The sequence below is a fragment of the Notamacropus eugenii genome, chromosome 4, assembly GCF_028372415.1.
Source record: "Notamacropus eugenii isolate mMacEug1 chromosome 4, mMacEug1.pri_v2, whole genome shotgun sequence".
Taxonomy (NCBI): Eukaryota; Metazoa; Chordata; class Mammalia; order Diprotodontia; family Macropodidae; genus Notamacropus; species Notamacropus eugenii.
This window is the reverse complement of record NC_092875.1, coordinates 112,916,968-112,989,056: the sequence shown is the minus strand read 5'-3', so window position 1 is coordinate 112,989,056 and position 72,089 is coordinate 112,916,968. Positions and strand designations below refer to the sequence as shown.

The window sequence follows — 72,089 nt, the reverse complement described above, 5'->3', positions numbered from 1 at the left end:
ATCGTATATGCACATGTGGTCTCCTTTGGAGAGAAGAGAAGCTTCTTATGAGCAAAGACTATTTTACTCCTGCTTCTGTATCCGTAGCACTTAGCACAGTGTCTAGCACACAGTAAATGAGCAATAAATACATGTTAGTTCATTGGTTCATTGATTAAGCTATGACGGTCCAGAGAAAAATTAAGAAAATGAAGCTGCCTCTTAATGTTGGGGAGGTAGAGAACTCTGAGTGTGGAATGTTCATATGTAGTCAGATGCTGTGTATGTAAAGGTTTGTTTTCCTATAATGTTTTCCCCATTAGCTACAAGAAAGGGCCCATTGAACTGGAAGAGGTGTAGCCAAATAGGACTGTGATGTAAAAACAAAAAGTGTTCATTAAACTTTTACATTTGGAAATAATGCTCTGATTGTTTAAGAATATGTATTTATTTTTCCTTATGTTAGGCAGAAGTCTGTCTCCCTATAACTTTTCCCCATTTTTCAGTCCTTTGGGGCAAAGTAGAACAAATCTAATTCCATTTCTCTTGACAGTCTTTCCCATATTTGACAACAGCTGTTATGGGTCACCTAAGTCATCTCTTCAGATCATGAGATTTCAAGGATCCCTAGAAGGCTCAGTCACTCCAGACTCTTGGAAGAAGGGAAAGCTGTAGAGAAAGTGAACTTTCTCCTCCTACCACCAGCTTCCCCTTTCTAGGCCTGTCCCCCCATCCTCTTCATTCTACTCATAATCCTTCATTTCTCTTCCTAGGCTTGAAATTATGGGAAGTGCTTTCAGAGGGAGAAAGATCCCCTTCCCCTAAAAATGTTTCTCCTGCTTCCTTAAGGTGATATGACTTTAGAGTTGTTCTGACTGGATCCAAAGGCTTTTACCACAAGATTTGCTGCTGTAAAGAACCTTAGAGATATCTCATCCACCTTTCCCATTTTAGAGACAAGAAAACTGAGGGACAGTACAGTAAAGGATTTGCTAACAGTCATGTAGCAAGTAACAGAACTGGGACTTCAAGTTAGTTCATCTGACTGCACTTCCCATGATACCAGCAAGATATAATATCAACGTAAAAATAATGAGTAAAGTGGTAATATGGTGCCATACATTCACATTAAGAAGGATAACGGATCATAGGTTTAGAATTGCAAAGGACTTTAGACATCATTCTTTTCCAAATCTCAGGAAATTGAGGCCCAGAGAGGAAAGCGAGTTGCCCAAGGTCAAATAAATAATAAATGGCCAAAGTGTCAGGATTTGAATGTCTTTTGAATTTGAAGTCCAAGACTGTTTTCCACTGCATCATGCTGCAACCTGTATTTCTGAAAGTTGTGTCAGGAGGAAAACTTGAGGTCTCTTGAGTTCAAAGGAAAAAAAGAAGGGAAGAAAAAATAAAGAGAAAAGAACTCAGGAAGAGAAAGCTAGAGATACTAATATATTTTTCTACTTTGAAATTTTGCACAGGACCCCATCTATAGTCATGCTTCTAATTAGCCCTACCTACCCCAGAATGAATAAATGACTTGGCCGACTTCATGTAGCTGATAAGTCTCAGAGACACAACTAAAATCCAGTTTTTTCTGACCCCCAAGTAAAATGCTCCTTTCAGTGATGTATATCACTCACTGTCTCTCCATTTCTCCTGTTAAACTTTCCATGACTAACCTCCTATAGGAAGTCTTTCCTTATCCCTAACAACTACTTCTACTGTAATCTCTCACCAAATTACCAGATACTCATTTTCTCTATTTGATTCTCTATGAATCAACTTGTGTGTGTGTGTGTGTGTGTGTGTGTGTGTATGTGGTCTCTCCCATTAGAATATAAGTTCTTTGAGGGCAAGAACTATTTCACTTTTGTCTTTTTATCACGAGCACTTAAAATCAAAAGCCTAACACATAGTAAGAACTTGACAAACACTTATTGATTGATTGAGCCCCATCCTTCTTTGATCATCATTCACTTATTCATCTTCTAAGTGCTTAGGAAGGGTAATAAAAACTACTCAACTCCATGACACTCTTCTAGATTGGAAATAAGCTAAGGGCTGGATGGACTTCCCAAGGTCAAGTTATGTCATGGCAGACTTCCAGTTCAACTGTAGGGGCTAAAGCTATACCAAAAGTGGAGCAGTCCTAATGCCAGGCAAACTTGTAAACTTTCAAAGTAGGTAAACTTAGTCTTTGGAAACCTCAATGGACTTTTTCTGTATCAATAACTCATTTCAAATAAATTCAATGAACGTTTATTGCATACCTACAGCATGTATGGCACTATGTTGTACATTGGAAATACAAAAATAACAAGTTTGTTCTGAGTGTTCTTACTCTATCCTTTGACCCAAAGGGGAAAATGGGGTGCCTTGCTCTATAATGAGAAGGTCTTGGAGCTGAGCCAGTGAAATAAGAAATAGAAACCAAATCAGACTCAAAGGGAAGAAACTGAGGCCTTTTGCTCTAGAGAATGAGAGAAGTCAAGGTGCCCAGGTCAAGAGAAGAAGCAGGGGCATGACTGTTAAGAATTTCTCCTTCATGTCCCTAAGCCTCATTTTTATCATCTGCAAAATGGAATTAATAGTATTTAGACTGCACATTTCACAGGGCTATTATTGGGAGGGAAGTGTTTTGTACACGTTAAAGCACTACAGTTATGAGTCATCATTATTTTTTATGATATTGCTTCATGTTCCACAGATAAGATAAATCCATTTAAGAGAACAAGTAATGAACCTCCCATGTGTGGAGTTCATTTCATTCTAGAACTATTTTAGGTCAAGTACATACACAGGGGCACAAGATTCAAGCTCGAAACCTATAGAGTAATACTTAAAACATCCTATTCATGGTCTTAGTTCTGGCATGGTCATACTTGATACTAACCAAGAAAAACTTCATATCCAATAGTAAATGACCCAGACCTTGATTCTAGGTACTAACCTATAAAACATGCAAAGGAAAAAGTACCTAAAGCACAATCCAAACAAATCAATCAATAAACGTTTATTAAGTGCCCACTATGTGCCAAGAACTGTTTCAAACTTATCTCATTGGCAGAATTTTTCCCACATAGTCCACAATTCTTGAGTCACTGAATAATAGTTATCTTTCTTAGACCACCCAAGTAAAAGGAGTGAGTGCCCCACTCATCCTTCTTCCATCACTATCCTTCCCAGCAAGCCAGGACCTATCATAGGTCTAATTAGATCCCGCTGGCTACACCAAATGTTTTAACCCAGCAATAGGCTAGCCCTAAATCTAAGTTCAGGAACCAGAGAAATGAAGCAAGTGAGTTGGGTTAAAAAAAATTCTAAATACAAACACCAAGAAAGGATGTACCAGACAAATACTCATGAAGGAAATACATGGTCTGATGTATCTCTGGATCCCCACCCAGGTCAATAGTAACAACTACTCACACCAGAATACATAGGTTCCAAAACCCTACACCTCCAGTTCAGTTCTGATTTATGTTGGATTCACCAAAAAGCGGGCCTTTCTGTATTTATCTATTGCCACCCAGCATCTCCACTACCAAGGGTAAAACATTAGCTTTAAATTATTAAAGCCATGCAACCCAGTCAGCCCCTTAAGACTCAAGGCCTCAGCACAACACATAAAACAAAAGCTATTGAAGCCTTTCCATTAAAATTCAATTTTATTACTCTCCTCAGTGTCCCCACAACCTGACCAAATTACCCCCAACATACCTCCCATGGCATATTAGAGTCCAGAGGATTTACTGAAAGGGGATGTGAATGAAGTTAAGCAACCAAGATAGTGAGGGGCCAATAGCTTGGTTCAGGGGTGGGGAACCTGCAGCCTTGAGGCCACATGTGGCCTTCTAGGTCCTTGGGTGTGACCTTTTGATGGAGTCCAAGTTTTACAGAATAGGATTTGTCCTATGAAGTTTGGATTCAATCAAAGGGATGTACTTGAGGACCTAGAAGAGTTAACCTTAGTCTTTCTATGCCTCAAGATTTTATCTCGACTTAATTCTACATTTAGGAGATAGATCACTGGGCCTAGCCTAGGCCAGACCTTATCTGTCTGAAGTCTGGTAAAGCATGGCAACACACATTTAAAAAACACTTACTATGTGCCAGGCATTGTGCTAAACTACATTCAAAGTGCCATTATTTTCAGTGCAATTTAACATAACAAAATATAAAACAACACAATTCATATCATAAATATTTATTAAGCATTATACAAGGGGAGAATGCCATGTGAAGGACTTGGGAAGCTCCGAGGTGAATATAAGAAAAGGGTTATGCCCTCATGCAGTCTCAGATTAGGATAAGAAACCAACATAGATAGCTTGAATATACAAGCTGGCATGATGAGTGTATTAGAGATTTATAATACAAATGGCTTTGAGGCCTGAGGGGAAGATAGTAGCAATTTGGGAACTCAATCCTTGAAATAAATCAACAACCAGATAAAATGAAAGGACACTAGACCTGGAGACAAATGCCATGGCCAGGAGTCTTGATTCTGCTACTGATGGCTTATGTGACTTTAGGCACATCCCTCCCAAAGCCTCAGTTTCTTCATAGGTAAAATGGGGATAATTATAGCTATCTCCCTCACGAGGTTGTAAGGATCAAATGATATAATTCATGAAAGGAAAGGGTTTTGCAAATCTTAAAACTTTATACGAAAGGAGTTGTTGCTAGTCATTATTAAAATAAAAGGAAATGGCCTAAATCAGGAGTCCTTCACATTTTTGATATTGTAAACCACTTAGCCATTCTGGCAAAGCCTGTGAATTCCTTCTCAGAATAATATTTTTAAATATATAAAATAATACACTTAGAATTATGAAAGCAACCAAGAATATTGAAATATAATTTTCGGAAGATTTTTTCAAGTCAAGTTCATGGATGCCAGGTTAAGAACCCCTGGGCTAGAGGATCTCAAAAGTCCCTTTTAACTCTAATTCCTTTGATTCTGACATCAGAGATGAGTTTCATCCCACACAGATGCCACTTTGGCCAAAATAGTGTAGCTCAGCTTAGGAAACTGCTTGAGCTGGGAAAATCTAAGAACTTTTATTTTTTTTCCTACAAACCTCCCTGATGATAGAGGAGCTATCTTCCTGACTTGGCCGGAACACAACACAGCCAAAGTTCTAACAGTGCCAGGCAATTCCAGAAGAAACAATCAAGAGAAATTAACCCAATAAAAGGAAAGGCACAAATGAAAAAGGAAGTCTGGATTGTAAATTCAACCTTTAAAAAAAACTCACTGTTTAAGGTATTTGAACAAAACAAAGCTGATGTCTTGGGAATCTGGCGAAAACCACGAAAAGAATACAGTAGAGAATGAGGGAATGGGAACATGGGAACATCCTGTTAAACTTGGAAGAAGTCGGGAACAGGCATGTGGTTCTTTGGCCCTGAAATTCACACACAGCTTGGTCAAAGTCAAATCTCATGATAAACCTTGCACCACCAATTTTCTGAATACTCAGAAGAGAGAAGTAAAAGAAAGAGAGAAAGAAGTGCCTTTGATGGCAATTTCTTCCCATGATGGGATTCTGTGCTTATCTTCCCAGAGAGGGAAAGTATGTAACTTTGAATCAATTCATTGTCTATAGATTCAAGATTCAAAAAAAAAATCTTTGGTCTGTCTGCAAACTTGTGTGTGCATTTGGGGGTGGGGAGTGGGAAAAGGGGAGAAGAAGGAAGTAAAAAGTTAAGAGCAAAGACTGCTAAAGTGGACATTTTCTCATCGCTGGAACAATCAATCTCCATTGAACAGTACTATACTGTATATAGAATCAGAAGACCAGAGTACAGATCCTGTCTCTGCTATGGGCTACATGTGTGACTGAACAAGTCAACTAACTTGTCCACATATCTTCTCTCTATTGGACTAGATGATATTACCCTTACAGAATTAAATCCTCTGAAGTTGCTATGAATAGAAGGATGTTTAGCAGAAGAGCATCTTGTCTTTGTCTACACTGAGAAAATGAATCTGTAAATTGACATTCTCTTGGTCATTTGTTCCATATCCATCTTGTTTTCTCCATTCTTTATCTCTGGGGCTGATTATAAGATTCAATAGAGGAGAGAAAATTGCCTTTATTGCCTTGCTGGAATTCAGTTGCGCAGCTGCAAAATAGCAAATGAGGGAATGGGGAAAAATAAATTCAATTCAATTGTCCTCCATCCAACAAAGATTTATTAATGAACAGTTATTGTGTATAGAACACATACCTGCTAATCTTCAGGAGTTTATCACTGAGTAAGGTAACAGGGGTCAATGTGGTTCAATAAAAAATTCAGTGGTGTGAGTGTAAAAGGATCTGTTTTCAAATTCCACCTCAGATACATACTATCTGTGTGATCATTGGCAAGTCATTTAAGATCTCTGGGCCTCAGTTTCCTCACTTATAAAGTTAGGGGGTTGAAAGATTGTCTTAGAGGTCCCTTTCAACAGTAGATCTATAGTTAGATAAAAAATACTCAGGGAAAGGAAGGAAGGAAGGAAGGAAGGAAGGAAGGAAGGAAGGAAGGAAGGAAGGAAGGAAGGAAGGAAGGAAAGAAGGAAGGAAGGAAAGAAGGGAGGGAGGAAAATAAATACCTCAGTAAAAACAAAATCCAGGTCAGGCTTAAGTAGCTAGGGATACAACATAATATCATGGGAAAAGTTCTTGCTTAAAGCCATTTCTACCACCTGTGTTATCTTAGGCAAGTCACTTAACTTTTCATGTCCTCAGTTTCTTCTTTGGTAAAAATAACTGGTGATTATTTGATTAGTTGATATCCAAGACCCTTACTTGATGATGATGATGATGATGATGATGATGACACTTGCTACTTTATAGTAGATGAAAATAGTTATGTACAGACCCTCGCAGTTGAAGAGGAACTCAGAGATCTCACTCCATTCACGAGTCATGTCTACATTATACCCAACAGCTGGTCAATTATCTAATGATGATAATGATAATAAATAAAAATGACAACCATGGCCAGACTTTAGATATCACTTTAAAGTTTAATAAGTATTTTATATTCATTATGCCCTTTTGATCCTCTCAATTATTGTTTTCTTTCATTTTCAAAGAGGACCAATGACATCACTAGGGTGATGTTTTGACTCACAGATGAATTGGATTTAAGTGAGGCAGAAATGCACAAAGTTGTCAGCCTCACTGTCTCTTCCATAGTCATGGAAGTCCAATGGCAGGACGAAAGTCAAGGTGACTGATGATGGCCCAGGATATAGAGGATGACCTTGGCATCTTCTGTGTCTGATCCCCTCAATAGTACTGTGGAAAAGGTACAATTGTTATTCTTATTTTACAGATAACTAAACTGAGGCTGTCAGGTAGTAGAGCAGGAGTCACTAGCTCCCAAAACAGCAGGTTGTACTTTCAGATAGCTCTAAACATTAGAAATTGCAAGAAGACCTAAAAAATTTCTAAAATAGTCAATCAAAAAATTTCCTATAGGCCTGTTATAAACAATGTGCTGTGCTAGTTGCTATGGAAAATACAAATAAATGCCATAAACTCCTCCAAAACATGTCTTAGGTCTTAGCTAAAGTTTGTTTTTCTATTAGCATCTAGCCCATTTTCTTATACATATTACATACTGATTAAATAGATGAAGAAAACAGAAGATTCAGTCTCTACCTTCAAGAACTTTGACATCTTGTTGGGGAAATATCAAGTACATGAAAATCAATGTATCATAAGTGCTCTAAGAATATATAGATTAAGTATTACCGGAGGTAGTCACAAGAACACTTGGGATTTGGGACATCAGAGGTATCTGACTATTTATTAGGTAATTATGTGCATAGCTGGCTGTAGATTAAAAGCATATAGTATGTTTATTAAAGCACATACATATGTAAAAGCATGTATGTATGTATGTGCATGTATACACACATATGTGTGTGTATATATACATATATACATATAAGCTTTAAGTTTTCTTCTCCATTCCCTTTTAGTTTGTTTTCCTTAGTACTCTTTCTATTAGCAACAAGTACACCAGCAAATGCTTAGATTTTTTCAACTTGTAGACTAAAAGGGAACTTAGTATAGTGGATAAAGTGCTGGATTTAGAGTTAAAAAGACCTGAATAAAAAATCTCACCAGTCACTTATTGTATGACCCCAGGCAAGTCACTTAACTTCTGCCTGCTTCTGATTTTTTCATCTGTAAAATGGGGAGAATAATAGTACCTAATTCATGGGATTATTGTGAGGATCAAATGAGAAAATATACGTGAAGTGCTTTGCAAACCTTATAGCACTATATAAGTATTAGCTATTTATTATTATCTAACTAAACCTGTCATTTTATAGATTAGGAAACTGACTCACAAAGAACTGAAGTGCTCTACCCAAGTTTGCTCAAGTAGTAAGGAACAGATCTAGGATTAAGATCAGATCCTCAGGCTCCAGGATATAATTATATCTCCCCTACATTATGTTACCCTTATTCCACAGACCCACAGGGCACAGTAGAAAGGAGGCACTTATTAATTGGTGCATTCCTTCAAGGTTTTGTGAAATTATGGTGGCATTCTCTATAACATCTCTACTGATTTAGAAATCATTTCCCTGCTATGCTAGAACTCTAACCTGGGCATACTATGAAGAAAAGCTGACTTTAGAGACATGTCCTTACAAAAGCATGGCCTACTATGATAAGAAGAAGAAGAGAAAAGATTTGAGGAATTCCACTTGAAACAGGAACGCAGAACTAGTGTGTTGCAGTGGAAAGAGGGCTAGACAGAGAAAAAAGAGATATGTGTTGTGTAGTAGTAACCAGTCTGTTACTAATAATGTTGATAGCCAGTTCATGTATCTGGAACACTTTAAGATTTTATAAAGGACTTTCCTCATAATTGTCTTGTGAAGCAGATAGAGCAAATTCTCAAATTTATAGAGGAGGAAACAGGTTCAGTGATAAAGTGATTTTCCCCCCTATGGTCATAGAGCTACATTAGTAGCTTTTTTTATTGAACTAGGTTTCAAACCCAGTTCCTTCAACTCCAAGTTAAAATCTATTATGAACTCACTGTGTGTCATCAGTAAAATCACTTCAATTCTCTGCTCATTAGTTTCCTCATCTGCAAAATGAGTGGGATGGCCTAGATGATCTCTCAAGTCCCTTCCTAGTCAGATCTCTGATGAGATATACTTCAAAAGAGTAATTTTACAATAGGTTGAGTTGGCATTTAAAAAAAGAAACTGAGCTGACTGACACTTAGGTTATCCTTGGCAGAGCAAATTAAGGAACAGCGTATATGAATACCTAATTCAGAAAGAATATTTTTTTTTCTCATTTATCTACCAATGAGTGGCCTACATACTATGGCTAAAGCCTAGAACTGGATATATCAAAAAGAACCAAAGAAGAATTGAAAGAGTCCTTTAAGGACATTAACTAGAGGAGGCTGACATTTGACTGATAAGCAATTGTAAACTGCTTACTTCCCCAATACATAATTGATAGTAGTTAGATAATTAGTTTAGTCAATTTTAGCCATGCTTTCCACTTGGCCAGAAACCTAAGCCATTTTGTCATGAAATACAACCAAAACCCACACCCTGCAAAAAACTGCAATCCAAGCTCTTGATGCAAGAGCCATTGTCCACTGTGCAACCCAGATGTGCTGGGTGGGAGTCACACTGAGGGCACTTCATGTCCAGATGTAGCTACTTAGGAAATCAGTCCCCCAATGTAACCAATACAGTCTAGTCAAGAAACTAGATGGTCTTATCTGCCTGTTGAGGAGGAAGAGGGTTAGGGGGACAGGCCAGGGTACGGGAAATCAGCAAAATGCGGTTTGTTCTCAGGAAATACCATGCTGGATATTACCAAGCCACTCAATTTCAGAGTGAGTTTGTTTCAAGGACACATGTCCTGCTTTTGGCTTGCTCATTGCATCACCTCCCTCTGGGGGTGGGGTGAGGGCAAAGACAATGTGCATAATCGTGGTCACGGTTCTCTTGGATAAGAACTTGAGTGTAATTCTCACAAACCTCAATGTACAAGGTGCAGTGGGAGATTGGAGGAAGCTTGTTTTTCAGTTGGTTTCTCTGTCTGTGGTAGTTAATCATTCCTAGAAAAGGAAGCTGGAGAAACCTAGGTGTGAGGCACCCTCTTCCTACCAGTTTCCTTTTCCCTACCCTTCCAGAAATTAACGTATTAGGAAGAGTCTTAGGTTTACATCATATTGCTTAGAAGTTGTTTCCTGACGGAAAGAGGGCTTGCCTCTTTTGTCTAATGAGAGTTTTCAGAGGGCAGAGTCTCTTGACTGAAAATTATTCTCTAGTTTAAATACAATGCCCTCTCCCCTCTTCTTTCATGCCCCTACCCCTAATAATCATACATAGTATAGTTGAAAGAGAACTGAAATTTACTCAGAGAGCTTTGGTCCAAAACTGAACCTGATATCTACCGCTTGTATGACTGTGATTAATTCATTCCACATCTCTGGGCCCAAATTTCATGATCTATCAGATGAGGGGATTGGATATGATAATCTTCAAAGTGTCCTCCAGCAATAAATTCCGAAATTATGCTCTTTGTTCTCTGTATATGTCCAGATTCAAATCAACAAACATTTATTAGTCACCAACTATACTTTGCCATCTAAGTTCCTATGCACTGGGAACACAAACTTTTTTTTTTAATGACTCAGTGTCTAACTTCTACTAGCTTACATTCTATCAAGGGTAAGAATGAGGATGAAGGAGATGGATTTATTTATTGATGGTAGTCAGTTTTAGCATTTTCAGAAGCCAGGGACAATATTCAATCCAATCCAACAAATATTTATTTAGCGCCTACATTATACAAGACACTGTGTTGGAAGGCAAGAATAGTATAGCGAAGAGTAAAACATCCCCTTACCCCTGCCCTCTAAGAGTTTATATTATAACACTAAGGACTTTTCCACATTTTGAAAAATTGCAAATCTAAGGACTGAAATCTCATAACTTTTGATTGAAGATTTTAGAATATTTTCTGAATAGTTCAAGTGAGTATAGCTATATAACTATACACATACCGAGTGCATAACGATGCCTTGGTGGAGACAGGGAAGTAGAGAAGTATTACCTTGCTTTGTTTTATGAAGGAATCCTTTGTGTTCCTGTATTTATACATATAACAACATGACCAAACTGCAAATGCAGAGTATTTTGTTCCTTTTTATTTTTTGTCCAAGCCCCTCTTTACATCCTGGTAAGACAGTTTCTTCTTCTGCCAAGGCCAATGGGCAATTGTTCTGCTATTTATTGCCATTTACAATTGCCTGCGGCATTAAGTGGTCAAGAGATTTGCCCAGTGCCACTCTGTGTCCAAGGCCAGACTTGGATCCAACTCTATAGAACTGTGACCAGTTCTCTACTATCCACTACAGTATATAGCATAAATCTTAATTGTGTTCATTAGGAGTTTTTGGATTGTCCCTGTAAGAAGAAGAAGAAGTCATATTGACTGACCTCCTTAATATTTATAAGCCACAACATTCACTCTTTGATGATGAGAATTATTGTTCCGCCTATTTAAAGAGATGAGAAAGCTGAGAATTGGAAAGACTAAATAACTTTCCCAGAGTCACCCACTTACTAAACATTGAGCTATAGACAGCTGCATCAACAATCATTTTTCAACTTTCTCAAGGTCTTTATTGCTGTTCAGTCATCTTAGTTGTATCTGACTGTTCATAATCCCATTTGGAGTTTTCTTAACAAAAATAATGGAGTAGTTTGCCATTTTCTTCTCTAGTTCATTTCATCAATGAGAAATTGAAGCAAACAAGGTTAAGTGACTTACCCAGGGTCATATAGCTAATAAGTGTCTGAGGCCAGATTTGGACCAGGAAGATGGGTCTTCCTGACTTCAGACCCAGCACTCAGTCCATTGTGCCACCTGGCTCTCCACACAGGTTTTTAAGTCCCAATTAAAATCCAACTTCTACAGGAAACCTTTCCTAACCCCTCTTAATTACAGTGCCTTCCCTCTGTTAATTATTTTCTATTTATCCTGCATGTAGCTTGAATTTTGTGTGTGTATTTATGTGTGTGTATGTATATATAAATTTGTTTGCATGTTGTCTCCCCCGTTAGAATATTAGAATATAAACTCCTTCAAGGCAGCTTTTTTTGTACCCCTGCCACTTAGCACAGTACTTGGCACGTAGTAGAAACTTACCAAATGTCTATTGATTGATAGACTGATTGCAGATCACAGCCTTCAGATTCAATCCTTTATATAAACCACCTCTCTCCATACGGAACCATCCCTAGAGGAATACAGAATAAGTGAAGGGGTATCTATGGCTTGTGATTTAGAGGCGCTGAGAGACACTGCTTAACCCCAACCATTGCTACCACTGACCTTCCCAATATCAATCTACCATTTAAGTCCCTTCTTCTTTCGGAATGTGTTCGTCATATTATAAACTTAGAACTGGAAAAGACTTCAAAGGCTATTGAGTTCCTCATATTACCTCTGGAAAGTGGGGTCCACAGAGGTTAAGTGACTTGTCTAAGGTCACAAAGTCACAGAGCCAAAACTCAAATGCTGATCCTCTGACTCCAAATCTCACAGGCTTTCTACTACATGAGCAATATCTTTTGTGTGTTTGCCTTCCCAGTGTCTAACACAGTTCATTTCACATATTAGATACTTAATACTGGTTGGCAAATTTAATCGAATTGTATCAAAGGCCCTTGTTAATATATGAAGCCACTACCTGGGAGAGATAAACCAGTAGTGACCATTAACAGATGGTTACAGATTGCTTTATCATATTAATTAAGACAATAGAAAGCAGAGTTTGAGACATCATAAAATGAGGGAAGGGGGCAGACTTCTAAGGTCCTTTCCAGCTAGAAGTTGATGATCCCATGACCTACTAGCTAATTCTCATTATTAGGTTGGAAAGCCCTGCTTTAGAACCATCCTAAAGCAGATTACTTTGAAAATGACAGAGGGGGGAAAAAAGCTCTTTATAATCTGGCATAAACCTCCCAGCATGCTAAAGAGAAAGGAAATGTGCACAGCTTAGCCAGGCATTATTATTTTCATTAATTTTATTTTTAATTTTATTTTTGTTCTAGCTAATTGTATTTGTTGTCCAAAGTTAAATTTGGGGCTAGAGGTTCAAATAAACAAATAACCTAGGCAGTATCAAGACCCATTGGATTTCAGGTGGAAACCAGGAGAACCACCAGGTTTGAAATGGTTTCCACTGGTTATGTTATGGTTGTGGGTGAAAGCCTTCTGCTCAGTTCAGAGTTCTCCTGAGAGCTGATATTTCCACTTTTGAATGAAAGTCTGCATCAGTAGTCTCCATCCCACCCCCACTGCCCTTCCTCCGCAATCCTTGGAAACCAGAATCAGGTCAAAGCAATGGCACTACCTAGAAATTCAGAGTTGGAAGGTACCTCAAAAGCCACCTAGTCCAACTCATAACAGAACAAGAGTACTCGCTATAACATACTAACCAATGTTCACTCCACCTTTGTTTACAGTCTCTAAAGACTTCCAACCAAACACAGCTCATTACCTCCCAAGGTAGCCCAATATACTTTTGAATATTTCTAATAGATACAAAAGTGATTTCCAGCAGTATGCTGGAACCACTTCTAACCTTGTGAGAGCCCTTTGTTAAATTTTTAGTTTAAGTTTTAGCCTGGAAAGCAGCAAATCCTACAAGGCCAGGCCTGATTTTCTGTTTTGTTGATTGTCTAGACTTAAGAAATTGATAATAAAGCAGATAAAACTTAAAAATGTGTAAGCATACATTCTCACCCCTCCCCCCAGCCTGGTTGTTAAACACTTCTCTCCTTTGTTCTATAAACATTGCTTAAGCTCAACAGGAGGACTATAGAAGATCCCAGGAATTAAGTCATCACCAGAGTAGAGATACTGTGATTGTAAAAGTAGTAGTAGTAGTAGCAGTAGTAGTAGCAATAGTAGTGGTGGTAGTAGTAGTAGTAGCAGTAGTAGTAGCAAGAGTAGTGGTAGTAGTAGTAGTAGTAGCAGTAGTAGTAGCAATAGTAGTGGTGGTAGTAGTAGTAGTAGCAGTAGTAGTAGCAATAGTAGTGGTGGTAGTAGTAGTAGTAGCAGTAGTAGTAGCAAGAGTAGTGGTGGTAGTAGTAGTAGTAGCAGTAGTAGTAGCAATAGTAGTGGTGGTAGTAGTAGTAGTAGCAGTAGTAGTAGTAACTATCATTTTACATAGCACCTTAAGGTTTGCAAGGTGCGTCACATTCATGATCTTTGTAAGGCACACCATTATTCCCAGTTTTGCCCTCTGAGGTCAGGCAGAACAAGCTTAATCTAACACAAGACAATGTTCTAGGTTTCTTGCTAACTTTGCTTCTTCATTCTCAATACCCTCAGTTCTTTCAACACATCCTAAAATGGCTTGAAGCCAAGGCCCTTCTCAGCCTAGGTTTCTCTTCATTTGGCCAATGCCTTTTCTAAAATGTGGTGGCCAGGATTAAACATGATGCTATAGGACTCTCACCTCTTTTTTGCTGGAAGAAAAGACCTCTTAAGTCTTGATGAAGCCCATGACTCCATGACACATTGTGGCTACTGTATCCATGATTCCTCTTAAGCTAAAAACATTTTCAGACTAACAACGTAGGCCAGGATTGACTCCAGCCCCACCTCAGCCTTCTCCGTTTGTGTCTTAATTTCTAATGTGACCTCACATTTCCCTTCCAAGAACTCAGAGCCCTTTCTGCTACCTGTTATCAAAATCCCTCTTCCAGTAACATATCCACCATTCACACACTAGTGTGTCAATGGGTTCCTTCTGCTGTGGGGATTTGTATTTGGAAGGTGATATAATGAAAAGTTTTTCCCCTATTAAAGGAGAAACACAGTATGGTGTAATAGAAGCAGGAGACTTCTGAATCAGGAATCTACCTCTGATACTTACTACCAGTGCATCTTTAGGCAAATCACTTGGGGCAGCTAAGTGGTACAGAGGATAGAGCACCAGTGCAGGAGTCAGGAGGATCTGAGTTCAAATCTCACCTCAGACACTTGACACTCACTAGTTGTATGACCTTGGGCAAGTCACTTAACCCCAGTTGCCTCATCCTGGGTCATCTCCAGTCATCCTGATGAATATCTGGCCACTGGATTCAGATGGCTCTGGAGGAGAAGTCAGACTAGTGACCTGTACAGCCCTCCCTCACTCAGAACAAAGTCAAATGCATTTCTCTGATGGCATGGTCTTCTTTGGCAACGAAGGATAAACACACTTAGGCAAATCACTCAATCTCTCAGTCTATCATCTATAAAACTGGAATGAAAGTCGTATCTACTTCACTGGATTATTGTGAGCATCAAATAAGGTAGTGCACACAAAGTGTTCTACTAAAAAAGCAACATATAAATTGTCATCTAGAGGTCTTTAGCAGTAGAAACTATTTCCTTTTTTCGTTTTTTCTGTATAACCAGGGCCTAGCCCAGTGTCTGACAATAATAGGTGCTTAATAAATGTTGATCGATTTTATTGACTGATTGACTCAGTGAGCAGAAGTATCAGTGTTGGCAGTATTTTTACAATAGAAGTAATTTTAGCCCAAATGATTTATGAAATCCATCACCTAGACAGCCATCTGCTCCACCCTGGCATCCAGCCAGCCTTGCTTAAAGTCTCTCATGGGATCTGGTGAGACCAAATAATCTGAGAAGCAGTGATGCATAGTGAAAGGAGCTCCATGCTCACTGCCAGTCGGGAGAGCTAAATTCATAAGGTTTAAAATTAGAACAGACCTGAGAGACCATGTAGGCCAATCCCATCATTTGGCAGATCAGGAAACTGAAAGCCAGAGAGACTTATGCAAGGTCACTCCCCCAGGAAGTAAGTAGTAAAGGCAGGATTTGACCCCTACATCCTCTGACTCAATCTATACCCATTGACCTCTCTCTACCCACATCTCATGGTTGTTTCAAGAACCAAATGAGAGAAAAATTAGAAAGCACTTAGTGTAGTGCCAGACATATAGCAAGAACTATAAAAATGTTAGCAATAAATATTATTATTTTAATTACTACATGAGGCTGCCATTTTCAAGAACAGATCCCCCCACTGGTTAGAAACCTTCTTCCTCAGACTTCACGTAAGAGTTTGTCTCATAACTTTTTAAAGCATTTATCATTTCCTCCCTCTGGGCCTCAGTTTCTCCATGTGTAAAATGAAATGATTTGTTTACATGATTGCTAAGGTCCTTTTCTTTTAGCTCTAAAATTTTGTGACACATATGGCTTTAGATTTTGTTTCTATTTTCAATAAATCTTTAATAAAATAAAAAAGCACACCATTGCATTATTAGAATTATAAATATGGAGCTGAAAGGATACCCACAGAACATCTAGGTCAACCCCTTAATTTTGCAGATGAGCAAACTGAGGCCAAGGGAAATCAAATGATGCCTAAGATCAAACAGCTAATCCTGCAAATGCATATGGACTAAAATATAACATATAACAACTTGGGCCAGCCCTAATCTAGATCATAAGACACATCTTTGGAACCTGCAGTGTCCCATTTCCACTTCTTTACCTTCTGGGCATTAATCCCTGCCCTATCCTAGGAATTCTAACCCTTTCCAACTTATCAAAACCTACTCTTAGGAAAGAATTTTAGCACTTCACTCATGTTGACACAAAATGTCTAAGACTTAAAATGTCACCGCTTCTTGAGACATTTCTTACATACAATCTCAAAACTGAAAAGGCCTCAACAATCCTACTTGAAACAGTATTCGTCTCGATAGTATTCCGGACAAACAGTCCTCTAACATCTGTTTGTATACCTCAAGTATAGGAAAATTTACTTCCTACCACAGTAGCCCATTCCATTTTGGGACAGTTCTAATGATCAAAAAATTCTTCCTTTTATTAGGGTGAAACCTGCATCTTCTATAACTTTCACCAACTGTCCCCAGTTCTGCCCTCTGGGACCAACCAGATAGAGTCTAATCTCTTTTCCACATAATCCGATATTGAAAGAGTATTGGACCGAATCTTGCTTTTTGGTCAGGGCCTTCTCCAGCACCCCTGCAGTCCTGCTTCCTAGGCAGCTATATACTCTGTATGCTAGTCACACTGGCCCCATAGTTGGGGCCAAACTGGAATGCCTTTTGTAGCCTTTGAACCCAGTCCATAGCAGTCCTTCTAGAAACAGGAAATGGGAGACCATGAAACAACAGCAAGGCATGAGTCAGGTAAGGTACAAAGACACCTCTATGTATCAAAGAACCTTCCTGACACTGAGGCCCAGAGGAAGGCTTCTGAGAGCTGACTGCAAACCGTTTCCCAATGCTCCAGCTGCTAAATGATCTTAACCCATTTTTCACCCCTATCTTCGGGGCTTTCAGATATTCATGGCAAGATGGGCCAGAGAGCTAAATTTGTACATTCCCACCACGCAGTTTACCCATAACTACACATCAGCACGCCAGAGCTGTTTTTTCAGAAAGAACACTAATTGCGACGCCGGCTTGTATCTTAAAAATTTATCTTCTGGAAATGGTTGGCATAGAGAATGGGGTCTTTTCCAGTCCCAGGGAGAGACAGGCTGGCTTCTCTTCCATTGAGAATCAGAAAAGGCCCCTCAAGGGATAGATTATACAGGAATTAACAGGCAATTTGATTACTGTGGCTATTTGTAATGTCACATATTGGTGCTGGGGTATGGACATGACAGATATGGCCTCTGTCCCAGCTAACCAGGTAAACAATTGACCTTTATAGGGCATCCATTGGAAATGCCACCCAATGGAGCCACCACCATTAGGGTCTAATTTAAATAAAAAATTTTAAAAAGCTATATCCAGGGAATGTCTGCATTGCATTCCATTGCTGGGGAAGTGACCCATGACTAAAGATGAATATGTAATTTGTGACTGGATGGGGAACATGTGGTGGAGGGGAGAGAGGGCTCAGCCTAGAATTACAAAAGAGCAACAGTGCCCCCTTCTGTTCTTCGGGGACTGCCCCAATTAGTTCATTCAAACTCTTCTGGCCTAGCTAAAGGGACCTGGACATTCTGTCAGTGTGCTTAAAACAAGGCTTCTTAACCTTTTGTGTCCCATAGACCCCGTTGACAGTCTGGTGAAGACTGTGGACCCTTGATCAGAATAACCTTTTTAAATACATCAAATCTAGGATTCCTAGCATTACAAAAGAAACCAATTATATTGAAAATTAGTTATCAAAATATTTTTTAAAATAATAATAAGTTTCAGATACCAGATTAAGAACCCTTTATTTGATGAGATTCTGAGGAGTCCCCAAAAGAACAAAAAGGATAATAATTATTTAGCTTCACATTAATTTTGATTTTTTGATTGTAAATACAAAATAATTGTGGGATTAAGAATGATAATGACGTATTCATTTATCACCTTACACTTACAGCATATTTTATATACATGATAAATAATACACACATATTTTATATACATGATCCCAACAATCCCATGACTTAGGAAATTAAAGTACTATTATGTCCATTTTGGAGATTAAAAATGAAGACCCAGAGCACAGTTCAGTACCTTGCCCAAGGTACTGAAACCTAACGCAAACCTAACAAGAAGCAAAACTGGACTAGGTATTGAGTCTACAAGCTCTCCATCTAAAAAGCATAGGGGTGTGGGGTACAAGACATTGTGGGGTTACAATTCTGCAAGTCCAGTCCACTTCCAGTCCCTTGGCCTTTGAATCTAACAAAGACAATGGAGGTATCACCTACATCCTAATTAGAGTGGCTTTCTGTCATGAAGGTAATAGGAAAATGTTCCTCATTCTTTTGTTAATGGAATGGGTGAAGCAGACCTGTTCCTCTCTTGTTGCCAGGGAAACCAAGCATAGTAAGTCCCAAAAGACAACACTGCAAAGGAGACTGGAGATTCCCCACACATGAGCCTCCAGTGAACTGTCTCCCTGATTCCTGTATCCTTGCCCCTTAAAGCCTTCTCCCACCTTTTCCTTTATGTTCTCTAAGGCTAACTATATCGCCTGTGGTCCAGGCTGCTTCAGACATTTTCCTCAACAATCAGAGGATGTTGCTAGGATACGCAGGCCCTTAGTCGCAGAGTTCTCTCATCCAGAGTTTCAGTGACACCTCCCAAAATCTCTTATAACTCTCTACTTTCCCTTTATTATACATTTATTGTAGTCTGATATGTGTCATACTTATCCATATTTGTATGTTATCACTCCCCAATTAGACACTAACTTTTTGAGGACTGATATTATATTTTATTAATCATTTTTAGCCCCTAATATGGTTCCTTACTAGCGGTAGGATAGGATAAGACAAGACAGTGCAGGATCGAGACTTAGGATTCCATTGACATAGGGAACTCCCAGGTAGGAAAATTCTCTCTACCATCCATGTGGAAAAATTCTGCATCTTGTAGTTTTGGAAAGATGTGTATAATACTGTGAGGCTGTGACTTACTTGGTACTCCCCAGCCAATATGAATCAGAGGCAAGACTTGAACTCAGGTCTTCCTGGTTTTGAAGACAGCTCTCTATCCACTGCATCATTCTGCCTTTATTGCACATAGCAGAAATTAAATAAATATTTTATGAATGAAACCAAATTAACTCCACACACACACACACACACACACACACACACACACACACGCAGCAATTTCTGTAGTACAGATGAAAGAGTCTTGATAAGAGAGTGGGAGGTCTTGGGTTCAAATCCTGTCTTTGATACTTCCTTCCTGTGTGACACTAGGCATGTCTTGTAAGCTCCCTGGGAGTCAGTTCTCTTGTCTACAAATGAGGACATTTGAACTAGATGACCTCGAAGGTCCCTTACTGGCTTCAGATTCTGGGAAGTAAACTATGCATGTACAAAGTATAATGGGGAATGTAAAGAAAGAAAAAGACCCAGGCTCTGTTACAAGAGGGAGACTTCTCATTGTATAGGGAAGCACTCCCTCCCAAGATGATAAAGCTTGTGTTTCAGTGGCTCCAGATCCATGAGCTTGTCATCACTGTGCACAATGAAATCCACTGGAAATTTTTTATCTTAGGAGTATCCTTTCCCTTACATAGAGGAAATATACCTGTGATTTCATTGATTTAGGGAAATACTATTTAAGGAAAGTCCCCCTCAAACTTTTGTTTGACCTTTTCTCTGCAATTTAGTCTTAGTCCCCTAGAGCATTGAAGGATCATGATTTGCCCAAGGTGACACAGCCAGTATGTGTCAAAAGCAGGATGTGAACCTGGGTCTTCTTGATTCAGAGGCTAGCTCCTGATCCACTGGGCACCAATGGCTTTCCTTGTCCATATGATCCTAGAAGTCCTCCAGAGAGTCCTCTTTGAGATCTTCCTCTGAATTTCCTAACACAGCATCTGGACTGCACATCCACTACATCTAATTCTCAATACTCAAGCAACCCATCTCCTGTTTTCATTTATGCCTCTCACAATGTCATACAAGATCTAAAGTTAAAAAGGACATCAGAGGTCTTTGAAGCCAATGCACCACCTGACCAAGAATCTCTTCTACATCAGAAACAAGCACCCAGGCTCTCTACTTAGAAACTTCTAGGGTAAACAAACCCACCAGATCAGCACATTCCACTTTTACATAACTCAGATTATTAGGGGGTTTGAATTTGTTTGTTTTCTGATCTCAAACCAAAATATGACTTTCTGCTACTTTTACCCATTGCTTCTAGTTCCGATCTCAGGGATGAAACATTTAACAAGTGTTTTGTTATTGTTGGTGGTTTGTTTGGTTTTTTCTCATTCATATGGCAGCCCTTAAAAGCTAGAAGACATCTCCCCCTACGTCTTCCCTTTGCTAACCATGCCAAAATCCTTCATCCTTCACATCTCATGAGCTAAGGTTATTCATGATCATACTTTGCTGGACTTGGGGACAAAGGCATTGGGCAACAAAGAAGAGCAGAGGTAAAGGTATTCTGGTAAATATTTAGTGAACAGTTTTCTGAAGAAAGTAGGGGGGGGGAAACAGTAGAATTCACTTTTGAGTTTAATCTGTATTAGTACCATTTTCTCTATCACTAGGCAAAGAATAAAACAATAAATCAAACTTAGGGTTGTTAGAGTTTGCTGATTTCTAAGGTATAAATGCTCACACTCAAAATTTAACAATTGGCTCAAGAGTCTGTTGGCTTCAGCATACCCTTGAGTGGAGTATACCCAATTCAGTAGGAAAGTCACACATAACTGAGTCCCTGAAGGCAGTGAAAATGCAACTGACCTATTCACAGTATTAGTTTCAGTCTGACTGTTAAGGGAACACAGTAATATATACAAGTCTAGTAGGAAGGAAAAGGCACCCAAAATGTAGACTCTGTTGGGTTTTTACTATCCCTCAAAGATCCCCTTTTACCCAGTCATTAGTTCTGAGATATATCAGGATATAAAAGACTCATGAAAATGAGAGCTCATCTATAGCTCATCTATAGGGCTGGCATATAAAAAGGGGTCTTTATTGGGTGCGTAAGGACCACAGTGGAAAGATTATTGAATTTGAAATCAGAAAAGATCTCCACTTGAATCCTGCCTGTGATACCTATTGATTGGCTGGATGACCCAAAGTCAGTTAACTTCTTTTGGCTTCAGTTTCTTAATCTGCAAAATAGGGAAAATATTACCTGTATTACCTCCTATTATTGTTTAGAAGATAAAATAAAATAATGTAAGTAAAGTACTTTGTTTAATTATTAGCAACTCTTTATGACCCCTTTTTGGAAGTTTTCCTGGCTAAGATATTGGAGTGGTTTGCCATTTCCTTCTCCAGTTATTTAATAGATGAGGAAATTGAGGTAAACATAATTAAGTTACTTGTCCAGGGTCACACAGAAGTGTCTGAGGCCAGATTCGAACTTAGAAAGATGTTTCTTCCTGACTCCACAGCTGGCACACTACCCACTGTACCACCTAACTGCCCATAAAGTGCTTTATGAACCTTAAAGTGCTCATGAATATCACCTATAATCATTTTGAAAAGGATTTCAGTGGACTAGATATGCCCAGTAAGGCATAAATCTCAATTAGATTGTCATAAGATTTTCTATCATTGTGGAATTCATTGGATCTTAGAATTCCAGCTAGAAGGAACTTGCCTCATATCCTTTCAGCAGGAAGAGGGCAAAGATATTACTTGCTCAGATATACCATTAACTTAATTACAAAGAGAAAATATTTCAAAGAGAGCAGTATTATGTTATTTTAATAGTTCACATTTCTTCAACTCTTTAAGGTTTACAAAGTGATAGGGCAGCCAGACAGGTGGCACAGTGGATAGGGAGTTAGGCCTGGAGTCAGAAAGACCTGAGTTCAAATCCATCCTCAGACACTTACTAGATGTGTAACCCTGGGCAAGTCATTTCACCCTGTTTGCCTCAGTTTCCTCATCTGTAAAATGAGCTAAAGAAGGACATGTCAAACTACTCCTGTATCTTTGTCAAGAAAACCGCAAATGGGGATGGGTGGAAGGGTCACAAAGAATCAGATATAACTGAAAACAACTGAACAAAGTAATACAACTCTGTTAGAGAACTAGTTTTACTATTTAACAGATAAGGAAATTGGAGACTCCAAGTGGGCGGCATAAGTTACACAGGCTTACATGGCTAGTATTAATCCTAGTATTAATCAAGCCCAGACCTAGTAGACTTCCCTCTACTCCATGCTGCTTCTGTACACCATTGGTCCCTAAGATATACCACCTTCTAACAGCTTAAGTCATGACAAATTGTTTCTATTTGTTTTTGTTGTCATTTTTTTCAGAGGTTAAGCAAGATCGAGATTATCAATAAAAGACACATCTGTATTGCTTTGTGGGGGAAGTCATCACTCTATCTGTGTCTCACTTAGGAGTCAGGGGGACAGCTGACAGAATGCTCCATGAGACAGTGGTAGATTAACTCTAAGCAAACAAGGGGAGTAAGGAACTAAGCCATGCCTGAAGGCAGCTGTCCATTTGAAAAATACATTGCAAGGATCCCTGCAATTCTCCAAATCATTAAATACCCGTGTATGACTGGTCAAAGTAACTATTTAGCAAAAAGAGAGAGAGAGAGAGAGAGAGAGAGAGAGAGAGAGAGAGAGTGGAGTTGAGCTGGGGGATGGAGGTTGGGAGAGGGAACTCATTCTATACGAATGCTAATGTTTTCCTCAGGAGCTGCTGCCTTCCCCACATTTTAGAGTCTGTTGAAAATGATCACAATCTAAGTCATGGATAGAAGAGAAATGTAATATAATGTTATATGATATCATGAAAGATAATAATGTAATAACAAAAAATTTAATATCTTCTATGACCCCAAGGATCTCAGCAAAATCCAAAGCAAAGATCTCCCCATACACACATATACACATACAAACACATACACGTGCATACACATATACACACACTGTAGGCCTTAGTACACACTCATAACAGCAGTAGAGATAGAGTTATGTTTACTAGAAGGAATCAGAAAACTTTTTTTTAATATTTAGTTTCTTCTCTCTCCAACCCATCCTCCACACAGCTGCCAAGACAATCTTCCTAAAGCATAAGTTTGATGATGTCACTGTCCTACTCACTATCCTCCTATAACTCTCTGTTTTCTCTAGGATAAAATAAAAATTTCTGTTGGCATTTGAAGCCCTCCACAACTTAGCTCTAGCCTACCTCTGCCCCCATTTTGTGCATAACTCCCCTTTACACTCCACATGCTAGTTAAAATAACCTTGCTGCTGTTTGCTGAATTCAGCCCTCCTTCTCCTGCATCTTTGTCTGTGCTCATGTCATGAATACTTTCTCCATCCTCCTCAAACTTTCCTGCATATATGTATCTTTGGAAATATTTTATATATGCATGTGTATGTATATCCCCTCCCATAAGAGTGGGTATTGTTCTATTTCTTTTATTTGGGGGGCTTTTTTCATATAGTTCCTAGCACAACGGTTACCTGTAAGAGTGGCTAAATAAATAAATACATACACGATTTTATTCTATTGGATTGAAACATCATGATTAAGAGGCATTACTTTACTCCTTTGTTTACAGATGTGGGGAGCTATGGATGTGGAACACTGAATACATCTTCAGGTTTAGCTAATATGTTATTTTGCTGAACTGCTTTTGTTTTCCTCTTTTTTAGGTGGAAAGAATGTGTAGATGATATAAAAGCAAATTTTGATGACCTTTAAAACAATTCAGAAGCATCAAGGTACAATGTAAATAGTCCTATACTGGGAGTCAACAAGTCAGGCATCTAAGTCCAGCTCTGCCATGAATTTACTGTGAAGCCTTAAGGAAATCATTTTGGATCTCTGTACTTCAGTTTTCTCTCTGGAAAGATGGTGGGTTTAGAGTGACTAAGCTCCTTTCCTGCTTTAAAATTCAGTTTCTCTAAATTCCCATCCTTCCCTTTCACTTTGATATGGACACCAGAAATAGAATGGTTGCCAGTCAGTGTCGTTTACCACATTCATTGACCCTTCATGGTCTGATTCACAATCATCAGAGAACACAGAGTCAGACAGGACCTTAGAGGTCATTTAGTCCAATTCATTTTATAGAAGAGATAATGAGGCTCAGAGAGGTGAAAGACTTATTCAAAGCAACAGAATTAGTATCAAAGCCCTCAATTGACAAGGATTGGGAGTCAATTCTGTACCCATCAGACCAAGATGAAACCCCTTCAAAAAGTGCCATATCTCTAAGAAGGGAAGCAGGGTGGGTCCCAATGGCAGACTAGATAGGGGAACTGAGGTTACACTTTGTTCTCATTGGTATTCTTTTCCTCTCACAGACATAAATATTTTCAAGTGCTGCTCTAGAAGGGAGACCCTGCTGCCCTTGGATTACATTTGCCAGGAGAAGATTAGGACTGTTGTTCCTTTGGTTTTGATGACAAGAGCCTTTGATGAGGTAAACTGTCGAGATAAGCAGAAGAACAAGGAGTATAGAACTCTGGGAGTTCAAGTTCTGTGGTAGGAAGACAAAACAGATATCCCTCTGCCCCTTCTCAGAAATTCAGGGTTGGTTCAGTATCAAGATGCACAGGCCAGCCAGGGTTGGGGAGCTGGATGCTTCTAAGGAACCTGGTATAAGACAGAAGAAAAACATTATTTTCTATAGACTCAAACAAATAGACAAAAGAGAAAACAGCCATCACAGATAATGACCCAATGAAAGAGATGCTTTAATAAATTACATATATATACAATTTATTTATTTAGTAAATTACTTATGCCCATATTTAGTGATTTAGCCTCAAAAGTCAAAATTACTTTGCAGAATTTTTTAAAAAATAAAATTCATTCTATCATCCCTCCCATCAGCTGGAAACTCCTGGTTTACATAACCTTTCAGAAACAAACAATGAACTCACTGGATGATCTTCTCTGGTCAGTCCTTTCCATCATAAACACCATAATAGCAAAAGTCAATCCAATTTAGTTCCACAAGCATTTATTAAATATATGCTTTGTACAAAGCATATATTTAATGGAATCATCTTTTCCTACCATAGAATGGGGACATCACCATGAGCCCTGAATGTCAGAAAAAGGCTTCAAAGAAAGATATGATTGGCATGGACCTTGATAACTTCTAACGTTCCTTCTGACTCCAGATCCCATATCACTTACTAGTGTGGCATCAATATAGACAAAAGCCTCTGCTGCAAGAGAATTTGCTAAACATCAGGAAAGTTCATGGTTAGATACACACAAAACTGAGTACAACTGGCAATACCACCACCACCCCATTTCCCCAGTCTATGTAGAGATACAGCTAGCTAACAGCAATCAAGATCTTTTGAGTATCTACTATGGGAGAGACCTTTAGGGGATTCTGCAGAATTACCTGCAAGCTGAATAATTCATAATCCCAGCAGTCTACACTCAGGGAGACCAAACAACATAAAAGAATGCTGAAACAGAGAATAACAATTATTTTATACTAGGTGCAGAAAACTGAAGCTGATAATAGTAAGCAATCTATGCTAGGATGCTGCAAAGGGCTATGAATATTAGATGCTGGTAAGATTCAGAAGACAAAGATATCACTGTGAGAGCCCTGAAAATAAGAAAAGGTATGATTGATGTGGAACTTGAAGAATAGAAGCAATTTAAATTATCAAGACAAATTTAGGAGTAATTAAATTAATAAATAATTGGACTTCACATTATGGAGAAGTTGAAATAGAATCCATAGGATCAGATTCCAAGCAACCCAAGAGTCAGGTCCTGCAGAACTTGGGACAGTTAGGCTGGAAAGGTGGTGTAGTGGTTAGAGTGCTGGGTCTGAAGTCAGGAAAATTCATCTTCATGAGTTCAAATCTGGCCTCGGACACTTAGTAGCTATGTGGCCTTGGGTAAGTCATTTAACCTAGTCTCAGTTCCTCATCTATCAAATGACCTAGAGAAGGAAATGACAAACCACTACAGTATCTCTGCCAAGAAAACTCCAAATGGGGTCACAGAGAGTCAGATACAGCTGAAACGACTTAACAACAAAATTTCCATGCATATGTGTATGTATGTATGTACATATGTGATCTCTACTTCTGTGTATACAATATGCCAAAATGAAATAGGACTTCTCAGAAGCTAATGGCTTCTTCTGAACATCCTTTTATCAGGAATGTGACTTTTTTCACCTATGAGATGGACTAAATAGACTTTGAGGTCCCTTCTTACTCTGAAATCCTGTGATTCCGTGAAGTAATAGGGCATTCTAATTAGAGAGAAACCATAGGTAGTTAACATACTCAGAGTCATGGAATTTTGGAGTCAGTAGGGACCTCAGAAACGATGTAGTCCAATCCAAGTGTAAATAAAAATTCCCTATGCAGCATATATGGTAAGTAGTCATCCAGCTTTTGCTTAAAGACCTTAAGTAAAAGTAAAATTTATTGTTTCTGATGTAGCCAGACCAGGGTCTATCACAATGGGACTAACCATTACTTCAGATTCAAAGATTCAGAGAAGTGAAAGGTGCCTTAGAACACAGAATGTAAGAACTTAGAGGAACCTCAGAGATCATGCATGCAATCCCTTCATTTTAAATATGAGGAATTAGGCCCAGAGAAGTGAAATGACTTGTTAATGGTCTGTCAGTGAGTCAGTGGCAAAATAACAACGAAAACCCAAGTAGCCTGGTTCCTACTCCAATGTTCTTTCTGAAGACCAAAAGAAAATTGTACCATGTGATTTTACTAAGGACAAGGTTGGGTATTACAGTGAGAATATAGTGACTGATTCATAGACTAGAAAGTTGAATTGTTATAAATGGAATCATATCCCTAAATTAAAAGTTTACAGGGGTTAATAAAAAACCTGGAAATCACTGAATCATTTTGTAAAACAAAAAAGATTCTCTTTTAACAGACACCATTCAATAAATTTCAAAAAGCAAAATCTGCTTGTCTTTAGACTATGTTCTAGATTTGATATTACCATGTGTAAACATATCTGAATAGATTTTTATATTAATATGAATGTTCCTGAATTGTGGAATGTGTCAGCAAATAAAGGAAGTATCTAGGAGCTGTAGAGAAGAAGGAGTAGACCAGATAACCCAGAAGAGGGTCAAGTCCCCCCTCTCCCAGCATTTGTGCCCTAGCCCTAAGACTGCTTTGAACAACTCCCTTGATCTTTCAGAAGATTCAGCTTCTTTGTCTGTGAGTTAGGGCAAGATAGTGATTATTAAAAGGTCTCCTTTGTCCCTTCTGTCTCTCATTGGTAGAGAGGACTTATGATGAGGAAACATGCATTGGCTATACAAGGGACAGAGTCCCTTGGGACCCTAAATGACTTCCCCAGGGTCACACAGCCAAGATAGGTCTACTCTAGAGGCACAACTTCTGGTGACATTGCCCTGATTCCAAGGTGAACTCATTCACATTCTCACAACATAGGTGCTTGTTAAATGTATGTTGTTTGTCAAATAGAGGGCTGTTGATATTTCAGGCATCAGTCTGTGAGTTGGGGTAGTATTCCTCAGGACTTCCTTGAGCCCCTTAAAATGGTATCAGGTAAGCAATTTGCCTTCTCTACCTAATGTTCCTGCTAAAATTAGCTTTGGCCTTTTGATTTCTGCTTTTTTTCTCCTTTTCTTTCCCTTTCTCTTTTAAATGTTTAACTGTTCAATTTTATAGGTGGAGAGAATTTCTTCTGCTTGTTTTCTACGCTGGAATGAAGGGGAGCAGTGCGGAAGCTGGTGAAGTCAGAGCCGAGAAGGTTTGCAGTGGGCCAGCTGGGAGGGATGGCCTGGAATTCACTTCACAATTCACCCCTTTGATCTCCAGACACAATTACCATAAACGTAATCTGAAGCATACAAACCATATGTGAGTGTAGCACACGTGGGGATCTCAGAACATTCTGGAAACCAGATCAGCCTGGGAAATGAGGAAATGGAAACCGTCAACATGAATTAATACTTTCCTGGAATGTCCCCTCCCCAATCCCAATAGAACAGGGGTCTCTGTCTAGGACTGCTGGATGAGAGGTTATTTCCAGAGATCACGATGTTGTTATCTGTATGGATGTGGATGCCCCCAAGGCCTAAAGGATAAGGCACAAACTTCTAAAGACCAGGGTTGCCTGGATTCTAGTCTTACCTGAACTATTCTTCTGTAGCTGGGAGAATTGACAAGATACTATGAAGGAGTGAAGAGAGCGAGGGTTTTGAACTTGGACTTAGTGACATAAACAAGGTATTTGAATATTCTGATTCTGAACTTTCTCTTCTATCTGATGAGGATACTAGTAATACTTGTGCTACCAAACTCACAGATTTACTATGAGGAAAGTCCTTTGGACACCACGGTAGGCATCAATTTGTCAATGAGTAATTTATAAAGCACCTACTATGTGTCGGGTGCTGGAGTTACAAAGACAACAATGAAGTAAACCTTGCCCTAGTGGCGTTTACATTTTATCAGGATACAGCTTAAGTCACCATATAAAAATACTCACACACATACACATATATACACAAATACACATTTAACATTTTGTAATCCTTACTGCCACTATTAGATTCAAAGTACTGAATAGTAATTTGAATGTAAACCAAAGGTGTTTTTAGAAGTACTTAATGATTTTACTATTTTAGCTTTTATATACACATAAACATAGATATATGATATATATGTGCCCATATTTGTATATATGCACACATGTGTGTACATATACACACATTATTATATATTATTTTGTGTACATATACCCATCCACATTTGTGTGTATGTGTACATGCCTGTGTGTATGTGCATATGGGTGTATGCATACACACATATCATATAAAACTTGAGTGCTGCCTTTAGTCATTTTAGTATTTTGGTACACACATACTTACACTAAAATAGCATATTATATATTTTATATCAAAATACTCTATATTATGTATGTGTGTATGTAGATGTATGTTATGTATGTATATATGTGTATTGTATATTTGAACATATACATGAAATATTTGTGTATATCTATGCTTGTACATAGATATACATGTGCATACATATATGCATTCTATGTATACACACATGTGCATCACTATACATGCCTGGGCATATTTGTCTTTGTTCACAGCTAAAATATGCATATGCATGTGTATATTCACATATATGCATAAATACATATACATGTATTGTGCATATGTGTATATGCCTGTATATAAAGCTTATATACATGTATGTGATTATATGTGAACATTTCATTTTAGCGATGCATCCTATACATACAGGTGGTCCAGAGCTAGATCAAAACAGTCTGCTTTCTTATGTAATCTTCACAGCTGTCCTGAAAGGTAGCTAGTCAGTGTATTACTCTCCCCATTAACAGGACTTTACTCCAAGCTAAGTGTCACGATTTCTCTGCCAGTACTCTGTAATGGAACAAGCCCAATTCTCCCTTGTTTCTTGGAGCAGCCAGTCTCAACTCTGCTCTCTTGTTTCCAAGGGCAACCACTCTTCTCTTTGTAGCTTCATAGGATGGAGAGCTAGAGGAGATCTTCAATATCACTATGCAGTTAAAATCAATAACCATTAGTTAAGCACCTAATATGTATACTGCAAGCACTATTCTAAGAGCTATGAATATAAAGAAAAAAAGTAAATACTCCCTGCCCTCAAGATGTTTATATTCTATCTGAGAAAACAAGATGCACACAAATAAATGCAAACTACGTAGAAAGTAAATACAAGGCAATATGGTAGGAGAGAGCAAGAACTAGTTGCTAGAGATGGAGGAGAATCAGGACTGTGTTTCAACTGATCTTTGAAGAAAACTAGAGATTCCGGTAGGTGGAGGGAGTACGTTCCAAGCTTGGGCAACAAAGGCAAGGACACAGGATCAGCAAGTAGGTTCCTTTGACTGACAGGTAGAGTTCAGAGAAGGGAGTAAATGAAAACTTGAAAGGGCAAGCTAGAGCCAAGCTATGAGGAGCCTCAATATCACTCTGAAGAGTTTAGATTTTATCCCGAAAGCAATAGGGAGCAAGTAGAACTTTTTGAGCAATGGAATGATATGGTCGGGACTGTGCTTTAGGAATATCTCTTCAGCAGTTGTGAGGATGATTAGGAGGAGGTGCAGGCAGATGTGAGCTAGAGTGTAATTAAAAAGCTATTGATATAGTCCAGGCAGAAGGTAATATGGAATGAGGTCATAAATTAGGGTAGTAATAGTGTGTGGGTATTTTTCACTATTCAATAAGTAAATCCATTTCATTATGGTAAAGGATGTGTATGATATATAATGCACTTATATATATTATGCTTCTATATAATATAAGATGCAGCTATATCTGTAGCACACATGTGTGCATGTGTATGGAAGACAGGGAATGTAAGAAGACAGGGCAAAGAAGAGGGAGAGGGAATGTGAGCTGATACTAGCAGCTCACTCCATGTGTTATCAAAGTCAGACACCCATCTTTGGAAGTGTTGGAAGCTCTCTGTGCTCCTGTCTACCTTTGCCATCAAGCACAATTGTTTTCAATTAGAGAGGTCTGAGCATTTGAGCAAAGTTCCGATTCCAAATGCAGTGTATATTTAGAGCACAAAAGGGCAAAACTTGAAATAAGATCTGTTTTCTACTGCCCCAGAACCTAGTGTGAAAGTGAAATGCTGGAAAGGTTTGTGATCAAGTGACCAACATTATCAAATAACCTTTCATTAAGTCAATAAAGGCAGCCCTCCCTACTCTTCGCTGCACTAAAGCAGGATGCTAAGCACCCCCCAAAAAAGGATTCATTTCTAAAATGCTGCCCTCCAATGCTCTGCCCTGAACAATAATAATTATTACTATTACTTAAGTATTTATTATTATCATAACAATTGTAATACATAACAATTTCATGATGCTTTAAGGGTTGCAAAGCATTTTGCGTATGTTATTACATTTAACCCTCACAACAACCCTGGGAGGGAGAAGCTATTAATAACCCCATTTTACAGATGAAGAAAGAGAGTCTGAAAAAGGTTAAGTTATTTGCCTAGGAACCTACAGCCAAGTGTCTGAAAATGGATTTCAACACAGGTCTTCCCGATGCCGTCCATCATGCTTTATACTGTGCCACCTAACTGCCTTCATTCAGTCTGAGAAATATGTACACTGTTCAGTTCATTTCAGAAATTTCCCCAGGAAAAAATATAGCTAATCCATTTCCATTTTGGAAAGGGATCTTTGAGACTGTCTAATCCAAACCCATAATTTTACCGGGAATTAAAGTTCCTTGTCCAAGGGTGTGCTAGTAAATGTTTAAAACTGGTTCTCTGAGGGAAAAAAAAAGTATACATAACACACATTTTAAGTTGAATTTGTATTATTATCATTTTTACCTTCACTTTTTTAAGTCTACACAGGAACAAGAAATTAAGCCGTGATGTTTGATGTTTGCCAATTTCCAAGGTATGAATGATCACACTGGAAATTTAACAATCAGCTCAGACATCTGTTTGAGTTGACTCCAGTATATCCCTGCCCTTGTCTTAGATCACTCAGGTAGATCACAGGTGAACAGAGATTAGATCCTAAAATTCCTAATTCTTAGGCCAAGTGTTTTTCCAACACAGTAGATTGTCTCCCTTCTTGTGATGATTTTTTTAAATAAATCAAATGTCTGCTATGTGCAAACCACTATCTCAAAAACTAACTAGGGACACAAAGAAAGTCTATGCCCTCAGAGAGCTTGCATCTGACTGGGAGATATATAGATATATGGGTGACCATTTCAATGAGAAGGTAGTACTAACAACTAGAAGATTAGACAGGGCTTGAGGTAGCACCTGAATTGAGCCTTGAAAGAAACTAAGGAATCTAAGAGGTAGAGATAAGATGGACTCCAGATTTCAGGTTCACACAACCTGTGCAAAGGCAAAATAGTAAGAAAAATAACATGGGGTTCACAGAATACCAGAGAAGCCAGTTTGTCTAAAATTCTTGGTCAAAATAATAATAATAATAATAAAGATAATATGAGCAAAGAGTATGTGCGTATATGTTTGTCCTTTGTTGCCAAAGAAGACCACGTCATCAGTGTGGCATGCCTTGCACTTGACTTTGTTTTGAGTGAGGGAGGGCTGTACAGGTCACCAGCCTCACTTCTCCTCCAGAGCCATCTGAATCCAGAGCCATCTGAATCCAGTGACCAGATATTCATCAGGATGACTGGAGATGACCCAGGATGAGGCAATTGGAGTTAAGTGACTTGCCCAAGGTCACACAGCTAGTGAGTGTCAAGTGTCTGAGGTGATATCTGAACTCAGATCCTCCTGACTCCTGCAATGGTGCTCTATCCACTGCACCACCTAGCTGCCCCCATCCAACATAGTATGAACATTGCAAAGCACTATTCTAGATGGGAGTGGGGAAAGATTCAAAGTTTAGAAAAAGCATGGTCCCTTGACCTCATAGAGTTTATAATCTAGATTAAAGAGGCTGTGAACCAACACAAATAACTATACTTTGCATATAATTATGAGGTGTTCCAAAAGTCAGGGCTGAAAACTGCATTAAAGACTTGCAGAGCACCCTGTACGTCAATGACTTCTAATTTCATTGCTGTGGGAATTCCTCCTGTTAATACCTATTAAATTTATCTATAACAAGGTCTTTGTGAGACTCCAAAGAAAGGTTGGCCCCAGCTCTAGGGAATCTGGAGAATTTCCTGAAGAACATGGCATTTGAATAGGGGTTTAAAGAATGAGCAGTAATATAATAAATATAAGGAGGAGGAGGAGAATTAGGAGGAGGAGGAGGGCATTCCAAGCACAAGGATCAGCCTGAGCAAAGTTGTGGTGGTAGGAGAGAGGAAAGGTCTCTTCAAGCGTAGAAAGCAGAGTAGTTTGGCTGGATTACATGAAGAGTGATAGTATGACACAAGCTGAGAGAGTAATATAACTGATATCCGTATAATGCTTTCAAGTTTCCAAAGCACATTACCTCTATTGACTCATTTGAGGCACATGACAACCCTGTGAGGAAGATATGATGAGCACGATTCTTCCCATTTTATGGATGAGGAAACAGAGAGGTTAAGAGACTTGTCTGCGGTCACACAATTTGTGTTAGGGGTGAGTTAAGAACTGAAGTCAATCCCAGGTCTTGCACACTTTCCTCTATCTCACACCCTTTGTCAAAGGTAGTGTAGGATCAGATTGTAGAGATCCTTTAATGATAAACAAAGGAAGCTCAAAAATTGCCCTCTGGTTTGTATTACAATGACCTTGGATTCCATTTTGGCTCAGATTCATAGGATCATAGGTTTGGAGCTGGAAGAGGCTATAAAGGTCATCTGGTCCTACCCCCTCATTTTACAGAGGAAAATGGAGCTCAAAGTCCCAAGGTCCTGCAAGGTCACACAAGTGATCTAAGAAACAGAATCAGAATTTGAACTCAAGTCATCCGGCTCCAAATCCAATGTCTTTTCTGTCGGTCCGTACGTTTTCCTCACCCTCCGCAAACATGTTCTGTCCTATGTTGGCATGCTCTAAACACTGTCTTAAGCTGGCAAGTAGAAGCAGCATGAATTTTTAGGTTCAGATCAAAAGCAACAGCTAGGAAAGGGTAGGACCTCTGGTTTATATTACAATGACCTTGGATTCCATTTTGGCTCTGGTTTATGGGATCAGAGTCTTAGAGCTAGAAGAGATGGTAAAGGTCATCTAGTGTAACCCTCCCTCATTTTACAAAGGAAACTGAAGCTCAAAGTCTAGAATGACCTTTGAATGGGCCAAGTCCTTAGCAGGAAACGTTTCATGTTTCTGTGAAATGTCTGCTGTCACTGTCAAGGGTTCATCTCCTTTCCCCATCATTTCTGACACTGGTCCAATGGTGGGCTATAGAAAGGGGTGGGGGTGGAAAAGTGTGAGCAGTCCCCCCCAACCCACCCCACACTACATTCTCAATTCAGTTAACGATTGCAGGAAGTGGTTTGTCAGTTTAGAAGTAGTCACTGCTCTTAGCCTTTCTGAGAAATGAACTTGCAATTCTCTAAAGATAGATTGTGCAAACCAAGGAGAGGGGGGCCTAGGACCCTCCAGCCACAATTCCCCAGACAAATCCTTCCAGAGACCCATCAGAATGCTCACAGTCCCCCTCCACCCCCACTCCCCAGCCCCTACCCCCAGTACAGCTGTTTCTGGCTGGACCAAACGAACAATCCGTGGCCTAAGGGCTCTTATGCAAGGCTCAGGTTTCGTATCCCCACTGCTTGAATTGTGCTCTGAAAAGGAGAAAAAGTAAGAAAAAATTGGGGGCAGTGTGGGAGGGAAAGGGGTCTTCCAGCTGCTCATATCATTTATTGTCCCTGGAATCTTAACTGTAACTTCAAACTGCATCTGCATTTTCTGAAATTAAGTGATTTAGCCAGAGGTTCACAGGGAGTTGAGGCCATTCTCCAAACTTTATTGCCTTCCTGACTAGAAAACAGGTGGTAGCATCTATAAAGTAGGGGTCAATGGAGAGGAAGGGGGTGGGGAGCAAGGTAGAGGCTGTAGGAAATGGTCGGGGGCACAAATAAATAAGCAACAGACATAAACTGGCTCCAACCTACCTCTACAACTTCTCTTCCCCTGCTCTATGGTCCAATCTCCTAGTCTTCCTGCCATTCTTCATACTGGATACTGCTCCTCTCATCTTGCCCCCTTTGCACTAGCCATCTCTCATGATTGGAATGTATTTCTTTCCTCACCTCTACCTTTAAGAATCCCTTGTTTCCTTCAAAACTCTCCTCAAACACCATCCTCTACAGGAAAACTTTCTGGTCAGCTCAGGATTGAACACCTCCTCTCTCAAAAAAAGTACCCTATATTTATCTTTCCTGTATTTCGTATATTTTTATTCACATATATATTGTCTCTCTGACAGAATGTATGTTCTTTGGGGGCTTGGAGTAGTCATTTTTTGCAATTGTAGCCTCAGACCTAGAATATAGTAGGTACTTAATAAATGTTTAATTGGTTGATTGAGAAGAAATTAAGTCCATCAAAAAGAAAATCCTCTGAACCAATCATGCATAGCCACTTCTAAGAAAGAGAAAATAAGAATAACTCCTTTTTAAGAAACATAAGAGCACAGTATTTAGGAGGTCAGAAAGTCCTAGGTTCAGGTCTTCCTTCTGACATCTTCTGGTTATGTGACCCTGGCAATGACTCCTGAAAACACTCAACGAATTATAGTTAGGATTAGAAGTTATAGTTCCAAGATTCTTAACCTGAGATCCATGGGACTGATCCATGGATAGATTTCAGGAGGCCCATGAAGTTGAATGGGAAAAAAATTGAATATTTGTTTTTTACTAACCTCTAACTAAAATTTAGCACTTATTCAATTATTTAAATACATTATTAGGAGTAGTGGTCTAGGACTTCACTCCACATCCAAAAGAGGTTCACAACACACAAAAAAGATTACGAACTTCTTTTATAGATTAGCTGTGGAGGGATTTTTCACATCGAGTCCTGATAAAATCATAGTTCTATCTGAGTCACAAACAAACAAAATTCTCATATTAATATTTTCCCATGAGATGTAAAGAGTTTGTTGTTTTGTTTTGTTTTTCTCTATCATTCTGAGAGATTGAAAGTACAAGAATTAGAATCGTCCCCACTTTACAGATGAAGACATCACAGAGAAGTGAAATTATTTTTTCCATGGTGACATGGAAAAGTATAAGTTGCAGGTCTGGGATTCAAAGGCAGTACTATTAACCCCACATCCCTGCCTTTCTCTACGAAACCATAGTGTTTTAGAGGAATCAATCTGAGTCATGGATTTGAACAATTCCTGGACCATTATGGAATGATCATTTCCTTAGAAAGATGACCCCTGGAGGAGAAAGAATTGTCTCTAATAAGTATTGTGTAGTGAGGTTCAGGATATACTCTCTCAACCCACATGCACGCTAGCAGTTCACATTCCCAGGTTGGCTGGTTTCAATGGGTGGGGGTACAACTGAGAAGTGGGGCTTTTGTAATGCTATTAGTTCAAGTTTCCATTCTGGTATGTTCTGCCTAATATTAACAGTCAGTGATAATTACCCCAGTCTCTTTTTGTATGGACCCTCATATTTGTCTCAGTGACCACTTTTAAAACTTCTTCACAATGTAGTAAGCAGATGGGAACAATCCCATAACACCTGTACATATTCTGAAGCAGGAGTAGAGCATCTCCATTGCACAGCATCATGATCTTCCAAATGGAGATCTACATTGTTTGGTACCAGGAGAAATAGACTAGACATGCTAGAAAGACTGAGGCCCTACTGGTCAGTCTCTCAATTATAAGTACTAAAAAAAAAACAAAAAAAAAAACACAACTATAGATTCATGTAATACTAATGCACTATTATTGGAGTTGTGAACTGGTCCAACAATTCTGGGAAACAATTTGGAACTATGTCCAAAGGACTATAAGACTACACACACCATTTGATGCAGCAATACTGCTACTAGGTCAGCACACCAAAGAGATCAAAGAAAAGAGAAAAGGATATATATGTATAAATCATATGCTAGAAATCAATTAATCAATCAATAATCATATGCCATAAATAAAAAAAACTTGATCAACTATGTTCATATAACCTCAATCATATACTACCAAAAAGAAGAAATTAATAAATGGATGGATACATAAGTATGTGGTAGAAATAAACTAATTCCAATCAGATCCTAGAAAGACTGAGGGTCCCAATAGATAAGTGGTCAGAGGATATGGACAGCCAGTTTTCAAAAGAAGAAATCAAATTATATAGTCATATAAAAATGTTCTAAATCACTATTGATTAGAGAAGTGCAAATTGAAACAGTTCTGAGGTACTACCTCACACTATCAGATTAGTTAACATGACAGAAAAGGAAAACGATAAATGCCGGAGGGAATATGGAAAAATAGGGACACTAATGCACTGTTGGTGGGGTTGTGAACTGGTCAAAGCATTCTAGAGAACAATTTGGAATTATAACAAAAGGTAATAAAATTGTGCATACCCTCTGGTCCAGCAATAACACTACTAGATGTGTTGCCAAAGAGTTCAAAGAAAAGGGGAAAGGACCTATCTATATCTATATCTATATCTACATTATATATATATATATATATGCAAAAATATTTATAGTAGCTCTTTTTGTAGTAACAAAGAATTGGAAGTTGAGGGACTGTCCATCAGTTGGGGAATGGCTAAACAAGTTGTGTTGTATGATTGTTACGGAATACCATTGTATTATAAGAAATTATAGGGAGAATGGTTCCAGAAAAAACTGGGAAGACATGTATGAACTGATACAAAGTGAAATGAGCAGAATCAGGAGAACATTGTACATCGTACAGTAATATGGCAACAATGATCAACTTTGAAAGATTTAGCTACTCTGATTGATACAATGATCCAAGACAGTTCCAAAGGACCCATGAAGACAAATGTTATTCACCTCCAGAGAGAGAGCTGATGAATTCTGAGTGCAGACTGAATTATACTTCTTTCCCACTTGCTTTACGTTTCTCCCCTTCTATTGTTTTGTTTTCAATACAAGTAATGTGGAAATATATTTTGCATGCCTTCAACATGTATAATTGATATCATGCCTCTTGCCTTCTCAATGTGTTACAGAAGAGGCCAAAGGAAAGGAGATAATTTGAAAGTAATAAAGAAAATTAATGAATGTCAAAAATAAATTAATTAAAAGAAAAAGAAAGACTGGAACTCAATTGGCCAATCCTTGGTTATAAATAGTAAAAAGAAAACAAATAAAAACCATGGGCCATAGTTATCAGAGTCTACCCTTTCTCCTATTACAGTTTAGCTTTTTTTTTTCTGGTTTACTCTGATTATATAAGACATATATGACATATACATGTCATATATGAAATATGTCATAAGAATGTTGAGGGCACTGATAGCTCCACCCACAACTTGCCAAGTCAAAACACATCCAAAGACAATACTCATGGCATTATAAAAGAGAGGGTTCCAGGACATATACTATTGAAACAACTAACACAGGGTGGGCACTTCAAAGGTAGTCAAAAGACATTGTAAGATAACGCATTCTGATCTTACAGGCCATCTAGTACTACCTCCCTATTTTCCAGATCAAGAAACTGAGGCCTAGAGATTTTAAAAACCTTGCTCAAGGTCAGATGGGTCTCAAAAGTGACGGAACCAAGATTCAAATCTAAGTCTTCTGACCCAAAATCTAGTACTTTTCCCATTGTACCACACATAAGTACCCCACTCACTCCGTAGCATCATCCATTCAGCTTATCAAAATGACCTTCCTAACTCACACGTCTGAAAATTTAACAAACTCCAGTGACTTCAGTATAAAATATAAAATCTTTTAATTGCTTTTTGAATCCCTTCATAACCTGGTGCTTTCCTACTTTTCAGTCTTTTTGAAACTTACTTCACTCCCCATCACTGTCCCTCGACTCCAATCTCCTTGCATTTCCTCATACAAGACATTTTATCTCCCAAACTTGGGTATTTTCACTAGCTGCCTACCATGTGTAAAATACTCTCTCTCCTCACTTCTGTCTCCTGACTTACTTCAGGTCTCAGCTAAAATCCCATCATCTGCAAGAAGCCTGACCTAGTCTTCCTTCATAACAGAGCCTTCCCTCAGATTATCTCCCAAATGTTCTGTATGCCTTAACTGTCTGTACTTGTTTGTATGCTGTCTCCTTCCTTTGATTATGAGTTCCTTGACAACAGGAACTTTGCCTCTTTTCTTTTGTATTCCGTATGCTCAGCTTAGTGCTTTATACATTGTTGTTTTTGTTTAGTTGTGTCCAATTCTTCATGACCCCATCGGGGGCTTCCTTAGCAAATGTACTGGAGTGGCTTGTCATTTCATTCTCCAGTTCCTAGCACATAGTAGGTGACTTGGCTCTCCGATGATGAAGTCAATAAGTCAAGTCAACGAGCATTTATTAAGCACTTACAATGTGCTAGGTACTATACTAAGTCCTAGGGATACAAAAAGGAAATTCATAGACATAATCTCTGTCATTGAGGACCTTATATTCTAATGAAAAAGACAACATATAAGCAAGTAGGTAAATACAAGTTATTAACAAAGTGAATGGAAGGTACTTTGAGAAGGGAAGGTATTATCAGTTGGGGTAGACAAGTAAAGTGTTCTGTAGAAGGTCTGTTTTGAGCTGAGTCTTGAAAGAAGTTAAAGAAACCCAGTGGGGAATAATGAGGATAGAACATTCCAGGACTGGGAACAGTTTATACAAAAGCACAAAATTGAGAACAGAGAGTCATGTGTGAGAAATTGCAAGAGAATTAAAATTATTGTTGAAAATGTAGAGTAAGCTGAGGAAAGTAAAGCACATGAAGACTGAAAAAGTGGGAAGTCAGATTGCAAAGGCTTTTAAATACCAAATAGAATTTTATATTTGATTCTGAAAGTAATAGGGAGCTAGCACAACTTACCGAACTAGGAAAGAAGGGGAAATGATCAGATCTATTATTTAGAAAAATCACCTTGGCACCTAACTAGATTAGAGGGGGAGAGTCCTGAGGTATAGAAATTAGTTAGAAAGCTACTACAGAAGTTGAGGCAAGAGGTAAATGAGGGCTTGAATTAGCGTTGTGACTGTAGGAGTAGAGAGAAGGGGGTGAATAGGAGAGATATGGAGACAGAAATGAAAGGATTTGACAATGAATTGGATATATAGGGTGAGTATGAGTGAAAAGTCTAAGATGACTCTGAGGTTGGGAGCTCATGTGACTATGAGGATGATGGCATTCTCAGTGGTAATAGGGAAGCCCCAAAGAGGGAAAGGTTTGGGGGGAGGATGAAGATGATATTTCTTTGGGATATGCCACATTTTAGATGCCTCTGGAACATCCTATTCGAGGGATCCAAAGGCAGTTGGTGACACAAGACTGCAAGGCAGGAGAGAGACTAGGGTTTAATATCTAGATCTGAGGGTCATCTGTGCAGAAATGATAATTGAACCCATGGAGGCTAATGAGATCATCAAGTGAGATATTATAGAGAGAAAAAAGAAGGCCCCGGACAGCATCTTAAGGGATATACAGTCAGTGGGCATGATCTGAGTGAAGAACCCATATACGAATCCCACCCTTGAAGAATCAGAGAAATTAGAACTTAAAGGGACTCAGAAAACATCCAGTCTATTTTCCTCATTTTTTTTATTTTTTACAGACAAATGAACTGAGGCCCAGAGAGGTTGTTACTTACCCAAGATCACACAGATGCTAAGTGCCAGAAGTGAAACTGAACCTTCCTGTTATTGTTATTCAATCATTTCGGGCATGTTTGACTCTTCATGATCCCTTATGTGGTTTTCTTGGCCAAGATACTGGAGTGGTTTGTCATTTCCTTCTCCAGTTCCATTTTATAGATGAAGAACTGAGGCAAACAGAGTTAAATGATTTTTCCCAGGGTCACACAACTAGTAAATGCCCGAGGCCAGATTTGAACTCAGGAAGATGTATTCCTGCCTTCAGTCCCAGTACTGTATCTACTATGCCACCTAGCTTCTCTGAATCAAAATCCATTTCATTTCCATTGTACCATAATCTTCTCAAATTCTTATGAGTCTGTTCTATGGCTCTTCTGCAATCTAAACCATCCCTATTCCTTCAATTGTTCCTTATATTGGCTCCTGCATGCTACACCTTGCCTACTCCAGACTCTAACATTTACCCCCATCCCAAGTCAGTCAACTAGCTTTTGTTAAGCATCTACTATATTCCAGTTACTATGTCAAGCACTAAGACCCTAAGTACCAAATGACTTCACATAATACCCTGAGACATACTTTTCTATCTTCTCCCACCCTTCAAGGTCCAACCATACTTCCTGACATTTTCTCAGGATCTGAAAGAGAAAGAAGCATTGTTCTGTCACCCTTTCCATGCCTAAGGACGGAGACCTTATGTGAAGAAAAAGTAGGTATGTTTGAAGGAAAAGAGCTTAGAAGAGTATGACTCTAGATTTGGAAGCAACCTAGCCCAATACCATCCCATTTGGCAGATGATAAAAATAAGAACCATGGAGGTTAAGTGGTTTGTTCAAAGTCACATAGCTATTGAATAGAAAAGGGGGAATTTTTCCCAGAACCTCTTACCCCAAATCCACTTTTCCACTGTCCATGTCACCCCTATAGTATCCCAACACTATCCAAAGGTTATTCTTGGTAAAGATTCTAGAGTGGTTCCTCTATGGAAATTCAGTTCTTCCAATGCCTATCCTAGCATTCAGAATTTCACCATTAGATATTCATTCCATGGGGACAAAAAGACTTTTTGGACTTTCCCAGATGCTAGTTTGTTCTCCTCTAATGTTACCTCATAGCTACTCTCTTTTAGGTTGTATATTCTGATTCCTGTAGACCTCTCCCTCATTAGAATATATACTCTTTAAGGGAAGGAACTATTTGAGCTTTTTCTTCATATCCTCAAAACTTAACAGAGCTCCTAGAATAGAATATGTACTTCACAAATGGTTGTTGATTTACCATTTGATTAAAATATAAATATTTGAGAAAACTGAAAATCTTAAACAGTGATTGGCCAAAGATTCAGGTAATATATTAAAATGAGTGACAGAAGATAGTCATTTGAGATGAATTTTAGAGTCTGACAGTGGGATACCAAACCTGAAATCAGGAGAGAATTCCCAGAAAGAAAAGCAAAGACCCACCTGACCTTGTCTGCAGTTTTTCTTAGGCCACTCGTGCTCAGAGTCAAATCAACAAATTTATTAAGCATATCCTATATGTTATATGAACATTTGTTCGAAGTCTTTGACCTACATTATCTGCATCCTGTTGCACAATATGATGGAAAGAGCACTGGAGGACAGGAGACCTGTCACTAGTTAGAAGTCATGCGACCTTTGCCAAGTAACTGATCCTCTCTGGACCTCTATGAAATGAAGAAGTTAAATTATATCTAAGACAGCTTACAGTTAGAATGAACTGTGATTCTAAGTTACTCCTGTTGAGACAGTAACTTCATTAAAGGAACAGTATAATGCAGACTCTGAATTTCCTAGAAAGAGCTGGATGGAAAATAGATGAATCTCCTTTTTTCAGGGCAGCATGGTATAGCGACAAGCCTGTTTTCAGAGAATCTTAGTTTGAAATCCTCCTCTGCTGCTTACTACATGTATGAACTTAGACATGTTAATTCACCTCTCCAAATTTCCATTTCATAATCTATAAAGGAGAGAAAGTAAATGTTGATCTAGACTGGGAATTCTTAACCTTGAGTCCATGGACCCCCATGGGAGTCCATGAATAGATTTCAGAGGATCTATTCATGAACTTTGGAGGAAAAAATTTACATCTTTATTTTTACTAACCTCTAACCAAAATTTAGTAGTTCTTTCAATGATGATTGTTTAAAATATATTATTCCAAGAAAGGCTTTGTCTGACTGGCAAAAATGTTCCATGACATAAAAAACGTTAAGAATCCTTAATCTAGAGATATGGTCTCTGCCAAATCTAATACACTGCAGTTGAACATCTCTACCCTTCCCCCACAGGCTGTAAAGACTGCAGCAGCCTAGCAGCCAGCCCTGCAGAGTTTCTGGGGCTAATAGGAACTTCTTTGGACAAAGACAATGCTTCTTCCTTGAGTCATCCCAGAAATCATTCCCCATGCCTCCAAGAGATTGGGGCAGCAAACCAAGAGAGAAAAGTGAGAAAAAGGGAAAGATGCAGTAGCACCACCACCACCCCATGAAAAATGATTACAGCTGTGGTTGGACTGACATTGGCATGGACAACCACCCTGATACACACATGTACATTAGGTATTTGTGTCTTACCTGAAGAAATTCCTAGTTATACCTTTGAGGAATTTGACATCTGGGGACCAGCTTCATTTGTTAGGAGAGCTTCATTACCAGAGGGATGACCACTTAAAGGAATTTTTTTTCTTTAATATGCCACAGTGCCTAATGAAATCATCTCCTAAAGACTGGAAAGATCCTGACCTGCTTCATGATAGTGATTTTAGTTAGTGCCCTTGCTCACTGTGTTCAAACCCTGTTTGAGGCACTGAAATGGAGGGAAATATAAAGATCAATTAAGACATGGACCATCATAGATCAAACATTCTACTAGATGAATAGATTGTATTAAGAATATTGATTCTATATACTGAGAAGAAAGAGAAGAGGCTTCCCAAATGTTCCCTGTGATACAGGAGTAAGGAATCCTTGGCAGAGTTGAGTCTTCGTAGTCAGGAGAACTTGTCATGAGTACAGCTCTGCCACTAGCAAGTCACTTTTTCCTGAACCTCACTTTCTTCATGTATAAAATGATAGGGTAGGACCAGGTAAAATTGAAGATTCCTCTCTGATTCTTATACTTAATGGTCAAATTGGGCTTGCCAATACGTGAATGGCTTACACAATTAGAGAAACATTAATTGCTAATAGGTAGGTCAAGTCAATATGATAAAAATGATAACACTATCTAAGTTAACTTATTCAGTGCTGTACCAATCAAATTACCAAAAGAAAATTTTGTAGAGATAGGAAATATAATGAAATTCATGTGGAGGAACAAAGCATCAAGAATCTCCAAAGTAATAATGAAAAAGTGAGAATGAACAGGATCTAGCAAAATCTCAAGTAATACTGTAGAACAGTAATCAATAAAATGGCTTTGTACAGAGAGAGAGAGAGAGAGAGAGAGAGAGAGGGAGGTCAATGACACACTCTGAGTTTGATAAACCCAAAGAAAACTGGAGAAATGGGATACTGAACATCAGTCTGGAAGAAATTATGTTTAAATCAACATCTCCTACCACATACCAAGATAAGCTTCAAATGGATATGTAACCTAGATATAAAGGTTCACAATATGAATAAATTAAAGGAACAAGGAATAAATTACCTCTTGTATGTATAGATGGGAGAAAGGTTTATGTCAAACAAAAATAGAGAGGATGGCACAAAATAAAAATAGATAATTTTGATCAATATAATGAAAAAAGTTTTTACAGAAACAAACCTAATATAGTTAAAAGTAGAAGAGAAACAAGTAAGTAGGGAAAAAACTGTTACAGCAAGTTCCTCATGTATGGATGGTTGAATACTGATGTTGTTGCTACATCATTTCAGTGATGTCCAACTCTTTCTGACCCTGTTTGGGGTTTTCTTGGCAAAGATACTGGAGTGGTCTGCCATTTCCTTCTCCAGCTCATTTAACATATGAAGAACTGAGGTAAATAGGATTAAATGACTTGCCCTGGGTCATACAACTAGTAAGTATCTGAGGCTAGATTTGAACTCAGGAAGATGAGTCTTTCTGATTCCAGGTCCAGCACTCTATACACTGTGCCACCTAGCTGCTGAATAATAATGTCATCTCACTAAATGAAGTTTTACTGGATAAGAAAATGTTTCACATAGCTCATAAACGACAGTCTTGAAGTAGATTTCTAACTAGTAGCAGGAATGGAAGAGATCAACCCTGAGGCTCTTGTGAGGTTTCTAATTACTCACTGGGGATGCTAGAAAAGATTCACATATTATTGGGTTCTCAAGTTTTCTCCCCCATTTTGGCTTCTGCCTTTTCCATTGTTATGGTAATAGTTTACGTTTCTATATAACATTAAGGTGTTCTATAGAACATTAAGGTATAATATTAAGGGCTTTACAAGCATTTTCTGATTTCTCATATATACATGAGAATTATAATTGGATGGGGACCTTAGAAAATAGCTAATCCAGCCATCTCATTTTACAGGTGAATAAACTGAGACTCAGAGAGAAATGATGTCTCAAATTCACAAAAGTACTTCATAGCTAATCTAGGATTCAAATTCATGTGTGCTAATTCCAAATCCAGTTTTTTTTCCCTTGTACCAAAATGCCCATGAAAGTCTTCAAGCATTATTTTCTTCATGGACAGATGAGAAAACTGAGGCTCAAAGAGAGGAAGTGACTTGCTCAACGTCACAAGATCATAAATCAATGGTGTCAAATTCAACTTTTCAGATTCCAATTCCAGGGATCTTTATATAACTACTCTCCAGAAATTTCCAGTTATTTTGTTGTTAACTGGGTAAGTGCTTCTTTTTTATTTTGTAAAATAGTACAATTATTTTGGGAAACAATTGGAATTATGCAAATATAGTGATTAAAATATATATATCCTTTGATCCAAAGATTCCACTGCTAGGTATATATCCCAAAGTCAATGACAAAAAAAACAAAAAAGATTCATCCACACAAAAATGTAATGTCCCAAAAGTCAGAATAGCATTAAGACTTTTGGAATGGCCATTATTTATAGTAACTGTTTGTGGTTGAAAAACAAGAAAAAAAATGGAAATAAAATAGATGCTTACTGATTGAGGTGGATCAACAAATTATGATGAATAAAGATAATGAAATATCATTGTCATCTAAGAAGGAAAAAACTGGGCCTGGAATCAGAAAGGCATAGAAAAATATATAAATTAATGAAAAATAAATTAAACAGAACCAGAAAAACAATGTATGAAATGGCAATATTGTAAAAAAAAAAAAGTACATATTATAATAATATAAGTAGGAAGAAGAGAAATAAGACCATCAAATACAAATGCTGATAAATTGTGATGACTAATCTTGGCCTCAAAGAAAAAAGTTCTGTCCTTCTCCTTCGCCCAATGTCTTTCATAGGTGGAGATCCACAGTTGTGGAACACCACATGGAACATCAGACTTTTTCAAAATATTAATTGAGTTTTCTGAATTTTTTTCTTGATCTTTTATTTTTATTCTTTGTTATAAGGAATAACTTACTAGGAGCGTGGAAGAAGAGGGATTTGAAGACAAATGAAAATGATGTAAAAATAAAATATGTCAATGAAATCAATTTTAAAATAAAAAATTATCATGAAATTGAATTGAAATTGTAGTAAATAATACGGAAACACAGATGACTTTAATGTGGGCTTTTGCTGCTCCCTACTGGGAATTCTGGCAAAGCACAGAGAGAAAAATAATAGTCTGGAGGTTTACTAAACATTAAAACAATAAACTGGCACACATTTATCTAGTACCTACTCTGTGCCAGGTTCTCCTCTATATACCAGGTATACAAAGAAAGAAACAATCCTTTACTCTTGATGGCCAAAGGTAATAATAATTATTTATATTTGCATAGCTTTCCCCCGCAATGTTTCAAAGCACATCCATTAACCTACATATTCCCTATAGCAAATCAATCTGGGAAGGAGGATTGGAACTATTATCCCCATTTTATAGATGAGGAACTGAGTCTCAGAGAGGTAAAGTTAGTTGCTCATGATCACACAGTCAGTATGGAAGAGGACCTGGAATCAAACATATAGGATCCTATGGTATAGAATTGTAAGGAGGTCTTAGAGGTCATCTGATCTCAATTTCCAGAAAAAGAAACTAAGGCCCATGGAAGTAACATGACTTGCCCAAGATCACTCATTTAGTAAATATCTGGGTTAGGATTTGAGTCAAGATTCTTGGTCCTTCTGATTCCAAATTTATGATTTGTTCACCAACACTATTCTCTATAGTCCCTGTTTGAAGGTGGAGAACGTCTGCCTGAGTCTTAAATATGGTAATGAGATACCTAGGATAAGTTTATGCCATGGTCCATATGGGCAACAACTATCTAGTTCCTAAAGCTACAGACCCTATGGGATCCATAATTTATTTCATGGGGCACTGAAATACAGACACACACCATACATCATCGTTTTTAATATGGCATAATGGTAACAAGGTGGCACAGTGAATGAAGCACCAGGTCTGGAGTTAGAAAGACCTGAATTCAAATCTGGTCTCAGACACTTAATAGCTGTGTGAACCTGGAAACCAATAGCCCTGTTTGACTCAATTTCTTCATCTATAAAATGAGCCAGAAAAAGAAATGTCAAATCACTCCAGTATCTTTGCCAAGAAAACCCCAAATGGGATCATGAAAAGTCAGACATGACTGAAAATGACTGAACAACTGCTGAAATGGCTAGAGAGGTAGAAGTGGAGTCAGGAAGACAGGTTTGAATATTGTCTCAGTTGATAACAACATATATACAGCATTCACTATGTTCTTAACTCAAGTAAGTACTATTTGTTTTACCCTGGGCAAGTAACTTTAAGTCATTAAATTAAGTCAATTGAACCTCCATTTCTTTGTCTGTATAATGGGAATACAACTCACAGGGTTACTGTGAATATTATAAAATATTACATATGTGGGGAATGAATAAACATGTTTTAAGCCAGTCATTATTCAAATACTTTGCAATTGTTATCTCATTTGGGCCTCACAAGTAACCTGAGTACTATCATTATCTCCGTTTTTCATTTGAGGAAACTGAAAAAGGGATTAACCTACCCAGTATCAAACAACCAGTGCCTCAGACCAGATTTGAACTCAGTTATTCCGATTCCAGCTCCACTACTGTACTACCTAGTTGCCTCTTTGTGTAAAGAACTTTGTAGACCTTAATGTGCTATAAAAATGTAATCTATTATTACTCAACAAAATGTAAAATGTAACAGCATATAAAAGAGTAGACATACATTCTACGGCCTGAATAAAGAATATTTCTCATATATGTGCATTATTAACTTTCAAATACATGCTAATGCTGTTGTGATCAATCACATATAAATATATTTGAAAGCATTATTTGATTCATGGCAGCTTTGTATCATCATGTATTTTCTTAATCAACAGTTATTAAAAGTATAATTACAATGACATTAGGAGTCTGAGGAATATTTTGACTTTATAAAGAAATTGGAAAAGTTTTGGGAATCACTGTCCTAAACACTTCCTCATTCCAAAATCCTGAAAGCTTGAGAGTGTGTGAGACCAGGCAGGGCACAACATTCCATGGAAGGCTGGTTTCCTAGAGAGTTACATGAAGATAATCTTTGATTCATTCTGCTTGATTCTAGAGGGTAAAACTAGGAACACACAGTGGTGGTGAAAGAAAGGCAGATTTTGGAACCAATTTAGCTTGTCGTAAGGATAAACTTCTTAATTACTGTTGTTACTGTTTGTCCTTCCTTCTCAAAAAGGACCAATGATATCATACTGGTGATGTCTCGACTTGTGTATGAACTGGATTTAAGTGAGGCAGACCTGTGCAAAGCCATCAGCCTCTCTCTCCTCCAGAGTCAACAAGGCAAGACAAGAGTCAAGATGGGCAATGGCCCAGCTCCTAAATTAAAGAGCCATCTAAAAGTAGAATGGACTGCCTCAAACAATCATGGGGTTTCCTCAATTGCAGGAGATTGGCCAGCAAAGCTCAGATGACCACATGAGGAAGAGGAGCTTTTGTTTATGGATGGATTGGACTACAATGAAATCAGAAGGCCCTTCCAATTCTGAGATTCTGTGATGTGCACAAAACTATATCCTGGATTTTTATTTCCTGGAGAGTTAAGTCTCCTCTAGGTAAACAGTAAACCATCCATACTGATAACATTTCCCAGTATAATTCCCTACCAACCTCATCACTTCATGGTACAACTGTGACCACAGAATGGGAAAAGCCGATGTTTCTAAATACCTTTATTTGAACCTGATATGAAAGATTATGCAACTAATTCTGCATAGACATTTCTGCAAATATTGTTACTGATTTTGCAATTAGTTATAAAGATAATAATTCAGCATCAATCTGATTTTATATATACATATGTAGATATATATGTATATATATTATACACATGTAGATATATATGTGTATATATATAGAAACATATACATGCACATACATAGACACATATTTGCATATGCACTTATAAGAGATATTTATAAAGTAAGGATACCGAGTTTGGAGTCAAGAAGGCCTGGATCCAAATTCTATTTCTTTTTAAAGACAGCACAAATTTGGTGTCAAAGTGTTTAATTCAAGTGAATTTAAACAACACATGACTTCGACATTAAAAATCCAAATACTTATTCCTACTACTTTACTATATAAACTCAACTCCTATACTATACAAACTCTACTGTATTTTATTATACAAACTCAAATGAAATAATTAGAGTAACTGAATAAATTAATAGAAAAAATTGTGATAACTTCTATATCAAGTAGTTATTAACTGAAATACTTATAATGATTTTCAAAGACCACAATAATAATTTTTTACTTGTGACTAAATAAAGTTTACCTCTAATCTTTTTTTTCATCATGGTCTGTCCATATAATGGTTAGATGTTTCTGGTTAAATAACCATTCTATTTTCTGACCCTGTAAGTGATCCTTAGTAACTAAATCTAAAATAATTAATTTCTGAATGTGTTACAATATTAAATATATGTTGGTCAGTAAAGGATTTATTTGAAAAACATTTAACATAAGCCACTAGGTTCTAGTTTCCACTCTTAGATCAGGAATTGGCAGCTCATAGAAAGATCTAAAAGTTTAAAAAGAATTGTCAATGCATTGACTACATAACTATGAGCAAATCACTTAAACTTATTGTCCTGGGAAACTATAAGACAGAATAGGTGCAGATCTTGATTAGTTTCCCAACCATTAGTTTCCAATGAAATCACATGCTTGGTTTAATAGATGCAGACAAAAATATGTGCATATAAATATAAGCCTATATGTGTATGAATATGCAAATATGCATGCATGTAGAAAGAGGGGAAGGAAGGAAGGAAGGAAGGAAGGAAGGAAGGAAGGAAGGAAGGAAGGAAGGAAGGAAGGAAGGAAGGAAGGAAGGGAGGGAGGGAGGGAGGGAGGGAGGAAGGAAGGAAGGAAGGAAGGAAGGAAGGAAGGAAGGAAGGAAGGAAGGAAGGAAGGAAGGAAGGAAGGAAGAAAAGAAGGAAGGAAAAGAGACACAGGGAAACATATGGGTCTTCTTCATGGAGCTTACACTTGAGTAAGAGGTTGAGATATAAATAATCATAATGATAATCTATAATATTGCATTATAAATACATCAAAGACACAAAAAGTTAAGTATTATGTGAAGTCTGAGTCTTAAGGAAGTTATTGATCAATAGGAATCAGAGAAGACTTCCTGGAGGAAATAGCATTTGAGCTAAACTTGAAAAATTGGAAACGAATTCATGATAGGTATGGGGAGGAATACAGACAAAGGCAAATACAGTGTGGATTTATGAATTCCTATTTAGCTGAGAATAATATGCAATAAAGCTGATTAAGAAAGTATCAGATCACAGAAGGCTTTCAATGCAAAACAATGGAGTTGGAAAATCATTCAGCAAGCAATAGGGAGATGCAAAGAATTTCTGAGCAAACTACATGATAACTGTCTTCAAATATTTGAAGTCCCCCTCATTAAGGAGGGCAGCTAGGTGGTACAGTGGATAGAGTATCAGGCCTAGAGTCAGGAAGACTCATTTTCCTGGTTCAAATCTGACCTCAGAGACTTACTACCTGTGTGACCTTGGACAAGTCACTTAACCCTGTCTGCCTGTCTTTCCTCACCTGAAAAAATGAGCTGGAGAAGAAAATGACAAACTATTCTAGTATCCTTGCCAAGAAAACCCCAAATGAGGGTACAAAAAGATGGACATGACCATAATACAACTGAACAACAACATGTTAAGGAGAGAACTAGACTTAATTAGTTTGGCTTCAGAGGGTATTTAGGAGTAATGAATAGAAGTTACAAAGAGCCCAATTTAGGCTATTTCAGAAAAACATGCAAACAATTCAAATATCCAAAAGTGGAATTGGACTAAAGTGCTGGACATCCTCTTCTTGAATATCTTCTAAGTCAGAGGCTCCCAGATTTACTTGGCCTACCACACTCTTTACAAAAAAAATTACTCAGTGACCTCCTGAAGTCTACTTTCTTTAACCTTTTAACTTTTTTTTTAATTTATGTCATTTCAAAAAATATATAAAGTATTTTTAAATAATGCATCTTAAATTTAATTATTTATTATAAATTTGTGAGTATTTTCTTGCATTGAAATTTTGATGATGCAGTATTGCATCATGTAACCATATAGTATTGCACTGTAAACAAGTCGTTACAGGCACATATTCCTGCCAATGCATGCTGGGCTTCCCAACAACACTCACTTGCCAACACTTGCTTGTTAAGACCTGCTGGCAGACGTGACCTCTGATTGGTTATAACTTGTATTTTGTGTGTTTATTTGGAAAATGATGTAATCACTATAAGTTTAACTCTAATTTCTTGAAATTTTCTTTTCTTCTTTCCCTACACTTCCACTGCTCCCTTATTTTTATTTAACACCCCCAATTGTACCTGAGACTTCTACTGCCCCCCAATCATTCCAGCACCACCCAGGGAGTGGTATTGTCCATTTTGAGAACCTCTGCTGGACAATCAATTTTCATATTTCTTCATATTTAGGTTGGATGAGATGACCACTTCCAGCTTTCAAGTTCTGTGATTCTGTGATCATCCAATTTCCTCACTGTACAGATAAGGAAATGTTGGTCCAGAAAGAGGCAATGATTTACTCATGGCCACATAGGACATATTTTAAGAGCTGGAATTCTAACTCAATCCTTCCAAATGCAAATGCCATCAAGGTATGAGTCATTACTACAGGGAAATGCTTCACTATGTGATTCTTGTTCTCTAGAATGATGATAATTATGATGGTGATAATAGTGATGATGATGATGATGATGACATCATCCTTGAAATTAAACAATCTTCCCTACATTCCTATCCATTTTTCTACCCCCAAAGTAGTGGAAGTAAAATCAAAAAGTCTCTTTATTAGGACACAATTTCAACTAAAACTAGCTTAGTACAAAGACCCCCAAAGGGTAATTTTCTAGGGATTCCTTTCATAATTTCTATTTTCTCTGAGACGTTGCCAGTTTTATCTCATACTGTTCGCTTACACATATCCTACACTCCAGCCAATGCAAATTATTAGTTTTTCCTGAATTCATGGGGAGGTTGTGTGGTATGAGAAAGAGGATGTCGAATTAGGAGTCAGGAAAATTGGCTTCTAGTCAGAGATTTGTCACTGACTCTGTGACCTAAGGTAAGTCATGTAACTACTCTGTCACTCTGAGTTTCATCTAAAAAAATATGATTTATCCTTCTCCTATTGGCTCAACTCCCCTACCCCCAAATATTTATAACTGTTGAAATTCGTTTTTCCATCTGTCAAAATTCTTCCAGCTATCAAGACCTAGCTGAAATGTTTTCCATCTTTTCTGTGGCAACTTCCCTCATTCCTCTGCACAGAAATGATTTCTCCTTCATAAAAAACAATAACAACAACAGATATTTCTATGCTGCTTTAAAGTTTTCAGAGAATTATGCAAACATCTCATGAAAACCTCCCAACAAATATTATAACCCTCACTTAACAAAGGATGAAGGTGAGGCTTAGAAAAATTAAGTAACCACAGTAACATAGCTATTAAATATCATCAGTCAGATCTGAACCCAGGTCCTCCTAACTCCAAGTTATTGGCACTACCAAAACCCAGTTGTCTCCCAGATATCTCTATTGGTACCATTTATACCGCTTCTCACTGCTACTTGTACATGTTCTTTCACTTTTGGACAACTAGGAGGCACAGTGGATGAAGTACCAGTCCTAAAGTCAAGAAAATTCATCCTCCTGAGTTCAAATCTAGCTTCAGATACTTACTAGTTTTGTGACCCTAAGCAAGTCACCTAATCCTGTTTGCTTCAGTTTTCTCATGCATAAAACAAGCTGGAGAACCATTCCACTATCTTTGCCAAGAAAGGATCACAAAGAGTTGGACACAACTGAATAAGAAAAGCAATTTCTCACTTACGGGACTGGGAGCTCACTGAGCTTAGAGGCTTCATGTTATCTATGGTTCACCCCCAGCACCTAACACAGAGACATGCCATAGTAATTATGTAAAATAATAAATGTTTGTTGCATGAATGTTAGTATATGAATAAATAAATGAGTGAATTGACATGTCACAGTTGCCTGGTTCATCCTAATGAATCTGGATGACTAGCTTCTCAGGATCACCCACTTATTTTTTCAGTGACATATTGGAGAGGTAGCTTAGCCTAACAGAAAAAGTATTTAGCTGGAAATTAGAACCTCTGGCAAAGAGTTTCAAGTCATTCATTTATTTCCCCCTATGTGATTTCTACCATATTGTTGCCATTTTTTACCCATCACCTAGAAGCCATCAACTTTTCTGAACCTTAATTTCCTCATCTGTGAAATGGGAAAAGATGATATTGACATTATATTTATTTAATTATATATATATATATATATATATATATATATATATATATATATAATTATATATATTTAAGAGTATAGTAGATAGAGAGCTGCTTTGGAGCTAGGAAGACCTAAGGTCAAATTCCACCTCTAACACATGCTGACTATGTGGCCCTGGACAAGTCATTGAACTTGCTAGTTCTCTAAGAAGCTTTCCACAATTATAAGTTACAAAAAGGATGTCAATTGGTATAGAGCTTCTTCATCAGGAATTAGGAAATGTCCAGTTCATGTCTCTAGTTCTTGAGTAACCAGCAAGTAGTGCTTTCTGTATAGATGAGAGAAGAGCCCCAACTTTTAGAATTTGGGGTTGGGCCATTTCTTCCAAACTTCAGTAACCAAAAGCCCTTCTCCTTCAACTAGGTGACTCAGATGGTGTAATCTTCCATTAGCACAGATTTGTCACTCTGCCTCTCCTTTCAGAGGCCAGAGAAGTCACTGAGGCACCTCTTTACTTATTGCCACCTGAATTTTCCTGAGTCATATAGTTCATCCAATTTTACAATTTAGATGTTTACAGGTGTTATAATGAAAAAAGACCAAAACCGTAAGACCCTCTCACAATTATAGCTCAGAGTTCACAAAATCTAGAAAACTAGCTATTTTAGACTAAGATTCAAGCCTCTGTCCTGTTTCATTCTGTACATACCAAGCTATTAACTGGTTTCGTCCATTGTAGTCCTTCCTTATGGAATTCATTAAGCACAGAGGATGTATAACAAGTCATAATTTTATATGAGACAAAATCAGGAAAGACATAGAGATATTGTCAGCTTAAAATACAGAAAAATTAGGAGTTAAATACACTGTCTTTTCATTGATCTCAGCTTGAACATCATTGCTTAGCAATGATAGATAGAACAGCAAGGATAGAAGGGAGGGAGTATGGTGTACCAGGGGTGGGGAACCCGCAGTATTATGGCCATATGTGGCTCTCTGGGTCAAGAATGACCCTTTGACTAAATCTAGGTTTTACAGAACAAATACTTTTATTAAGGAGTTCTGTGAAATTTGGATTCAGTTAAAGGACTTCACTTGAGAACCAATTTAAGAATTTATTCAAAGTGCCCTTGGAGTACTTCTATGTCATTAACCACTATACCTCCTCCTGCCTACTCTTCTCCAAAATTCAAAGTGAACTATTAATTCAGTTACTGTGACTCAGTTTCCTCCTAGGAGAAGATAGAGGAGACACAGACAGAGACAAAGAGAGACAGAGACAGAGATATTTATACTGCCATTTGGACCTACAATTCTCAGAAATCCATGTGTCTAGGTCTCAGAAAATCTGAATACTTAGTTAAAAACGCTTGCATTACCTTTCTCACTGGATGGATGTTTGAAAGTCATTTTGTAAATTGTAAAGTACTCTATGAATGAGAGATAAAAGTATTTTACAGGGTTGATGCATCTAGAAGAAAGTAGTTTTTATTGGTTTGGGTTTGTGTGCGTGTGTGTGTGTGTGTGTGTGTGTGTTCATTTTTGCATTTTTCAATGTAGGTAAATACAGTTCTTGATTCCTGCTTTGATTTCAAAGTTCTAATCCAGAAGTTCTTTCCTTCCCTACTAACCTATTATCCATTGTGCTCCTGCAGATGAAAGAATTGCAATAAAATAAGAGCTAAATGAGGTGAAAATATATCCCATAAAAACTCCCATTATAGAGTTTACTGAGATCTCTCTCCCCCCACCCCACACTTCGATAGCCATATTTTATTCCTTCCAGGAAACTGGAAACCTTTAATCCAGTAAGAATGCAGTGAGAATCAAAGACCAAGGGGACAACGGGTCAGGTTTCAATGATTTATTTTGTAAGTAGGAGGAGGGAAAGGGAAGCAATTTACAACTAGCCCCTTGAGAACTCTGAGTACAAAATGTTGAAGCATCCCAGTCTCTGTACAGCTCTCTCAAAGAGCAGAGCACATCAGAAAGACCCCTGGTGACAAAGGAGCTCTCCTACATGAAACTAACAAAGAAATAATCCCAGGGGTAAAAGTAGTGAAATACACACGCCAGTGAGTACTTAATAGTCACTTTTTTAAGCTTCAAGGATCAATGATTTCCCTGGGTTGAGTGCTGCACCGTTCACTGAAATTGATCAAAATCTTTCTATGGGTTGGTAGGCAGTTTAGTGAATTATTATGGCTTATGGAAGAAAGAGACAGAGAGAGAGAGAGAGAGAGAGAGAGAGAGAGAGAGAGAGAGAGAGAGAGAGAGAGAGAGAGAGAAGGAAGGAAGGAAGGAAGGAAGGAAGGAAGGAAGGAAGGAAGGAAGGAAGGAAGGAAGGAAGGAAGGAAGGAAGGAAAGAATTAAAAAGAAAGCAATCATCACCTAAAGGCCATTTTTCTGGCAACGAGCATCCCCTAGGAGGTAGAATGTTAAGAGTACAAAGGGGCATAGATTTGGAGTCAGTGCTTGGGTTCAAATCCCAGCCCTCCTATGTACGACCAGTATGCCTTTGGACATTTAACAACTTGGGACCTCAATTTCCCACCTGTAAAATAAGGAGGTTGTACCATATGGCCCCAGAGGTTCCTTTCAGTTCTAAATCTCTGATTCTAAGATCTTTACTTAGGACTTTAAACAAGAGATACACAGTCCATCACCAGCTTTCTGGCCAGACTTTTCCTCTTCCTCTCCCTCCCTCCACCTTAGTAGAACCTGACTGACCTGTAATGCCATGAATATTTATTAACTATGTGCTGAGTGCTAGACATTGTGCTGAGTGTGTGCATCTGTGGGGAGGAAGGGATTAGGAGTGATGAATGGGTGTTCTAAGTAATGAGGCTCTCTAGTGGTAATTACAAAGTTTTTTAATCTAAATGGGAGTTCTGTCTTCTTATCTTGTGGATTCAGCTGTAATTACTCTATATCTTGTGCATAATTCTTTTTTTTGAGATTTTGGGCTTGGAGAGATTTTCAAAAACTGTTTCTTTGTAGCTCTTGTCATGTGATTCATAATATTTTGTGGGGGAGGAGTAGAGGCATATACAGAGCTAAATAAATACAAAATATATAATTTTGGGGTGAGAAGATGAGAAAAAATGGGCCTCAAGTAGGAAGTGACATGATGGTGGGCAGCTAGCACAAAGATGCTGACAGAAGATAGATCATCATATGTGAGGAACAGTTAAGAAAATAGATTGTAGCATTCCAAAAGGGGAGTAATATTAAATAAGGCTGGAAAGTGATTTGGAGCTAGATGGTGAAGGGTTTTAGTCGATAGATAGAGGAGCTTGTATTTGATCTTATAGGCAATAGTGAGCCAATAGAGTTTATTGAATAAGGAAGTGACATCATCAGAGTTTCTCTTTAGAAAATTGTTTTCACAGCTACAAGCAAGATCTATTAGAAAAGTGAAATACTTCTGGTAGGGAACTTCTGTTATTCAAGCAAGAGGTGATAAGGGCCTGAGCTAAAGCATAGGAGTACAGAACAAGTATGGCAATAGAACTGACAAGACTTGGGAAATGATTAAATATGAAGTCTGAGGGAGAGTAATGAGTCAGGGGTAAAGCCAAGTTTGCAACTCTGGATGACAAAATGAATGGCACTGTCCTCTATAGAAACAGGAAAGTTTGGAAGAAATAGGGGTTTAGAGGGAAAGACAATGGTGTTAGCTTTGGACAAGTTGATTTTGAGATGCCAATATTGGAATATCCAACAGGAAGATAGAGATAGTTGAGAGCCTGGGGATGAAGATCAAAATCTGTAGTCATTTGAATAGAGATGATAATTAAGCTCATAGGTAATCATGAGATCATTCAGCAAGAAGATGTAGAGAGATTAAAATTTAAAATGGTCCAGGATAACCTTGGGAGGGATAATAATAGTAATGGGGCATGATATGGATGATGAGCCAGCAATAGCGACTATGGAGTGGTCAGATAGCTCAAAGGAGGGCCAAGAGTGAGTAATGTAATGAAAACCCAGAAAAGGGAGCATTCCCAAGCGGGAAAAGATGGTCAGGTGGTACTCAGTTTCAAATGCCTCAGAGAGATCTAAAAGGATAAGCCAACAGATCTAACAATCCTGAGACCATTAGTAATTTTGGAGAGAGCAGCTTCAGTTGTGTGCTGATGTCAGAAGTTAAACTGTACAGCCCTGAAAAATGAGTGAAAGTAAAAGAAATGAGAGGAATACATCTAGAGCAATTGCTTCTGGACATTTTGCCTCCCTTTTTATAGCATCATAAAAGGGGATGCAGTATAATAGGTTAGTATACTAATAGAGCTGGTACAAAGCAAGGAATACCTGAGTTCAAGTCCTGCCTGTAACGCATACTAACTGTGTGACCAGGCTGGAAACTATTGCAATTAGTCAGGAAAATTAGATATTTATTCTCTCAATATACCAGACCTAAGCTTCCATATCACATTCATAATATGCTTGTATTCATTCAAAGTGGACCCAGATAATTTTCACACAAACTGAAGTTCAGTCATGCCTCCTTCATCTTGTGTTTCTTAAAGTTTTGCTACCCCTATGCTAGGACTTTAAATTTATCTCTGTTCAATTGCAAATTATTAGATTTACCCCTACATTCTAGTCTAGTAAAATCCCTTTTTTTTTTTTGTTCCTGACTCCCTCATTTAGAGTGTTAGCTATCCCTCCAGATTTAGAGCCATCTGGAAATGTGATGAGCATATCATCTGTGTCTTTATTCACATCATTGATAACTGCTTCAAGATTTTTTTTATTATTCCATAAATTAACCCATTTATTGTTGGACTATGGGCTTCAGACTTTTGGTAAAGAGTAGATTTTCCTGGTCTTTCAACTCCTTCAGACTTCTGATGTCAGATTTGACTGTTACTACAGAGGTGGTATTATAGGTCCATGCACCACCAGTTACTGTTTTCATAAAGGATCCACAATGTCAGATACCCACAGTTCATCTCTTCATTTTGATCTTGCCAAAGAAAAAGCAGGTATACTTGGCATGCTGACTAATTTCAATTTTCTTCACCATTTTTTGAGGGATGCACCATTATATGCTATATATTTACCAACAATTCTGATCTTCTTAGTATATTTAGCCATGTTGCCAGCTGCAGGATAAGAGCTTGGGGCTGTTTCAAGGTTTTAATGGTGCAAGTACGTTGCTCCCCATTTTTTAGAGAAGGAACCAGATGATTGAAAAATTTAAGTTACTTCCTCATGATCACATAGCTAGAGATTTCAGAACCACAGTTATAAACCAGGCCTGTGTGACTCTTAACAGATATAATCTGCAGAGTGTGAGGACTAGGTAGAATTCATGTGAATTCAACCATGCCATTCTCATTATTTTCTGATTATCATGAAAAACCATGTATATATAATAAGTATATATAATGAATCATGATTTTGTTCAAAGTTTTAATATGATTTATTGTGATATCAATTTTACTAGAGTCAAGGATGAGCATTATCATCATATATTATTTAAACTCCCTGAGAGAAGCATAAACCAAAAGACAAAGACAGAGAACAGGGCATCTAAATGCTGGGGTGAATCTGGAAGAGTAGTGAGAATAGAGAGGTTGTCCAATGTGCTTATGTATTTCACGAGGTAATATTGCAATTTTCGTGTCTAAATATATCGGGTAGAAAATATCATTCATTCATTCATTTTTTTTCAATGAGCATTTAAATGTGTTTATGATATATTAAGCACTGTGCTAACTACTGAAGATACAAAACAAAAAGAGCATCCTCACACCCGAATGAAATAATATTTGTAAAACATTCAACAAATGGTAATGTAATAGAGTGATCTTTGAAGCCTAGAACCTAATAAAAAAAAAGGGCTGGCAATGAGGTAGTAAGCTGACCATAAAAGAAACAGGGATATATAAAAGTTCTTGTCATCACTTGCAAATTAGCTCCTTGAATGACTCAGAAGGGAAACCTAGGATGAAGATGAAGATAGGTTGAAGAATTATAAGTCATATCTCCAGGTAACCTTTAAATCATCCAGGACAGAGACTCAAAGAAGGCTTGGGAGGTGAGTAGAAGAAACATGGAACCTGAGAAAGGGAAACCTTAAAAAGCTACATGGGCTGAGGGAAGGCAGAAGCAGCTGCTCCCAAAAAGGGAGCTTTTGAAATGAGGCTTCTCTGGCTAACAGTGCATGAAGTATGATGAGGAAAAGGCTGTGCTGCTGAAAACTTGGACTACCCTAAAGATGGCAATCCTGTATCTCCTTTCTCCCGCTAGACGCCTTCATAGGAGCATGAAAGTTTTCCCTCTGGGCAAAGGGGGTTTGGATATTTACCTTTCCTGTTTTAAATGTTTCTTGTCTTTAAAAACATCAATACCTGTGGACAATTGCCAGTCAGATTGTACTTCTTGGAAATACAGTTGAGGAGAAACTACTCAAGGAAAAGCATTTCCAGAGAAGTGATAGAAATAGTTAAAATGCTGAGGTGTTTTGCCAGAAGTTCTGCCTCAGGCTGGGGCCTCAGAGCCGACAATAAGATCGAGAATATTATTGATCCTTTGATACTACTTCCCAGAGTGGAAAAGGAGCATTTATACTAGAAAACCCCATCTGAGCCAAGAGTCAATTATGGGATGATGAGGAAATAGTGGTTGAACAACCCTGATCACCACACCAACCCTTTAGCACTACTACAAGGAGTCTTTATCCTGAACTCAGTGAACTGACTTGAAAGGTCATCCAGAAAGGTAGCCTATCATTCTTCATTCTATTAAGTTGTTTCTTTTCTGACTCATTCAAGGAACCAATTCACATCTCATAAAGAAATCCCCAGACACAGCAATATCTTTTAGAGTTAGCATCAAATGTTGTTGTCATTTCTTTTCTGTTATTAGGTCCTGAGCTTTTATAGACTACTGCCTAACATAAGTTATTGTTATTATTGTGCTGAAGGGAAACAAAAGGAAATACATATAAGTAAATACAAAGTAATTTCCATGGTTGGGGTGGAAAAAAATAACAACTGAAGAAATCAGGAAGGGTCTCATGTGGGAGATAAAATTTGATCAAAGCCTTGATGGGAGCTGGAGATTACAAAAGTAGAAGTTGGAAAGGGAATATATTCTAGGCAAAGAAGACAGTGTATGCAAAGGCACAGAAATGGAAATTCCTATATGGAGAAAAGCAAACAGACTTTGCTTGGGGCAGCTTAGGTGGCACAATGGATAGAGCACTGGACCTAGAATCAGGAAGACTCATCTTTCTGAGTTCAAATTCAGCCTCAGATACTTACTAGCTAAGTGACCCTGAGTCAGTCACATTGACTCAGTTTCCTCCTCTGTAAAATGAATTAGGTAACCCACTACAATAACTTTGTAAGAAAATTCCAAATGGGGTCACAAAGTCTTGGACATAACTGAACAACAGCAAAAAAAAAAAGAGTATGTAAAAGGGCGGAATCTGCAACCAGCCTGGAAAGAAAGATTATAGTGAGACTGTAAAGAGGCCAGAGAGAAAGGTTGGTATTTTGTCCTCTAGACAATAAGAAGTTATTGGGGCTTCTTGAGTAGGGGAGTAAGATATGGTCAGAAACATACTTTAAGGCCATCAATTGGCAAAATAGAATAATCACAAAGTTTTATTAGCAAGTGGAGACACTGAAGGAAGGAGACCAGGATGGAAGTTATTGCAATTAGTCAGGAAAAGAATCTAATCAAGAAATTTCAGAGATGTTGCAATGGAAAAACTTACTTGTCAGTGTGGCATAAGACAAGGAGACCTGGGCTATGAATCAAAAGCAAAGCTTAAAATGCTAACTCTTCCACTAATTAACTGCCTGGCTTTGAACAATTCTCAGTCTTCAACAAATTCCAGTTTCTTCATCTTTCAAATAAACAAATGAGGCTAGTAATAATTGTATTCCCTTTCTCCCAGGGTATTAAGTAGTATAACAGATGGAAAAACAGAGATCAGAAAGTTTTTTTGACCTGTAATGCTTTTTATATAGTAGGTGAGATAATGATGGTATCACATTAATATAGCACATTAATGTTTAAAAAGTATTTTACAAAGATTAAGCCACTTGATCCTCACAAAAAACCTACAGGGGAGGTCCTATTATTAAATGCCCCATTTGATAGTTGATGAAATTGACACAAGATTTCTGAGGCAAGATTCTAACCCATTAGCACCAGGACAAATTGTTTTTAACCCAGTATGACAGTCACATTACTTCTCTTTTGCTGGGTTATATATATTAAGATAAATATGCCTGCTTGGATCTCCAAGGGATTAAAATCCCTGAGATATACATCATGAACAAATCTGTATCATAGGAATTTGTCAGGAACCCCCTTTTTTTGAAATTTTTGCAATTTATATAATATTAGAATTAATTGTTCTTTGAATATCCAACAGAAGTCATCTATGAATTTGTTGGGTCCTGGGCTTTTCCTTTTTTGGGAGTTCATTTATGACTTGTTCAATTTCTTCTTCTGAGATTGGGCTATTTAAGTTATCTATGCCTTGTTCCATTCATTTGACTATTAGTGTTATACCTCAGACTCAGCTTTTGAGAAGAGGGAGGGGAATCAGAGATCATCTGGTCCAACCTCTTCATTCTACAGATGAAAAAACAGGGACCTGGAAAGGAAAAATGGCTTGCTCCAAGGTCTCACAGGTAGTCTTACAGAGCTTAAATTTGAACCCAGATTCTCTAACTCCAAATTCAACATTCTTGACACTGCACAGCACTATCTCCCAATTTAGATAGCGTCTAAAACAATCCTTCATTTTATAATGGGAGAATACTGTGGCCCAGACAGGGGAAGCAGCACAAAGAGAGGCCAGTTTCTAAATCTGGCCTTCACTCATTTTAACACTGAAGACTTTTTATTTTGCCATCACTGTTGTAACAACGGGAACTCTATTTTTCCCTGACATAAGTTCTTTATTTAAAAAGAAAAAACCCACCACTGCGGCCTCTGGTTGCAAACAATTGTCGAAGCATTCGGTGCCAGCATCCAGAGAAATAAAGCAGTGTGTTTTCTTGGGCATTCTCCTTATCTTTTATCTCTAGCGCACCATAGTGCTTGGTTCTCCAGGGTGTTTTGACTACTTATCTCCTTCAGCTGCTCGACTGAATTTTCAGGCTGCTGGCTCCCAGTGAAACAACCCTCTTCTTGTGCCTCGGCTAACTCTGTGTTTTCCCTCCAGGCGGCAGGGGAGAAAATGTGTTATTGTGGGTTCCCTTCAATAGGACCCTGCATCCAAGATCCTCATTGGTCCTGGCAGGAGGAGAAAGAATCTGAATAGATAGGGTGTTGTTTGCTTCTCTTTTCAATGCCAGATTCTCAATATCCCCCCAAAAGGCACCCCAGCGTGTGTCTATGGATCTGGTTTCTGATCATTTTAAGAAGTGTAGCAATGTCAAAGCCCCAAACCATGGCATTGGAGACTGCTCAAGCAGCCCCTGAAAGGTTAGAGAGTAAGGATGGTTAAGGGGTCCCCAAGAGACAAAGCTACAAATCACATGATGGCAGTACAGGTAACCCTCTAGTGATTGGAAAAGTTCTCATGGTGCAAGGAAAGAGGTTTAAGCTAAAAGCCAAGAGGCCTGGCTTGTAATCATTACCTTAGCTCTTCTACTTACTACCATGGGTTTAGGTATGAATATCCTCATTCAAAGAATAATGAGATAGAACTATATGGTTTCTAAGACTTCTTGTAGTTGTAACATCTTATAATTCTACTCATTTGACTCCACTAATTCATGAAAAAAATTTATAGGATGTCATCAGAGATCTTTGAGTTATAGAAGATGTTCCTTTTAATGAAACCCTGTGCCTTGAAAAAGGTATGAACCTTCTTAATGCTCTATATTTATCAATAGGTTTCTCAAAAGTCTTAGTGCAGTTTTAAGTTATTAAAATACTTTAACCTACACTAACACTTTGGGGACATTGTATCTAATAATATATATATATAGGTCATATCCCTGCTTCTAGATATGTTAAGCTCAATGTCGTATTTCACTGTAACTCAACAGTTATTGAGTGCCTACTAAGTGGCTAGCAAGATGCTCCATCTTTATTAAATGACTGATGAGTAAATGACTAAATGGAGAAATAACAGTCAATCAAATGTCGAAGGTGCCTGACACAAAGTGCTTAACGAATGTTAGAAGCTAATGGGAGGCACACAGGAGCCTTCCTTTGCTCTCTCTCCATGAAGCAATACTTTAGCAAGAATGGCACAGTATAGAGCTTTTTAGTATTTTTTTGTTGGTGAACCCTTTGGTGGTCAGATGAAACCTAGGAACTCTTTCTTGGGATAATATTTGTTGTCAATATCCATAATTAAAGGAAGGTGCTAAATTTCTGTCAGAGATGAGTCATCCAAGTTCATAGACCCCCTGAGATCTATCTTTATTTCTCCCTATTGAAAATTTAGAGTAGTAGATAAAACTTTGGGTTAAGAAAGACCTGAATTCAAATCTCACCTCATTTTTCTAATCAGTAAACCCCAAGTTAACTGGGTAGCTTCCAAGCCATCAAAATTTACCTTCCTTTGGAGAGGAGAGCAAGAAGGAGAGGGAGAGAGGGGATAAGCTGAATTACCCCACTGTCTGGGTCTCCATTTAGGCAGCCTGGACTACTCAAAGGTTGTGCTTGTCCTTTGTTTGTGAAGAGGACCATGATGTCAGGGAAATGATGATATGACTTGAAGTTGAATGAGAGAGGGGTATCCAAGGTCAACAGCTTCACTTTCTCCTCCAGAGCCATCTGGGTCCAGTGGCCAGATATTCATCAAGAAGACTGGAGATGGCCCAGGATGCAATGGGAGCTTTTCAAGTTTTCTCTCCAAATGAGATAATGCCCATTTCATGAATATGCCTCTTTAAGAAGTGAGTCAAGGGATGACTCCTTTAATTAGCAAAAAAGAAAAAAACAAAATCAAGCTAGGTGGGGAAGACCCTCAGCGTTGCTGTTCCAAAGAGAAACAGTTACCACTGACATTCATTCTAAGCCAGGAGGGCCCAAAATATAGCTGTTAAGTGGAGCTTGGGCAGGGACCTATTGTGGTCCAATCTATGAGCTTCAGAGTGAAATGAGCTTTAGGCAAGTCATTCAACCTCTCTATCACTTTCCTCATCTGTAAAATGAAGGCTTAGTTAGGTGCAATTTCCTCTAAGGTTACTTTTGCCTCTAAATCTATGACTCTATTAATGGCAGACTATACACCCAGCACCATGAAAGAAAGAAAATAAATAGAAAACATATTCCTTGACGTCAAGGAATTTTTCAGTCTTGTTAAGGAAGCAAGATTAATGATGTCACATTTCTATGCTGTTTTAGGACGTACAAAGCACTTTCCTCACAACTCTGAGAGGTAGAAAATGCAAAAAGCTTTTTCCCCATTTCCCAGATGAGGAAACAGAGTCTGAGAGAAGTTAAGTTCACTGTCACTTAGGTAGGAGCCAGGATCCAAATCCAAATCTTCTAATTCCACATGGGGAAAGAGTGTTGGAGCTACAATCAGGTGACTGAGTTCAAGGCAAAAATATACCATTTTCTCACTGTCCTAGAGCAACTTTCTTATACTCTCTGATCCTCAGTTTCTCTACCTGTAAAATGAAGGACTTGGGCTAAGTGATTGCTGAGGTCAGTTCTACTAAATGTATGAGCCTATTAAGCTTCCTCTCCATTGCATTACACACTGCCTCTTTGAACCCACTCAAAAACCCTATTCAGGAAGCAGTTAAGTAAATAAGTATAAAAATGTGTGAAACAGACTCTAAGTACTAGAGGAGGTTAGAAAGGGAGCACTTAATGTGTACCACAGTAGTACCATTGGATGTCATCTTTGTGGACATCTCTTCCAAGAGATGGGACTTGAGTCTTTTGATGAGTACAATGTATATAAATAGGAGTGACTGAAGGAAGCCATTCTAAACAGGGGAAACAGCTCAAAAAAGGCATCAGGGTGACTAGTTATACATTTATCTGCCTAGAACAAATAGTAACATCTCAGGTAAGCCCTGTATTTCAAAAGACTAGATAGCAACTCTCCAGTTTTCTAGGGATTAAAGGTCATTCTTGAAAATGTGAGCCTAAAGGCAAAGTAGATATTGCTAAACAGAGATATGTATGGAATAATTTTACACACACACACAAATACATACACACATATATGTGCATATATGTATATATTATACTATATACACATTTGTGTCTAATGGTAGAGGGCTGAGGGAGGGAAAAAAGAAAAAAGGTTACAAGATAACTTTATTATATATTTAAAAGGAATATCAAGTTGTACATAATAGATCTGTGGTTTCATGTGCTATCATTTTTTTTATTTGCAATGTTATAGAAATGCTTGTTTTATTTCTTAAGTTAAGAATAAAATAACATTTGAAAAACTCACTGGATTCAACCATAAGGACCCCAAGTTCATGTATTACCCCTGGTTCTTAGCTCTTCTCCTTACCAACTATTTTACACTTCCAAGCAGCTGCAGCATGTCCGGAGACCACGCCCTAGTAAACCATTTCAGCAGATGGGTCAAACCAGGTTGAGGGTAACCAAGGGTTCTCAATCCCATCGGTAAGTTAGGGGAGTGTCTACCCCAAGCATGTCAAGACTTCATCTGGTGGAATGCACATTTGAGAACAATTTGTTCCAACGGCCATGAAGATGGATGAAGCAGGCGATGTGGGGCTCTTTGAGCTTGGTTAGACACCAAAGATACCAAGGTCATCCACTGCATCCTGAGCCATCATCAGCCATCTTGACTCTATCTTGTCAATGGACTATGATGACTCTGGAGGAGAGAGTGAGGCTGATGACTTCATGTAACTCTGCCTCACTTAAATCCAATTTATACATGAATCAAAAGATATCACCCTGTGGTAGAGCATTCCAAGCTCATATTGGTCTGATCAGCCACAGTTGGACACACTGAAATTTCACTTTACAATGGTGATGTCATTTTGGTCCTCTTCGAAGATGAAGGACAACAACCAACCAACTGTTTTATACTATGTAAGTGATCTAGACTCTGTCAATCTCAGTTTCTCTATCTATGAAATGGAGATCAAAATATTTACCCTGCCTACTCTCTCAAGTATTTGTTATAAAGAAAATACTTCATAAATTTTTGAATTCTATGGAAATGAGTTATCATTATTATCCTGGGAGCCTGGGCTGATCCAGTCAAGGTTGACATATGTCTATCCCTCTAGGTTAGCTATCCTTCAAGTATTTGATGACAATGGTTATGCTCCACATCTCACCCTCCGTCTTATCTTCATATGTTTTCAAGTATTTGAAACACTATTATCCAGAAGAGGAATTAAATTCATTCTGCTTGGCCCCAGAGGATAAACTGGAAGCAATGACTGGAAGTTAAATGGAGGCAGATTTCAGTTCCATGGGAGAAAGAACTACCCGACTATTAGAGCTGTCCAAAACTGAAATGAGCTGCCTTGAGTGGAAGTTACTCATCACTGATGGATGCTCAAGCAAACAGTAGCTGATCACTTGTCAAAAATGCTGAAAAAGGGATTTCTACTTCAGATAATAGGTGGCCTAAATAATCTCTGAGGCGTCTTCCAACTGAGAGTTGTTTTGTTTGGGGGTGGGGGTAGGAGTAGGGGGTTGATTCTATGAGTTAATGTGTAAAATGGGTGTATAAAAACCTTTCGTTATGAATAAAAGAAAATCCCTGGGTCCACATAAGCATCATTCATTTAAGGTACTGAATACTGGGAGTGCTCCCAGAAACGTGAGCCAATATTTTTTTAATTACTGCTTTTGGTTATTGCCAATACTATTGCTGTTATGAAATCAAAAACTTTAGGGTCATTTTTATAATATACATTTTTAGAGGAGACCTGACAACAGCTTTGGTCAGATGAAAATGGCACAAAACTTGGGGTGGGGAGACAGGTTCTAAACTGCATTCTGTTGCTCAACAACAGTATTACCTTGAGAAAGTCCACTAACTTCTTTGAGTTTCCATTTCCTAATTAATAAAAATGAATTATCTTATCTTATAAATCTTAGGAAAACTAGTTTCTAGCCTTGAATATGCTATCTGCTCACTGTATGACTAGGAATAATTCAATTCACTCCTCTCTTGGAGCATCTCTTTTCTCATCTGTAAAATAAGAATAAGAACTACTCAAGTACACGTTCAGAGTATCAAATAACATGTTCATAGAATTTAGAGGGGAAGAAAGCTTAGAGATCATAAAGAACACCTCCTACCCCAAAGAGTATATGTGTGTGTGTATGTATGTATGTGTGTACATATACACATATTTTTGTTTATATGTATGTATATATAGACACCTGTGTGTATTATGTTCATATATACACATATATGTATATGTGTATGAGAGTATTGTTGAAAAAAGTGTCCTAAAGAGCAATAGAGATGTACACAGTAGACTTGAGTAGGCAGGCTATGATGCATTACCAGTTTTTAAAAATTGTGTAGGAAAAATGTTGTTAAGAATATTATCTGTGAGATATATAATAGGAAAAGATAGTGAGGTGGTCCTATGATAATGAATGAATAACCCATGTATTCCACTAGTATCCATACAATATACAGAAAAATATACAGGAGAGGTCCAAGCATGAAGACTTCAGTTTGAATCCTGTCACAGACATGTACAAGTTTTGTAACATTGGACAAGTCACTTAACCCTATTTGCCTCAGTTTCCTCATCTGTAAAATGAGGATAATTGTTGTTCAGTTATTTTGGTTGTGTCTAGCTCTTTGTGATACCATTTGGGATTTTCTTGGCAAAGATGCTGGAGTGGTTTGCCATTTCCTTCTTCAGCTAATTTTACAGCTCTATATAAACACTGGCTATTATTATCAGCAAGAATAAAAACTGTTCCTGCCTTCTCACCTGTCCCTGTTCCTGTCCCACCACCTGTGAATATGTGAAGCACACTCTCTCTTCCAGGAACCCAAACCAGTACTGAGTTTGACTCCTCTTTGAAGACATCAATTTCTATGCCTCTATCACTCATGCCCATTTTGAACAGCTGAAAGCTGACCTATCTTTACCACACCCATGGAAAAGATACTAAGGGATGTCAAATTAGATAAATCACAGATCCATAGCATTCTCTTGGCAGGGGATTCTGCTTGCATTTCCATTATCCAGAAAATTTTGTGGGACTTTTTCAATGGCAAGAAGATTAACAAAGTATTGGGATCGATGAAGCTGTTGCTTGTGGTACAACTGTCTAAGCTTCCACTTTGGGGATAAATCTAATGATGTTCACCCTTCTTTCCCTTGGTATTAAAGCTGATGGTAGAGTCGTGACAATTATCAAATTTAATAGAACCATACTCACCCAGCAGACACAGATCATTCCACCTACTCCATCTAACCTGGTATATTTACCTAGGTTTATGAAAGTGAGAGAGCAATAACAAAGAATACCAACCTACCTGATGAGTCTGAGCTCATAGGAATCCCTCCAATCCTGTGTACGTTTCTCAGATTGAAGTGACCTTTAACATTGATGCAAATGACATCCTCAATGTATCTTCTATGTATACAAGCATGTGAAGACTTCCTCCAGCAGAATGGACAGATGAGAACAATTTGTTCCAATGGCCATGAAGGTGGTTGAAGCAGGTGCTGTGGAGCACTTAAAGCCTGTTCAGTCACTGAAGACACCAAGGTCATCCATTGAATCTCAGCCATTGCCAATTATCTTGACTTTTGTCCTGCCACTGGATTTCAATGACTCTGAGAGAGAAAATGGGGTTGATAACATTGTGCAAGTCTGTCTTACTTAATTCCAGTTCTTGTGCAAGTCAAGACAGAACCCTGTGATGTCATTGGTATTCTTTGAAATGAAGGACAAGCAACAGATATGGATAAAAACAGAAGCAAGGAGATTAAGCTGGCTATTACTAATGACAAGGACAACCTGAGTAAAATAAGAAGACATTGTGTGTGTGTGGTCTTGGAAGTGGAGAAATACAAGGCTAAAGCAGAGGGACAAGGTGTCTTCAAAGAACTCTCCAATTTTGCTTTCAATATGAAAGCAAATGGAAGATGAGAAAGTCTGAAGCAAAAATTGTGATAAAGACAAACAAGATACTTGACAGATGTAATTAAATGACAAACTCGCTGGATAAGAACCAGTCCGCCAAGAAGAAAGAAAATGAGCATTAGTGGAAAAAATTATCAAAGCTCTTTTAACCCATCATTACTAAGCTGGACCAGAGTGCATGCCTGGTGGATCAGCAGGTGGTAGAGCAGACCCACCTGGAGGTGCTTTTTCTGAACCCATCACTGAAGAGGCTGACCAAATGCGCCAGAAGAGTATTCCATGCTTTTCAAAAATTGAAGGACTCAGATGTGTAACTAAGAATGAATGTAGTGGTGGTTTTAAAATCACTTTGGAACTACTATATAAATCTGGACATTTTAAATACTTGGATATGCAAAGTGAGAGCAGTGAACAACATTGCACTTTATTAGTACTCTAAACAAGTAGAAATGCAATTCTTGTCCTAAGGAATAAAAACTTATTATAAAAATGGCACCATAAAAAGATAGTTGTGTTTCAGGCAGCTTACCAGTTGAATCCAGTAATGAAAGAACTCAATCCTTGAAAGGTAACTGCATTTGGAGGAGGGGATTTCTTTCTCTTCCCTGCAACACATCAACCATGTAACTACTTGACTAGGAGACAGTCACTGAAGGTCAGAAGCAGCTTTAAACAGTTTGACTCCTGGCTGTGGAGACTCAAAGAGAGCCAACCATGGCCAATTCCAATTTAAGCTGAAGAGAGAACTATGAGGAGAAAGATGCCCCACAGTTTTGATGTTGTAAGTTAACTTGTCCATACATATTTCTTAAATGTGTTCCCTACTACTTTTTTATTCTAAGTTTGTGCTCACTCTCCTGATAGATGCTGTGTATATTTTGGGAGAGTCCTATTCTCCTCAGGTCTATAAGAAGTAATGTTTTGTAGCTATTATTTTCTGTGATCTTACTAAACATCTTTGTTAAGAGTCAATTTTGTCTCCTGGTTGACTCTTATGGGAAAGTACACCGATGGATGTTAGCTATAGTCTTAGAATTATAGCCTCATTGAATAACTATAGAAACAGAGTGGCAGCTACCTCTGGAGAATCCAAATGGTAAGAGCAAAAACAAATTAGGGAGGTAGCCTGGAGTGGGTGCAACATTACGGCAAGAGGCATCAGGAGGATAGAGAGAGGTTAGAGAGCTGACTTCTCAGTCAGGAAGACCTAGTGCTTAATATGTGAGGAGGAGGAGGGAGGGAGGAAAAAAAGAAAGGAAAAGAAAAAGAGAGGGGCACAAAGGAGAGAGAAGGAAGGAAGGAAGGAAGGAAGGAAGGAAGGAAGGAAGGAAGGAAGGAAGGAAGGAAGGAAGGAAGGGAGGGAGGGAGGGAGGAAGGAAGGAAGGAAGGAAGGAAGGAAGGAAGGAAGGAAGGAAGGAAGGAAGGAAGGAAGGAAGGAAGGAAAGAAGGAAGGGAGGGAGGGAGGGAGGGAGGAAAGGAGGAAGGACCAGATTCTGTTCTCAAAGAGCTTATGTTCTAATGGAAGAAACTATATGTAATTAACTAGCTATATACATGATTGATTGGTTGTTGTCCTTCATTCTCAAAAAGGACCTAAAGGACATCACTATGTTAGAGTCAAGTTACAGTGTGTCCTACTGTGGCTGATCAGACCAATAAATAGGAGCTCGGAGTGCTCTCCCACAGGTCGGACATAAATAGTTCATGTGAACATTTGGGGTGGATTCTCTAAATATGCACATCCTACGTTTCCTTTGTGCTGTCTCAATTCTGCTTTTCTCACAGAGCACAGCACCTTCTCTGATGTGGGCTTGCCATGCTGAGCGGTCCTGTGCCAGTGTCTCCCATGTCACACAATCAAATCCAAAGTTCTTAAGAGAGACCTTGAGAGTGTCTTTGTATTACTTCTTCTTACCATCATGTGAACATTTGCCCTCTGTGAGTTGGCAAGTGTACATTTGACATTCGAAATAATGTGGCCAGTCCATCAGAACTATACTCTTTGCAGTAGAGTTTGAATGCTTGACAATTAACTTAAGAGAGAACCTCAGTGTCTGGTACCTTATCCTGCCAGGTGATCCTTAGAATCTTCCTAAGACAGTTCAAATGAAAGTGATTTAGTTTCCTGGCATGGTGCTGGTAGACTGTCCATGTTTCACCGGCATGCAACGAGGTCAACAACACTGCTCTGTGGACCTTCAGTTTGGTAGTCAGTCTAATACCTCTTCTTTCCCACACTTTCCTCCAGAGCCTCCTTAACACTGAGCTAGCTCTGGCAATGCATGCATCAGCCTCATTATCAATGTGTACA

General features: G+C 38.2%; 1 long non-coding RNA gene across 1 annotated transcript; it reads right to left on the bottom strand.

Moving 5' to 3' along the window:
* Positions 1–18,263: 18,263 nt before the first annotated feature.
* LOC140500499 (uncharacterized) lies at positions 18,264–70,215 on the bottom strand. Its single transcript, XR_011965763.1, has 3 exons — positions 69,165–70,215; positions 28,354–28,409; positions 18,264–25,937 (listed from the first exon to the last, which is right to left on the bottom strand). It is a non-coding gene; the product is annotated as an uncharacterized lncRNA (long non-coding RNA).
* Positions 70,216–72,089: the final 1,874 nt, after the last annotated feature.